The sequence below is a fragment of the Staurois parvus genome, unplaced genomic scaffold, assembly GCF_062004578.1.
Source record: "Staurois parvus isolate SC_StPar_1 unplaced genomic scaffold, SC_StPar_1.0 ptg000922l, whole genome shotgun sequence".
Taxonomy (NCBI): domain Eukaryota; kingdom Metazoa; phylum Chordata; class Amphibia; order Anura; family Ranidae; genus Staurois; species Staurois parvus.
The window spans coordinates 400325-472413 of NW_028318718.1; the positions used below are offsets into that span (position 1 = coordinate 400325).

The following is a 72089-nucleotide window of genomic DNA, read 5'->3' on the forward strand; positions in this document are numbered from 1 at the left end:
GCTAACAGATGAAGACTCCCAAGTTCTTCGTAGCAAAACCTCCCCTCTCTTGTCCATAGGGTCTTTGAAGGCTCCCATGTCCTCAAAGGCCAGATCCGTTCTTTTTGAAATCCTAGACAAGGGAGCGTCCAGTCTTGGAACTTTATTCCAGGGTTGCGAAGGATCTTCATCAAAAGGAAATCTTCGCTTCAGCGCTCTGGAAAAGAGAGGCTTCTTTTCCAGATTTTCCCACTCCTGCTTGATGGTCTCAATCAAGGAACTTTGTACTGGGAACACCCTGGTCTTTTTAGCGTGAAGCCCCTGATACATGAGGTCATGCTTGAACAAGGCTACTTCTTCCTCCTCAATCTCTAGAGTCTCGTAAATTGCTTTTAAGAGATAATCCACCTCCTCTAAGGCAAATCTATATTTAGAGCCTGTAGAAGCAGGGGTCTCCCCATTTTCGGACCCCGAACCCCTCTGTGAAGACGCAATCGAGGTACCTCCTCATCCTCCTCCTCCTCCAGGGCTTCCCGCCTAGTGGGCCCTACCACCATGGCAGACTGTGACCCAAGCCCTAGTGGTGTCTGTATCCTATCAAAAAGGGACCGAAAAGCCTGAAAGGTTGCCGTCATATCCTCCTTAATGGAGGACAATACTTTATGACACGTAGTAAAGGACTCATCCCTAACTAAACTATCAATGCAGCTGCGGCATAGGGGTTTCTCATATCCAGACCCCAACTTAGCCACACACACTGCACACTTCCTCTTTGGGGCCTGCACCGTGGTCCTGTCCTGTGTTTTAACCTAAAAACCAACAAAAATAAGCACACATGTATCCACACCCAAGAAAAAAAATTCCTCTGCTCCCAGTGCTAGGGGGAACCTGCAGTGTGCCCACCATCACCTACCCATAGGGACTGAGGGACCTCTGACCAACCTCCCAGGAATCAGCCTAAAGGGGGGCCTCCCCAAGCCTACCTACAAGGAGCCGGTGCTGGAACCAGGATCAGCCTGCGAAGGTCCACCTTCCATCATGTTCCTGTAGCGTGGGGACAGCGCCGCTGCTCTGCATGCTTCACTGACCGTTTCCCAGGTGGCAGCCTGTGCCTTTCAATGGAGACCGGAACCGGCATCTCTGGCGCCCGACGATGACGTCACTGGGTGGACTTCCGGCCTCTGGAGCGCAGCTGCCACAGGAAGCAGCCTTACCGGTCTGTGGAGCGCAAAACCCCACCCCTACCGGAAGCTCCGCTTGCCTCTACCGCCCAGTGCTCACACTGAACACCGGGACATTACCTGCAGGGTCTAGGGGCGAACTTACCACCGCACCCCTCCAGTGACACCGCCATCGCCAGTCACCTGCCTGGGCATGAAGGCCTACCACCGGCACCAGCCCCACCACTGTCTAAGGTACGCAGGGAGAGGAGGTAAGCAGACCTGCCAAACACTCTTCCAGGACGGCCCTCCCGAGAGTGCAAGGATCCTAACAGTTCCTGACGTGCTTCTTCCGGCTCAGGAAACACTAAAAACTGAGTTGGAGGCCTGGAGGTCCGCCTTTTAAAGGCGTGGGGGAATGACGTGTTTCCTGACCCGGAGGGAGGAGCTCTACGTCTCAAGGGCTGTCCTGGAAGACGTAAGGAGAAAAATATTTATGCCCATAATCTTTTCATAAATAGGTCAAATATAGTTCTTGCCATGTGTACCCACAATAATACACCCATAATCCCCATACAGAAAATTAACTATTCTCATATTTTTATCAGAAAAGGGTCAAATGTGTTCATAGGCTTGTTAAAACACAATATTCCACCCATAATCCCCATTTAGAAAAATAGCTATTTTCATATTCTTATCAGAAACAAGTCAATTGTGTTCCTAGGCATTTTTAACCACAATATTCAACCCATAATCCCCATGTAGAAAAATAACTATACCCATATTCTTAGGAGAAAGGAGTCAAATATGGTCCTTGGCATGTGTATCTGCAATCATCCACTCATAATCCCCATGTAGAAAAATAACTATTTTTATATTTTTTCAGAAACTGGTCAAATGTGTTTATAGGCATGTTTAACCATGATATTCCACCCATAATCCCCATGTAGAAAAATATTTATGCCCATAATCTTTTCAGAAATAGGTCAAATATGGTTCTTGCCATGTGTATCCACAATAATACACCCATAATCCCCATGTAGAAAAAAAAGCTATTTTCATATTTTTATCAGAAAGGGGTCCCCACAAATAGAGCTTTCCTTCGGTGGCATTTGATTGCCTGTGTGTTTTTTATTTGTTGAGCTATAAACAAAAAAAGACCAACAATTCTGAAAAAAAAAACAATATTTGTGACTTTTTGCTATTAAACATGTCCAGTAAAAAAATTTTAAAAATCAAATTTCGTCATAAATTTAGGCCAAGATGTATTTTTCTACATTTCTTTGGTGAAAATAACCCAAATTAGTATTTATTATTTAGTCTGTAGGAAAGCTATAGAGTCCACAAACTATGGGATATATCTGAAAATTGATCAGTCCTGAAGTACTGACAGCCAATCTAATTTCTTGAGGCCCAGAAATGTCAGAACAGTACAGATATCCCCCAAATGACCCCTTTTTGCAAAGTAGACAGTCCGACGCATTTCATAAGAGGCATGGCGGGTTTTTGGAAGTTGTAATTTTTTTGTCATAATTTTTTGGAAAATGAGAAAATAAAAAAAATTATTTTCACAATTTTGTTTTTACAGTGCAGTACAGGATCATCATATAACTGGTGTTGTGGTGATTAGGGATACTGACTGGTGACAGTACTAAAAAAAATTGATCATTTTTTTTTAATTTTTTTTTTTAATTACATTTTTTTCTCTTTTTTTAAGATTTTGTTTTCATATTACACTATGACTAAAGTAGTATAATGTTACCACAGTAACATTGTACTACTTTGGGGAAGTGTTCAATATTTTTTTTAATGTATTTATTTATTTATTTTTACACAATTTGATTTCTTATAGCTTCTTTGCTATAAGCAAGTGTAGCACTCACCCTCGAAGGAGCCGCTGGAATTAATGGGCACTTCTGTCCTTACTTTAGTGATGCACCATATATATATTGGATCCACAGCACACCAGTACACCTCGTGGGAAGTTTTATAACAGGTTTAATAACACAGGTAAAACTCTGCAAATAGACTGCAAATCAACTTGGAAAATAGCAGTTAAATGCACTGAATACACAAACCTTTTAGAATTGGCACAATAACATCAATAAACACAATATTCATGTATATACATATATACTGGTACAGCTATAGATCAGAATTATCCCCCTGCAGCTATAGCAGCAATATGTCCCCAGCTAAACGGACATCTCTTTAGGCTCAGTCCCAAATTCACTTGTATACTGTAGGATTGTAACACTGTGTGAGTCTATGTGTTGCACAGGCCCGTGTTAGTGAATCGGTGGAGCGCTCTTAAGGGCTGACATGTAACTGGTTAGAAGTTGCTCACCACATTCAAGAAGAACAGTCTCCAGGGGTTAACTCCTTGAAGGGATGATGACTGGGGCTTTCTCTCTCTCTGCGGTGGGAGATGTTATTGCTGTCAGTAACTGCCGTCGCAGGTGACTGGTACCAATGATCACAGTTGCTGCGGACTTCAGCTGCTGTAGATAACTGTTGTCCTTAGCAATCTCTGCTGTTCTGGAAACAGTGTCAGTGTACTTCAACAGCAGGGGCTGCAGACTGCAAAGGCACACATGGCTCCTCCACCCCCTTCCTCCTTGCAAAGCATCCTGGTCCTGTAGTTCTGTGCAGTATAAAGTTACATTGTCTGCCCCAATGATGAAACTGCAACTCCCAAAAACACTCCAGTACTGCTGAGAGCTGAGCCAATCAAACCCTTTCTGACAACACGCAGTCTTAAAAGGGAAACTGTTCTTTAAAAGGGAAACAACAATGACCCCGCTGCACAAGCATTTAACTGAATAAAGTCGATTAATTCAGATTTTTTTGTTGTGATTAGCTGTGATTGGCCACGGCTAATCACATGGCACAGATGGGCTGTGATTGGCCCAGCCTATGCATGTGATCACTGTGACCAGTCACAGCTAGACACATTTGTATACAATGGATGGCATGAAAGGAAGCCATCCATTGTTTACAACTGTCATGTGACCTGCTGTGATTGGTCATAGCAGGTCACATGGTACTGGCAACAAGGGTCAGTACACAGATCTGTCTTCGGCCATGTCCAAGGTACACAGCTGGTGACAGATCTCGCTACAGCGCGGCCCTGCGGGCACACGCAAATCACAATCTGGGAAGGATGTCATATGACGCCATCCCGGAGGGACAAGAGGCTCGCCCGGGCTATAGTAAAATGATGTGGTTACTAAACGGTGTAGTGTAACTCCAGGTCTCTGACAAGCTGTGTTAGCTAGCAATGTGTTAGCAATGCGTTAGAGAGTGAAAGGAATGTGGGGAAGGTTTAAAGGATAGGTTCACCTTTTAGACAAAAATAATAAAGGCACTTTTTTTGCAGGTAAAAAAAATGTGCATTTATTATTTTTATCCAAAGGAGCCTGGAAAGCATTTCACCAGTGATCAGTAGATCACTGATGCCATGGAGGTCTCCTGCAGACCTGTCACAATATCTGCTTGTCATACGGATATATCAGCAAGCAGATATTCTGATAGGAAGCTTCAATGAAAGGTAGTTCATTGAAAACAACAAACCCACAGCCGCTAAGGCTTTCGGGACTTGCAGTTTATTCATTCACGGAAGTGGCCACGCTGTTTTCAAATTTAACAGATAGTACAGGGAGAAGTCTCCTCGTACTATCTGTCAGAGGGAGGGGGGCAGCGGTGCAGCTCTAGCTATGGGAACATATTACATGTTCCACCCTAAAGACATGTGGAACATGTAACATGTTCCAAAGAGGAATTTATCCTATAACTAGCTACACAGCATCCATCCTGTGTGAGGAAACCTATGATCCACATTAAAGAATCATGTTATTTCTCAGAATTGTTTAAAAATAAAAAATAAACACGTGTAAAGGCACATGCACACACTTACTAATATTATAAAGTGTATATATATATATATTGTAGGGGTAGCTCAGGTGGGGGGGTCACCTTCCCTGGGAAAAAGGTAGGCCGCACAGCAGGTTTTCTTCAAACTCTGACTGGTTGTCAGTTTTATTTAAAAGGTTTGCAAAATATCAAAACAAACAAAACAGCAAAATAAACCCTTGCCATCCAGGCACTAACTAAACATAGAACTTTTCCTCTCTCACAGGCGAAGGGCTTCTCCCTGTCACCCAAAAACAAAACAATACGCAAACCTTTTCTTGTTGGTATAACACACACACAGCTCTCTCAGGAATGGCTCTCTGAGTCCCAGGCCAAAAGCAGCTCCTTGCTCCAGCCCTGCCTTATTTACACCACCTGTTGGTGGTCATCAGTGGAGCACAAAATCTGGTCCGGAACCACCTCTGCCATTGTGGCCCCAAAAACCCGGAGTGGACTCCCCCTTAAACTTCAAAGTATGATCGCATGCGAGGTAAGACATAGCTTCCATTGATCACCTCGCCGTTCATACTGTCACTATATATATATATATATATATATATATATATATATATATATATTAAAAACATTTCCTAATTTACTATGCCCCTACCATTCTTCACCATAAAGGATCATAGGTTAATCCTCAGAACTGAGTTATGGGGTTAAAATAAAACTTAAAATGCATAAAATATTAAAGTATATATGCATATAAAAACAATTTTATATTACCCTGCCATCCCTCACACCCCTAACTAACTGAATTCATCTCCAGGCACATTTCTTTATCTCTTTATGCTAGGTTCAAAGCTAAGCGGGTGCTTGCGGGTTCGGGAATTGCACCTACTCCTGCACCTGCAACCACCGGCAGCCAAAATTGACTGCTCTTAACATACGCACGGGTGCCATTCATTCTTAACGGCACCCCCATGCATCTATAAGTGCAGTGCATTTGCAGGTGGGGGGACGTGCAGTAACTTCCCTGCCACTTTACATTTTTTGTATCAAATGCAGGCACAGCAGTCCATTCAAATGAAATGGGCTGCCATGCCCACGCCAACGGAGCTCACAAAACCGCAAAGGTGTGAATGAAGCCTCACAGCCCATCCTGTGTTACAAAGAACAGAGTAACAGGAAGAGGCCAGTTGTCAATCAGGAGCAAGTGAAAGTGAGTGGATGAGTATAGGTAGTCTTGGTTCCCACTAATATGGTGCGGTAAATACCACAATCTTTTCGTGCTTCCCACACCACATTCCCATCGCACTGGCCTTGCAATCTGCAGCGGCTTTCAGTGTAATCTTATCGAAACCCCGAATGCAATTTGCCTGCAATGCACTGGATCATTTGGTGCAAAACCACCATATGAGGGTCGTGGCATCAGACCCCCAGCCCTGCTCACCAACTCGTGACCAAAGGACTAGCCAATCTAAAACCACGCTGTCACGTAAGTAACAATGCCACGCTCAGCTGCACCCTGCACAAAGATTTTCCAGCTAATGGGACCACAATCTATGTACCGGCAGCCTGAGAGTGATTGTTACTGGGTCAGGTTAATTACGCAATTAAACCTTCACACTGCCACCACCGCCTTTTTGAACAGAGAAGGAGGACCCGCGCCAATATTAGCAATAACACTATGATGTTGGAATAAGCGTCTGTATACACACTCTCACCGCAGGCAGATGTATATAGAGGTTTAAAACACACAGTAGCGCTCTTCAGAGACAGAGATTCTTAGTTTGCATTAAAGAGCTTTAGAAACTGTTCAACACTTTTCAGAAAATAAGATTTATTACTAAAAAGGTCAAAATGGTGCAATAAAAGTATTTACAGAAAAAGATGCAGCCAGTATATATATAAATACAGAGAGCAATAACACAACAGAGAGATAACAGAAAGAAGTTTAGAGAGGTAGAATACTTGCCGTCAGCCTTGTTTTAAGCAGCGTTCAAGTGTCAGAGCAAAAGGGTACCGTTCTCCCAAGTTGGTTCCTGATGTTAAAAAGGGAGAATTCTTCAACTTAACTCTCTTAGACCTGACAGCCTATTTTGTGTTCCCTCAGCAGGGGGTGTCTCTGAAGCCAAGGGCCAATGGCCTCATTTGGGAAGGGGGGGTCTAGGCAGAGACCCAAGCTAGAACCAAAATCCCTCCCAAGTTATACCAGGGTCAATAACCTTCCCTAGGTACATGTAGCAGCCTAGCCACTAGTAGATTAATATGCAAAATGACATCCTGAACATCCAGACATCAAATATGGCATATCTTACTATTTCAGCTAGAACTATATGGCTTTCTGCTCTCCTGTAGACTTTAACTAGGGGTGTAAGATATCAGGCAACTTGCATTAAAATGACCTCTCTGAATATTTGTTTCATTGTAATTATTTTCCTATCTTAAGATATGAAATTGTATGGAAAAGTGGTTTTGAAAATGTGAGGTGTGGTTTATTTTCTCGGAATGTCTTTCATGTCCAGTGAAGGACTGGTTTATAGCTTTATGATCCTCTCCAAGCAAGAGTCTCACAGACATACTGGGCCCAGGCTAATTGGGGTTTATAACCATGAAGCTATCCCGCTGGGCCTGATGATTTGTGATCTCAGCATACATACAGACCACATTCCTGAGGGAGGGGGATTGGAGGGAGAGAGAATGATACAAGATGGGGAATCTTGAGCAAGATGGATGACCGCGTCCATATCTGTGTGCACAATTGCTACACACCATGCTATCTAGTTGCGGTTGTGTTTCAAAATTGGTGCATGCACGTCTTTGGTGCAATGTGGTGCAATTTGGTGCAATTTCAGCCCATTCAAAATGGATGGGCTGAAATTGCACAATGAATTCCATGTGAATTGCACAGGAATGCGGTGCAGATCCTTTGCGATTCACATGCAGTTCATAGTGCAAACCACGGCTTAGAAAGAGTACCTATCAGACCTACCTACCTACCATGCTAATGCTGGCTCTACATTGGTAATTTTTTTGGTTCAACCAGTGAGTTGAACTAAAAAAATGACTTAAATCCTTCATCCTCACACCTCGAGTGTGTGGTTGGGGGAATCCTTCCCACTGAGCTATTGTGTTGTGACAGCAGGGAGACTTCCCCTCCATCAGAATACACTGATCAGTACTGTGGGCTATAGCTGGCAACACTAAGGCTCCAGTCACACATAGGCGTTTTGTTTGCACAATCGTGGCACATTTGTCATGCGAAAAATGCTCCATGATTGCAGCAAAAACATCATGGTTTTTCAGGTGCCATTGAAATGAATGGCACCTGAACACTTTAATGTACGTTTTCACATATTAAAAGCGCATTTTCAAATCATGGTCAGAGTTGCGGCAATTACCCACGATTTAAAATGCTAATGTGTGAATGGAGCCTAATCGATCGGGAAAAACCCAAACAGGGTTGATGAACATAAGTCGATATACCACTCAACTTCTATACAACCAGCCTGCCCATACATGGATCGAAATTCAGCCAGTCCTTGCTGAACCAGCTGAATTTCAATCCATGTATGAGTGGCTTAAGAAAGTGGTCTCATTCAGAAGCAAAAATGCACCTCTGTCATTGAGGTCTACTGCTCTCCTGTTTTTCTGCATAAATGTCCACTCTGCGCAGCCATTATATATGCATGATATGTGAGTGCTGCAGACGTAGGATTCTAGATGAACATATACCCTGCACTGTCTGATAGTGTTGTCTTGAAACACGTATTGACCATAATGAGCTGTATTAGCTTTGTCACAAGGTGCTACAGTGAAAGTTTGTCTTCTACACCAAAAAAGAAAGGCTTTAACACTTAGGCTGGCTATACATTATACAATTTTCTTGAGATTTTTGGTTTAGATTTACCAAAAACCATATAATAGGAGGTCAAACCTAAACAACAATTTCAATAGTATCCAATTAGACAGGCCCTTGCACTATATAGTTGAAAGTAAATCTAAAGGAAATTGGACAGAAAATTGTATAGTGTATGGCCAGCCTTATGCAGGCCATAGATGGGGAGAAAACGGCAGATTTTTCTTTTAAAAAACAAAAAATCGGTCATTCAAGTGGCCGACGTTACCATCAATGGTAAAAAAAATCGGCCGATTTTCATCCTGTCTACAGCCGGCAAAAAGTGTCCCTGCAGAGAGCTCCGCTATTTCTGACAGTTCTTTGACAGTTCCTTGACATTTACAGAGGTTGCAACATTGTATCTATTTGTATCCATTTAGGATACAGATGTTTTTATTCGGAAACAAATAGATACAATGTTGCAACTGCTGTAAATGTCAAGGAACTGTCAGAGAACTGTCAGAAATAGCGGAGCTCTCTGCAGGGACACTTTTTGCAGTATTGGAATTCCTCTAATTTTTCATCCTTCTTCTTCTCCTGCTTCATCATCATCCTCTTCTTCTTCTTCATCATCCTCTTCTTCTTCATCATCATCCTCTTCTTCTACTTCTTCCTCTTTATCATCATCATCCTCTTCTTCTTCTACTTCTTCTTCATCTTCATCATCATCATCCTCTTCTTCTACTTCTTCTTCCTCTTCATCATCATCCTCCTCTTCTTCTACTTCTTCCTCATCATCATCCTCTTCTTCTTCTACTACTTCTTCTTCCTCTTCATCATCATCATCCTCTTCTTCTTCTACTACTTCTTCCTCTTCATCATCCTCTTCTTCTACTTCTTCTACTTCTTCTTCCTCTTCATCATCATCATCATCCTCTTCTGCTTCTTCTACTTCTTCTTCCTCTTCATCATCCTCTTCTTCTACTTCTTTTTCTACTTCTTCTTCCTCTTCATCTTCTTCTTCTACTTCTTCTTCCTCATCATCATCATCCTCTTCTTCTTCTACTACTTCTTCTTCCTCTTCTTCATCATCATCCTCTTCTTCTTCTACTATTACTTCTTCTTCCTCTTCATCATCATCCTCTTTTTCTACTTCTTCTTCTACTTCTTCTTCCTCTTCATCATCATCCTCTTCTTCTTCTTCTACTTCTTCTTCCTCTTCATCATCCTCTTCTTCTACTTCTTCTTCTACTTCTTCTTCATCATCATCATCCTCTTCTTCTTCTACTACTTCTTCTTCCTCTTCTTCATCATCATCCTCTTCTTCTTCTACTACTACTACTTCTTCATCATCATCCTCTTCTTCTTCCTCTACTACTTCTTCTTCCTCTTCTTCATCATCCTCTTCTTCTTCTTCTACTTCTTCTTCCTCTTCATCATCATCATCATCATCATCATCCTCTTCTTCTTCTTCTTCTTCTTCTTCTTCTACTTCTTCCTCTTCATCATCATCATCCTCTTCTTCTACTTCTTCTTCCTCTTCATCATCATCATCCTCTTCTTCTACTTCTTCCTCTTCATCATCATCCTCTTCTTCTACTTCTTCATCCTCTTCTTCTACTTCTTCTTCCTCTTCTTCTTCTTCTACTACTTCTTCATCATCATCCTCTTCTTCTTCTACTACTTCTTCTTCCTCTTCTTCATCATCCTCTTCTTCTACTTCTTCTTCCTCTTCATCATCATCATCCTCTTCTTCTACTTCTTCTTCCTCTTCATCATCATCATCCTCTTCTTCTACTTCTTCTTCTACTTCTTCTTCCACTTCATCATCATCATCCTCTTCTTCTACTTCGTCTTCTACTTCTTCTTCCTCTTCATCATCATCATCCTCTTCTTCTTCTACTACTTCTTCATCATCATCATCCTCTTCTTCTTCTTCTACTACTACTTCTTCATCATCATCCTCTTCTTCTTCTACTACTACTACTTCTTCTTCTTCCTCTTCTTCATCGTCCTCTTCTTCTTCTTCTACTTCTTCTTCCTCTTCATCATCATCATCCTCTTCTTCTTTCTCTTCATCATCATCATCCTCTTCTTCTACTTCTTCTTCCTCTTCATCATCGTCTTCTACTTCTTCTTCCTCTTCATCATCATCATCCCCTTCTTCTTCTTCTACTACTTCTTCATCATCATCCTCTTCTTCTTCTTCTACTACTTCTTCTTCCTCTTCATCATCATCCTCTTCTTCTTCTTCTACTTCTTCATCATCATCATCCTCTTCTTCTACTTCGTCTTCTACTTCTTCTTTCTCATCATCATCATCCTTTTCTTCTACTACTACTTCATCATCATCATCCTCTTCTTCTACTTCTTCTTCTACTTCTTCTTCCTCTTCATCATCATCATCCTCTTCTTCTACTTCATCTTCTACTTCTTCTTCCTCTTCATCATCATCATCCTCTTCTTCTTCTACTACTACTACTTCTTCATCATCATCCTCTTCTTCTTCTTCTACTACTTCTTCTTCTTCTTCCTCTTCTTCATCATCCTCTTCTTCTTCTTCTACTTCTTCATCATCATCATCCTCTTCTTCTACTTCGTCTTCTACTTCTTCTTCCTCATCATCATCCTTTTCTTCTTCTACTACTACTTCATCATCATCATCCTCTTCTTCTTCTACTACTACTTCTTCATCATCATCCTCTTCTTCTACTTCTTCTTCTACTTCTTCTTCCTCTTCATCATCATCATCCTCTTCTTCTACTTCATCTTCTACTTCTTCTTCCTCTTCATCATCATCATCCTCTTCTTCTTCTACTACTACTACTTCTTCATCATCATCCTCTTCTTCTTCTTCTACTACTTCTTCTTCTTCTTCCTCTTCTTCTTCTTCTTCTACTTCTTCTTCCTCTTCATCATCATCATCCTCTTCTTCTTTCTCTTCATCATCATCCTCTTCTTCTACTTCGTCTTCTACTTCTTCTTCTCTTCATCATCATCATCCTCTTCTTCTTCTACTACTTCTTCATCATCATCCTCTTCTTCTTCTACTACTTCTTCTTCCTCTTCATCATCATCCTCTTCTTCTTCTACTTCTTCTTCATCATCATCATCATCCTCTTCTTCTTCCTCTTCATCATCATCATCCTCTTCTTCTTCTTCTACTACTTCTTCTTCCTCTTCATCATCATCCTCTTCTTCTTCTACTACTTCTTCTTCCTCTTCATCATCATCCTCTTCTTCTTCTACTTCTTCTTCTTCATCATCATCATCATCCTCTTCTTCTTCCTCTTCATCATCATCATCCTCTTCTTCTTCTACTACTACTACTTCTTCATCATCATCCTCTTCTTCTTCTTCTTCTACTACTTCTTCCTCTTCATCATCATCCTCTTCTTCTTCTACTTCTTCTTCATCATCATCATCCTCTTCTTCTTCTTCTACTTCTTCATCATCATCATCCTCTTCTTCTACTTCGTCTTCTACTTCTTCTTCCTCTTCATCATCATCATCCTCTTCTTCTTCTTCTACTACTACTACTTCTTCATCATCATCCTCTTCTTCTTCTACTACTACTTCTTCATCATCATCCTCTTCTTCTTCTTCTACTACTTCTTCTTCTTCCTCTTCTTCATCATCCTCTTCTTCTTCTTCTACTTCTTCTTCCTCTTCATCATCCTCTTCTTCTTTCTCTTCATCATCATCATCCTCTTCTTCTACTTCGTCTTCTACTTCTTCTTCCTCTTCATCATCATCATCCTCTTCTTCTTCTACTACTACTACTTCTTCATCATCATCCTCTTCTTCTTCTACTACTACTTCTTCATCATCATCCTCTTCTTCTTCTACTACTACTTCTTCATCATCATCCTCTTCTTCTTCTACTACTACTTCTTCATCATCATCCTCTTCTTCTTCTACTACTACTTCTTCATCATCATCCTCTTCTTCTTCTACTACTACTTCTTCCTCTTCATCATCCTCTTCTTCTTTCTCTTCATCATCATCATCCTCTTCTTCTTCTTCTTCTTCTTCTACTACTTCTTCTTCCTCTTCATCATCATCCTCTTCTTCTTCTACTTCTTCTTCATCATCATCCTCTTCTTCTTCTTCTACTTCTTCATCATCATCATCCTCTTCTTCTACTTCGTCTTCTACTTCGTCTTCCTCTTCATCATCATCATCCTTTTCTTCTTCTACTACTACTTCTTCATCATCATCCTTTTCTTCTTCTTCTACTACTACTACTTCTTCATCATCATCCTCTTCTTCTTCTTCTACTACTACTTCTTCATCATCCTCTTCTTCTTCTTCTACTACTACTTCTTCATCATCATCCTCTTCTTCTTCTTCTACTACTACTTCTTCCTCTTCTTCATCATCATCCTCTTCTTCTTCTACTACTACTACTTCTTCATCATCATCATCCTCTTCTTCTACTTCTTCTTCTACTTCTTCATCATCCTCTTCTTCTTCTTCTACTTCTTCATCATCATCATCCTCTTCTTCTACTTCGTCTTCTACTTCGTCTTCCTCTTCATCATCATCATCCTTTTCTTCTTCTACTACTACTTCTTCATCATCCTCTTCTTCTTCTTCTACTACTTCTTCATCATCCTCTTCTTCTTCTTCTACTACTTCTTCATCATCATCCTCTTCTTCTTCTTCTACTACTACTTCTTCATCATCCTCTTCTTCTTCTTCTACTACTTCTTCTTCCTCTTCTTCATCATCATCCTCTTCTTCTTCTTCTACTACTACTTCTTCTTCATCATCATCCTCTTCTTCTTCTTCTACTACTACTTCTTCTTCATCATCATCCTCTTCTTCTTCTTCTACTACTACTTCTTCATCATCATCATCTTCTTCTTCTACTACTACTTCTTCATCATCATCATCCTCTTCTTCTACTTCTTCTTCTACTTCTTCATCATCATCATCCTCTTCTTTTTCTTCTACTACTACTTCTTCATCATCATCCTCTTCTTTTTCTTCTACTACTTCTTCTTCATCATCATCCTCTTCTTCTTCTTCTTCCTCTTCATCATCATCATCCTCTTCTTCTTCTTCTTCCTCTTCATCATCATCCTCTTCTACTTCTTCTTCTTCTACTTCTTCTTCCTCTTCTACTTCTTCTTCTTCTACTTCTTCTTCCTCTTCTACTTCTTCTTCTTCTACTTCTTCTTCCTCTTCTACTTCTTCTTCTTCTACTTCTTCTTCTACTTCTTCTTCATCATCCTCTTCTACTTCTTCATCTTCATCTTCTTCTTCTTTTTGTCTTCCTCTTGCAGGTCACTGCTCATGCGTAGATTTTTTATCGGTAAAAAATCGGCCGGTTTGACCACTATTGCCGCGAAAATCGGCCAATCGGCAAAATCGCCCGATTTTTTTCCAACTTTACCGAAAAAATGGCCAAAATACCGAAAAACGGCCGACCAAATCGCCCACTAACGATCCGAAAATCGGCCGATTTTATTTTCGGCCGAAAAATCGGCCGATTTTCGACCCATCTATGACCTGCATAAGTCTGACTTATACTGCCAAAAGTATTGGGACACCCCTGAAAATCATTGGATTCAGGTGTTCCAATCACCTCCATGGCCACAGGTGTATACAATCAAGCCCCTAGGCATGCAGACTGCTTCTACAAACATTTGTGAAAGAATGGGTCGCTCTCAGGAGCTCAGTGAATTCAAGCGTGGTACTGTGATAGGTTGCCACCTGTGTAATAAGTCCATCCGTGAAATTTCCTTGCTACTAAATACTCCACAGACAACTGTTAGTGGTATTATAACAAAGCGGAAGCAACTGGGAACAACAGCAACTCAGCCACTAAGCGGGGTCAGCGCATGTTGAAGTTCGCAGTGCACAGAAGTTGCCAACTGTTTGCAGAGTAAATAGCTAAAGATCTCCAAACTTTGTGTGGCCTTCAGATTAGAACAACAACAGTGTATAGAGAGCTTCACTAAATGGGTTTCCATGGCTGAGCAGCTGCATCCAAGCCTTACATCACCAAGTGCAATGCAAAGGGTCGGATGCAGTGGTATAAAGCACGCCGACACTGGACTCTAGAGCAGTGGAGACATGTTCTCTGGAGTGGCGTACCACGCTTCTCTGTCTGGCAATCTGATGGATGTTTCCAGAACACAAAATGTCACCTCCTGCGCTCAGAGATCAGGAATTTGTGGACTGACCATTCTCCACAATAACATATCCACCAAATGATCAAAAGCTGTGCAGCTCTTATGAATGGCTGGGGAAGCCTAGGACAATATTGCAATAAAGAACAAAAAAAGCGCACCAACTTTGCACATTACCTCAGCGACAAGAATTTTATTGAATGATAAAACAGATGTATACTCACAAACGTCCCAATTTCATAAGCATGTGCTATCCAACACTGGACAATCAGACCGGAGTCCCAATTGAAGGAAGACCCTATAGAAAGGCTAGAAATTCTGAAGGGCCCTCTGCACACTGGTATATACCCTTTTAAGCAGACTCTGCAATAAATAGGGATATTTAGTTCACACATATTGCAATACATGTTTAAGCTGGCCAACTGCATCAAAGTAATCCCTCTATGGCCAGTCCTACTCTGCCCTGCCTACGCAAATGCTACTGTGGACACAATGCCAATATAGGGGAAAAGACAAAGTGGGGGAGAGCTACCAGGTTAGGTCTGGCTACTGACCCACAATACAACAAACAAGATATACCTGTGCTCAAATCCCAATAGCTAATACATGCATTTATCCATCCAGCGTAGGCAGAGCATGTATTAGCTAATGGGATTTGAGCACAGGTATATCCTGTTTTTTCCTTTAGAATGGCTGACACGTTCTGAAGGGAGATCCCCTCTTCCTCAGAGCCAGTTTGACCAAATGTCAGCCTCCCTTATATATAAAAATGGTTTAAGACACTTTAATAATGAGCTGGGTAAATCAGTGAGGGAGGGGTGTCACATACATCATGCTTGAACAGAACAAAGTAAAAACAAACTTTAAACTTAGCACTTATGCATTCCAATAAAACTTAGATATTTCAATAAAACATCCAATGGATCATTCATTCAAATAAATACATGATGAAAATATGCAAGATGTATACAAGAGATGTACATACCATATCGCCAAATGATATTAGGATGATGTTGGTCTGGAACGTACTCAAATATGTGTATATGTAAGAAAATTAAAAAAATGGAAAAATGATATCATAAAGGGTGTAACCACCCATCAAAGGGATCTCTCTGACTCACCCTATTTTGGGATGTGGATTATAAACCGAATATGAGCATATTAGAAAATGTTAGCAGCTGACTAGAGCAAAATGCAAAAAAAATGGTATTTTAAATCCAATGCAGAGTAAGCAATAAACATCAATAATAGATGCAAATAATTTCTTTATTATGATCACTAGGATCTTCTGAAAGGGTGGGCATATGACATGGTGAATACACAGTCAACCAAAAAAGTAAAAGCAGTGAATTAAAAACAAAAAACAAAGAAACGTCCTTCGTATGCACTTAGCTGCATCATGCTGATTAAGTATATGACTGGGAAACCAATATTTTGGTAACAAGAATTCCTCGTATATGGAGGATGATAGTAATGTATGGAGAGTCCACTTTCATAGTATTCTGAGTCATTCTATCTTCACAATTTTGATTCCTTGCTGTTTTCCAATAGTGACATAACTTTAAGCAGATACTTCTTTGCACTTCACATGTGTGGTCATCAGCATGGTTATAGAAGTAGCAAGTGGAAAAAATCCTAGGGAATCAATATAAGTAGTGAATGATGTGTATGAGAAGAATCATCATATTCATAGATATGTCATCAAGATGAGTCTAATACAGTAATCATAAATGAATTACTTTAAAGAGGAAAATCTAATTGAATCTAAAATAATATTACCTTCATTATATCTCGTCATCATCATGTAAAATATGTTGACAAGAAAGCCAGCCTCAATTGGCTGATATTTCTTTAACGGAATTACCTCTATTAATGGCACTATAATGCTAAATCTAAAATTAAATTACATAAATATTAGTAAGATGAAAAAATTCATTAATAGATCATGAGTATATTGTGTAAGGTAAATACTCCAGTAGAGTTCGTTGTTAGCTTCGTATAAAGAAAAAATGGATCTGGTGATCCGCAATCAAAAATGAAGGAGATATTTCCTCTTGTTCATAAAACATATTTTGACTGTAGATAGTATATAGATATCTAGAATCTTGATCCTGTAATTGCATGGATTCATATAGATGAAAAGTAGCCCTTAGTACGCCCACAAATTCCTCTTCTAAGTAAGAGCAAGTTGGTTCCTTGAGAAGGTTATGGACAAAAGTCCCTGTTCTGTCTCTCCAATCTACACATTGAAAGTGTGATCTCTGTAACTTACAGTTGTGATGAGATAGCGATAACTCCAATCTTAGTTGAATAACACAGGCAGTGACTCAATCCAGATGACACCTTGTAGATCTTGTGAAGTTTATTTCATAACCTGAGAGAATCTTACAACAATAAACATCTGATAGGTCAAAAGATCATAATGTGATCTGCTTCTTGACATGCGGCTTGAAGCTGAAATGCCTTACTGGGAAAAGGGGTGGGCTATCTATACAGCATGAACTAAACCAGAGGAAAGGGAGGAGCAGAGACAAAATACAAAAAACACTTAAAGGCACATGACAGTCCCGTTTTATGTCATAATGTAAATCGATGCTTGACGCATATCACATATAGGGTAGTCACCTTAACAGGCCCAAAAATTTCTCTTCTAAATAAGAGTTATAAATTTCCTCTATAAACGCTATGAACAAAAATGTTCCATGTAATATCAAAGTGCAAATCAATGCTTAGCACATTTCAAAAATTTCTTGCCACCGGTGGAAGTTGTATACATTGGCGTACATTACTGAGTAGACTCCCGGGAGTAAGCTCATTAGCTAGCGGTTTCCATCTTGTCCAGTGAATATCCAAGATGGAGGCATGTGGCGTACCTCTTCCACCTCATGGACACAACAGCATGGTGTTACGCAGGGCGTGATGATGTCATTACATTGACGTGTTTTGTCCGCCAATCATCGTGGACTTTGTCCGAACTAGGAGGGGGCATCTTTCCAATCCTTATATAGTGCGGCATTTGCATAATCTATTCTATTTGTCGCCCTCTTATGTTGAAATGTCATCACTACATTGTTTCCAAATCTAAATAAAATTCTAAAAAATTACTGACATATATAGATCATTAAAGGGTGGCTATAAGATCAACAGATATATCACATATTATATCTATTCATTATTATTCAGCAGATGACAACATAGGGGCAGATCATCAAGATTTGCATACATTGAGTAATGGAATATTTTATAATGATATAGTATCATTAATAGGACAATTTAAAAAATGTATATATTATCTATTTAAGAAACACTTTAAAGTTTAATTCAGTATAAAACCCCTGGGGTATCAAAGTACCCAGCGTATAGATCCAAAATGTCTATTTTTGCAAATCAAAATCACCTCTTCTAGAAGAAATATTAAAGAGAAAAATACCTTTCACTTTCAGGCCTTCTATTTTACCCTGATGTACTTCTTTAAAATGTTGAGCTAGGGGATTTTCCCTTTCTTTTTCAGTTTTACTTTTATGATAATTTTTAATATCACATAAATGTTCACTCATACGTACTCTTAAAGATCGTTTAGTATTTCCTATATAGAATTTTTTGCATTGGCATTCAAGCATGTAAATTACTCTACTACTAGAGCAATTTATAAAATTCTTTATTTTGAAAGTTTTTGAATTATCCGCATTATAGAAATTTCTACTTTTTTGTACATAAGGACACATTTGACAATGACCACATGGAAACATACCTGTTGTTTTACCCATTTTTGTCAACCAATTCTCTTTAGGAATTTTTCTAAATTCTGATTGTACCAAAATATAATTTAAATTAGATGTTCTTATAGCTACCATTTGGGGTTTATCTCCCACTATCTCAGCTATTCCTGGGTTGGTTGTTAATATATGCCAGTGAGAATGCAGTACTTTTTTAACTTCCTTCCATAGGTTTATTTTGTTTTAACGTTGTATTAGTATTTCTGCTTTCAAGTAATTCACGTTGAGCTTTACTTGAAGCTTTACATTTTGCCTTCCTCAAAGTTCTATGTGAGTAGCATCTTTCCCTTAATCTCTGATATAGTTGTGCAGCTATCAAGTACCTAGTGATGGAGGCCAATGGAGAGAGGGCTTCCCTTGCGGCTAAGTTCCAGACTCCCCTGGATATGGGACAGCAGGAGTCGAGCCCAAAGTAGCACAGGTCGCATGTAGGAGTGCTGGTCAGAGGTACACCCAGGAGCACAGCTGATGTACTGGAATGGAGTCTGCAGACAGGTGGTGCCTGTGAGAGGTATGCAAGCCTTCAGGCAAACAGAGGACCACAGAGTAATCGGTTCAAAGCCAAGGTCAAGTGCCAGGTGGAGATTGGAGCAGACGTAGTCAGTAGAGTAGCCGGGGTCATACACAGAGGAGCAGGAGAGAATATCTGTTAGCCAAGCCAGTGTCAGATCAGGAGTCAGGCAGAGAAGACAGGTCCAAGAGCAAGCTGGGTCGGTAACAGGAAATCACTAAGCAAGGAACACAGACAATGGTACTAGGGAGCCAGAGATCAACCAGAAAGGGAGTAATGAGCCTCCTTATAAAGGCCGTCTGGCGCCAAAGTGAGCCAATGCATGCGCAACTATGTGCCAGTGAGCATGCGTGTTCCGATTCGTGTCTGTGCGCCAATGTGCATGGACCTTTGCCAATGTGCACTTCTGCGGCCGTGCAGGATACTGGCAGGAGTGCCAGGTCTCCTAGAACTTCTGTTGTGCACAGAACCCTGACAGCGCCCCCCCTAAAGGGCAGCCTCTGGACTCCCACTTGGGCCATCTTTTCTGGATATATGGAACAGAACTCTTGGAGAGGTCTGGGGGCATGTACATTGCCCTTTGGTTCCCAGGAACTTTCTTCAGGTGGGTACCCCTTCCATTTGATCAAGTATTGGATTTGTCTCCCCCTCTTCCTGCAGTCCAGGATTGATTCTATCTCCTATTCTTATATTGTAAGTCCTCCTGCGCTTCTCTGGACCACCCTCCTTTTTCCTAATTTACAGCTGCTTACACTCCTACTGATACCAAAAACAGTGCTCAAATAATAATTACATTAGTGTAGCGCTAAATAACATAATCAAAACAATCTGTATGAAAGTGATAAAATTCAATATATTGACCTTGTGAGAAATCTCACAGTGCCTATAATACTCTAAGTGCTCATCACGCGTGTCACTTATCTCATAAATAATATTAAAAAACATATATCATAATAGTGCTATGTTGTAATCATTAAACATATTTTGTGCTAGTGCCACCTCAAATAAACATATAACATGTGATCGTGCCAAATCACTATAAATTAATACATCGTCCAATGTCCAAAAAACAATATAAAACAATGAAATCCAAGTGATGCTTAAATGCACATGCAGTGTGTTATCATAGTGCCACTCGTGAAAACACACTCTTCCACTTTGGCTGCAATGCCTCCTCACCTCCTTTCAGCGACCCCTATGGGCCCACAAGCCTCTAGGATCACCTTGGATCCTCAACACTCCTGGATGGTACCTCTTAGGCTATCCTCCTATTTGGCCTCCTCCACACCTTTACGCCTTATGGAGTCCTCTACAGCAATCCTCTGTGAATTCTCACTCTCATAATAGTGAGTTCAAAAAAAGAGATCCTCCATAGTGTAGTAGTTTTCCAATTCAGCAAATATTTTTATTTATAGGGCAAATAAGAAGTAACTCACATTTGTGTACAGCGTTTTTTCTTCTCCCCTGCATGGGTAAACTGCACTCATGTGTTACTCTTGGAAAATGGCGTCCCGTACCGGAAGTGCGTCACTCCGGACTCCGGAAACTGCGTCTCTGCGTGCCTACGCGTTACGTCACGTAACCTCGTGACTTCATCGGGGTTGTGGGCTTGCAACCAGGGTATTCCTAGGATGGCTGGAAACATGGGGGATCTGATGATGTCTAAACGGATGAACTCCTGGTGGCCGGAGTCAGTTGTTGCCAGGACGGGAATGGTTTCCTGGGTAACAGGTCCTGAACTAGGAGTAGTGCCATCCTCTAGTAATACATCAAGTCTTTGTTTCTTTGGAAGAAGAGAAATACGCAAGTCCTTGGCAAGGTTGATGTCCAAGAAACAGCTACAGGCTCCTGAATCAATGATCAACTGCAACTTGGCTTCCTTTCCAGCCAGCTGCAATGATATGGGGAGAATGACATGGGTGGTTAAAGTTCTGGACAACTGGAGATACAAAGGATGGGGCTGGCTGGTCGCACTGGGCAAGAAATGACCCATGGCCCCACAGTAAAGACATAGATTGCCTTGCCATCTGCGTAGCCTTTCTTCTGGAGTTAGAGCAGGTCGGAGAAGGCCAATTTGCATTGGTTCTACTTCAAAAGTGCTGATGGGCTGAGGAGCAGGTACATTCAGAACATCTTTCCCGTAGTCGCCGATCCAACTGGGTAGAGAGCTGAATAAGGTTCTCCAAGGAGGAGGGAACTTCCACCCTAGCTAACTCATCCTTGAGGGATTCGGACAGGCCTAGACGGAACCGGTATTTTAACGCTGCGCTGTTCTAGTCGGTATCAGCTGACCAATTGTGGAATTCCACAATGTAGTCCTCCACAGGCCGCAGACCTTGTAGAGCATGGAGGGCGGACTCAGCATTGGACCTTAATGTTTTCTATTTTAAATAAAACATCTCTTGTGTCTTTAACATAAGACTCTAAGGCAATAACTAGATCTTTTATTAGGTCATCTATATACTTACCAATCGTTTCCAAAGGGCCATTTACAGCCGAAACGATAGGACGACCAAGTGACTTAAGTGGGTTTTTATGAATTTTTGGGATCACATAGAAAGTAGGAATATTATATGTATCAATTTTGAGCATATCATATTCCTGTTTAGTTAACAGGTTAGCTTCATATGCCCAAATAATTTTACGATTTAGAATATTAACTATTTTAGGAAATGGGTTTTCAGATAATTTAGTATAAGTTCTTAAATCTTTTAGTTGTCTTTTAATTTCATTTTCATAGTCATTACTATCCATAAGTTCTACGTTACCTGCCTTGTCACTTCTTTTAACCATTTGCCGCCCGCCCTATGGCCGAATGGCGGGCAGCAAATGTCATCAGCGTTCTGGGTGGACGCCATATGGCATCCTCCTGCGCAGATAGCGCACCTGCAGAGCCGCACAGCGGCGCGATCTGTCACCGGCCGTGTACCTCGGACACGGCCGATGACAGATCTGAGTATCGGCCCCATTGCCGGTACCATGTGACCTGCTGTGACCAATCACAGCAGGTCACATGACAGTTGTATACAATGGATGGCTTCATTCATGCCATCCATTGTATATTAGTGTCTAGCTGTGAATGGTCACAGCTATTCACATGCACATGTCATGTGATTAGCTGTGGCCAAATCACAGCTAAGCACAAAAAAAAAAAACCCTGAATGAATCGATGTCATTCAGGTAAATGCTTGCTTATAGCAAAGTATTTCTTTGCTATAAGCAAATTGTGTAAAAAAAAAACAAAAAAAACCAAAATACTGATCACTTCCCCAAAGTAGTACAATGTTACTATGGTAACATTGTACTACTTTGGTCATAGTGAAATATGAAAAAAAATCTTAAAAAAAATAAAATATTTTTTTCATACTGTCACCAGTCAGTGTCCCTGATCACCGCCATGCCAGTTATATGATGACGCTGTACTGCACTGGTGACAATATGTAAAAAAAAAATAGTGAAACTAATTTTTTTAATTTTTTATTTTTCCGAAAAATTATGACAAAAAAAATACAACTTCAAAAAACTCGCCATTCCTCTTATGAAGTACGTCGGACTGTCTACTCTGCAAAAAGGGGTCATTTGGGGGATATCTGTACTGTTCTGACATTCTTGGAAATTAGATTGGCTGTCAGTACTTCAGGATTGATCAATATTCAGATATATACCATAGTTTGTGAACTCTATAACTTTCCTACAAACTAAAAAATACATCCTAATTTGGGTTATTTTTACCAAAGACATGTAGCAGAATACATCTCGGCCGAAATTTATGAAGAACAATTATTTATTTGTAAACTTTTATAACAGAAACAAAGAAAAACTTTTTTTTTTTTCAAAATTTTTGGTATTTTTTTGTTAATTTAGCAAAAAATAAAAAACCCAGTGGTGATTAAATACCACCAAAAGAAAGCTTTAGTTGTGTGAAGAAAATGATAAAATTTTAGTTTGGGTACAATGTTGTTTGACCGTGCAATTGTCATTCAAAGTGTGAGAGCGCTGAAACCTGAAAACTGGCCTGGGCAGGAAGGTGCAAAATTGCCCGGTATTGAATTGGTTAATATTCAATTTGGATAACTGATTTATTTTTTGTGGCTCATTGTTCAATTTATATTTGTCATAGTTTTGGAAGTATTTTGGGTAGTTCTTTAGTCTTTTTGTAAATTTGTAAATTTGGTTGTTCCCTGATTTTAGGTTATCTGTGTTTTTCATATTGTTTTTTTCCTTTTCTAAAAAACTTACTGTTTTCTTAACATTAGAGTCCTCATCATCTTCACTGATAAAGGATCCTGGTCACTTTTTTCGTGATGGATGACGTTTTCGTTTATATCTACTTCTTCCAGGTGTATTTGATAAATCAAATATTTCATCTTTACCCCAATCTTCTATATCCCTTTTAAATTTTTGTTGTTTAGTAAATTTCAGCTTCTTTTGAACCTTTTCAATTTCTTTTTTGAGAATCTCATTATATTTATTGAATTCTGTGTCATCTTTAAGAGGATCAAGGGATTTAGTACTTATATCAATTTGTTCAGATAATTCTGTTAGTTTAATTTTTTCTTCTTCAACGATAAGACGCATGCCATGCTTTATACATTTATCCCTCCATTTCTCCAAAATTCTTGGAGTATGGAGATGTTCAGATGGAATTACTCTTTCCCTTAATGCTCTTGGGATGATTCCATTCTCAATATATGATTCTAATGATGTTATATCCCATTTTCTGTTTAAATATTTTATTGTTAATTTTTTTATGATTCTAAATTTTTTTTTAATCTCTCCTATATTGTTATCCGCTGCCTGATTCATATCTTTAGAGAAAGCAGACCGAATTTCTGCATCCAGATCTTCACCAATCTGATAAGCCATCCCAAATGATCAAAACGCATTCACCATGTATAGCCAAAACATTTCACATTCATAATTTTGTGAATAATAATACCTATGAAAAAAATGGCTGAACAGGTACAAAGACCTTTATATAGAAGCATAAACAAAAGGAAAAATGCTATCATAATGGGTGTAACCACCCATCAAAGGGATCTCTGTGACTCACCCTATTTTGGGGTGTGGATTATAAACTGAATATGAGCATATTAGAAAACGTTAGCAGCTGACTAGAGCAAACTGCAAAAAAAAGAACGGTGTTTTAAATCCAATGCAGAGTAAGCAATAAAACATCAATAATAGATGCAAATAATTTCTTTATTATGATCACTAGGATCTTCTGAAAGGGTGGGCATATGACATGGTGAATACACAGTCAACCAAAAAAGTAAAAGCAGTGAATTAAAAACAAAAAAAGTCCTGCGTCTGCACTTAGCTGCATCATGTTGATTAAGCATATGGCTGGGAAACTGATATTTTGATAAGAAGAATTCTTCATATATGGAGGATGATAGTGATGTATGGAGAGTCCACTTTCATAGTAAGCTCGAACCCCTGGTCTGAATTGCTTTTGACCTAAAGGGGTTTATTTACTAAACCTGGTTGACTCAGAATCTTGTCCACTTCTGCATAAAAAACAATCAGCTTCCAGGTTTTATTGCTGAAGCTTAACTGAACATGCTGAGGTTAGAAGCTGATTGGCTACCATGCACAGGTGCCCAAGATTCTGAGTCAACCAGGTTTAGTAAATAAACCTCAAAGGGACGCTTTTTGGACGGCATGGACATTTCTCAGTTTCCAGGCAGAAAGAACAGTAAAAATGCAGGCAGGGCACAGGACAAAGCACTAGGGACAAAATGTATGTGAAATGGTTTGATACAGTAATGTTTTACTATGTGATTTTAGTGTATTTAGAGAATGTCACTTTTTGTCATTTTCAAATTTCCCACCAGTTCCATCCCCCGAACGTCCTGACGCTCGCAGGGGACGGAACCCAGATGACAGATGCCGGCATCTGCCGGAGGACATTGCCGGGAACACTGCAGGAGGGACATCGCGGGAGCACAGGACAAGGTAAGTGAAGAACTGATCCCGGAGCAGCGCCGCATGGTAAGCCTGAGTGTAGCTCGGGGTTACCACTTGTGGTGCTGAAACTTTACCCCGAGCTACACTCGGGAATACCGCCAGGGAGGCTACTCAACATGATGCAGCTAAGTGCATATGCAGGACATTTTTTATTCACTGCTTTTAATTTTTTGGTTGACTGTGTATTCACCATGTCATATGCCCACCCTTTCAGAAGATCCTAGTGATCATAATAAAGAAATTATTTGCATCTATTAATGATGGTTATTGCTTACTTTGCATTGTATTTATAATACCGTTCTTTTTTTGCAGTTTGCTCTAGTCAGCTGCTAACTTTTTCTAATATGAGAGAAAATACCTACTAAATGCTTCATAAATAAAAAGATAGCCATGTATGGCTATTAGAGACCCAAGGCAACTCGGAAGCCACAAATTCCGGTTTTCGTGATCGTTAATTCCAATATATGGCACATCCGGATTGCGATCCAAATCTCTCTTGCATGTATTCAATGCAGAGTGGAGTGATTGACAGAAGTACAAAAACCGGGAGGATAGAACTAAACAGGATACCTTGTGTAATATTTTCACACTCAATTGTAGCTGTAAAATGGAATACGAATCTCTATAGGGCATGAAATGAATGTAACCCTAATAACATATATAAAAAGTTATTGATCTATACAGACATATTTGGAAAATAAATGTATAAAAGGTTCTAGCTTATAACTCGTGAATAAACATAATGTGAAAGCATATGTATAATAAATAAATTATATAAATATATATATATATATATATATATAAATATAGGAGCAATTATAAAATTATATCAATTTAATGTTATATACATATATAATATATAATAAAATCATGTAAACAAGTATGTATAGTAAAATATAATACACACGCATGCAGTAAATGAAGGGCAATGCAACGCACGGAAGTGTTGTAGTGTAGGACAGATAAAAGGATATTTAAGGGGGATATAGTTTTGTTAGGGGCACTGTAAAATAAGTGATATTTCTCGCAGCAGATGAGTGAATATCCTCTAAAGATGAATCAAATATTAAACTAAAGTACCGTATTTTCCGGCGTATAAGACGACTGGGCGTATAAGACGACCCCCTACTTTTCCTGCTAAAATGTAGTGTTTGGGCTATGCTCGCCGTATAAGACTACCCCTCTAGCAATGTACACCAGTGGGAGAAATAGTGCCCCATCATTGGTGTCAGTGGGAGGAATAGTGTCCCATCATTGGTGTCAGTGGGAGGAATAGTGTCCCATCATTGGTATTAGTGGGAGGAATAGTGCCTCATCATTGGTATTAGTGGAAGGAATAGTGCCCCATCATTGGTGTCAGTGGGAGGAATAGTTCCCCATCATTGGTGTCAGTGGAAGGAATAGTGCCCCATCATTGGTGTCAGTGGGAGGAATAGTGCCCCATCATTGTTATTAGTGGGAGGAATAGTGCCCCATCATTGGTTTTAGTGGGAGGAATAGTGCCACATCATTGGTGTCAGAGCAACGAATCGTGCCCCATTATTGGTATCAGTGGCAGGAATAGTGCCCCATCATTAGTATCAGTGGGGGGAATAGTGCCCCATCATTGGTGTCAGTGGGAGGAATAGTGCCCCATCATTGGTGTCAGTGGGAGGAATAGTGTCCCAACATTGGTGTCAGTGGGAGGAATAGTGTCCCATCATTGGTGCCAGTGGGGGGTGGAATAGTGCCCCATCATTGGTGTCAGTGGGAGGAATAGTGTATCATCGTTGGTGTCAGTGGGGGGTGGAATAGTGCCCCATCATTGGTGTCAGTGGGGGGGAGGAATAGTGCCCCATCGCTGGTGTCAGTGGGAGGAATAGTGCCCCATCGTTGGTATCAGTGGGAGGAATAGTGCCCCATCGTTGGTGTTAGTGGGAGGAATAGTGCTCCATCATTGGTATCAGTGACACCAATGATGGGGCACTATTCCTCCCACTGACACCAATTACACTTGCTGACCTCTGTTCTAGTATGGTGCTGCTGCAGCCAGCATGTGTGGTTGCAGCAGCACCTCTACATGGCACACTTACTGGCCGCTCCTTCACTCGATTTTCGCGGGGCCGCTCGGCTCTGCCCCCTCGTCGGTGATTGGCCGCCTGTGTGCCTTTCCTGAGCTACAGTTCTGGCGGCCAATCACTGGTGAGGAGGCGGAACTGAAGGAGCAGCCGCGCTTCCTGGACCGGATCATCGTGGGACCGGAGACAGGTAAGAAACAGCAGCCCCTGCCCACCCCTGTACTTAGTGTCCCTTCCATTGGAAGGGGGGGTGGCGGCGGCACTGCGCGGCCCCCCTAAAAAGTGTCAGTATGCTGTATACCGGCGTATAGGACGACCCCCGACTTTTGAGAAGATTTTCAAGGGGTAAAAAGTCGTCTTATACGCCGGAAAATATGGTATGTATTTCTAACTCATCATTCAACCCATTCGTAGTTAAGGTATCCAGCGTGAAAATCCAATAGCTTTCTCTCATACAGAGCTTTTGGTGACTTCTTCCATTGTCTAGATCTTCTGAGATGGCTTTGATGCCGAAGACCTTAATCTCAAAGTGATTGCCCTTGTGTAATTCCTTGAAGTGGTGAGGAATAGAATATTTATCTTTTCCATTATTGATGCTACTTTTGTGTTCACTAATGCAAACTCTTAATGGACGAGAAGTGCACCCCATACAAAGGATGTGCCACAATTATTAAATTGCCTGATAATGTGTTTTTTGCCATCGGTACCTATTATCACTTATTTTTAATCTATAATACCACATGTGCCACAATTTTTTATCCCACATCTGTAATTTCCTTTTTGGTCAAAAAGGGACGACCACTCACCAAAATGTTTTCCTGGGAAGCCTATGGACTTACGCAGTCTATTCGGGGCCAGGGGTGGACAGACCATTTGGGCACTGCCTGAGGGCCTGAGGTCAGTAGGGGGCCCGGTGAGAGGCTCACTGGGCACAATTCACTAAGCGGTATCTTACCGCATACAAATATGTGGTAGTATACCGTACAGAATTAAAAAAAAAACATTTGCATTCACCAAAAAACGCTACTAAAATACAGCATGAGGTATTTTATCAAGCCATGCGGTATATTAGTAGTGAAAAATATGCGTTAATGTTTCAGCTGTCAGCGGGGTTCCCCACTGACAGCTGAATGTAAAAGAGAGAATTGCCGGCAATTGAAAAATAATTTAAAAAATGGTGTGGGGTCCCCCCCTCCATCCATACCAAGCCCTTCGGGTCTGGTATGGATTTTGAGGGGAACCCCCACGCCAAAATTTTAAAAAATGGCGTGGGAGTCCCCCTTAAAATCCATACCAGACCCTTATCTGAGCGTGCAGTCCAGCAGGTCAGGAAAGGGGGGGGAGCAAACACCCCCCCGAACCTTACCAGGCCACATGCCCTCAACATGGGGGGTGCTTTTAGGTGGAAGGGGCTCCCCCCCAAAGCACCTTGTCCCCATGTTGATGGGGACAATGGCCTCTTCCCCACAACCCTGGATGGTGGTTGTGGGGGTCTGCGGGCAGGGGGCTTGTCGGAATCTGGAAGCCCCTTTAGCAAGATCCTGGCCCCCCTACACTCAGGAATACCCTGCAGCGTTGCTCCGGGATCTCTTCTTCATTTACCTTGTCCTGCGCTCCCGCAATGTCCCTCCTGCAGTGTCCCCGGCAATGTCCTCCAAAGGATGCCGGTATCTGTCTTCTGGATTCTGTTCCCTGCGATGTCAGGGCGTACGGAAACAGAACGGCGGGAAATTCAAAAATGTGAAAAAGTGACATTCACTTTTTTTTTTCCCATCCCCTACATCTCTTCTATCATCCTGCTAAAACTTTGTTTCAGTAGTGCTTAGACCTGAAGAAGGGGACATTCCTCAAAATTGTATGTTAGTGCAAATAAAAAAAGTATCACGGACAGTACTGAATTGTTCTTTGCACTAAATACACTAAAATCACATAGAAAAACATTACTGTATCAAAGCATTTCACATACATTTTGTCCCGAGTGCTTTGTCCTGTGCCCTGCCTGCATTTTTACTGTTCTTTCTGCCTGGAAACTGAGAAATGTCCATGGCGTCCAAAAAGTGTCCCTTTAAGTCAAAAGTGGTTTTAGACCAGCTAGAGAACAGAGATAGTAAATCAGAACCACTTGCAGAATTGAGTGATAATGATTTGTGGGGAAATTTGTCATCAGACACTGAAAACAATTTTGCGACTTTGCTCAGTGATGTGCGAACTTGGCGCTATATTTCAAATTTCAGTGTTTTTGGTTTGATTTTATTATTGAATTAAATGTATTATTATATTATTATTTTTATGATTATTTATTACATTTTAATTTATGATTTCGTGTTTCAAATTTTATCATACCCGGGATGTTTACTAGACTCTTGTTCGGACAGATTTCAGTGAGTTATTCCTAAAAATTACAGGCCTACAATAAAAAAAAATACATATTTCCATGCAAAAAAATTTACCGCTTTCAGCACAAAAATACTGACATAATCAGACCGCTAGGGAGGCTACAAGAAGAAAAATAAAAATGTCCCCAGAAGTAGATGCAACATCAATCACGATGCCCACCACAGGCCAGGGTTGTGGGGAAGAGACCCTTGTTCCCATCAACATAGGGACAAGTTGCTTTGGCGGGGAGACCCCCCCAAAGCACCCCCTAATGTTGAGTGCATGTGGCTTGGTATGGTTCAGGAGGGGGGGACACTCGCTCATTCCCCCCGTTTCCTGACCTGCCAGGCTGCATGCTTGGATAAGGGTCTGGTATTATTATTATTATACAGTATTTATATAGCGCTAAAAGGTTTGCTCAGCGCTGTACATTATAGTGGGGGACAGAACATGAGACAATACAGTAACAAAACAAAACACGAGGGGGTCAAGGGCCCTGCTCTTTCGAGCTTACAATCTAGGAGATGGATCTTGGGGGGGACCACACGCCATTTTTTTTTAAATTTCTGCATGGGGGTTCCCCTCAAAACCCATACCAGACCAGAAGGGCTTGCTATGAATGGAAGGGAGACCCAACAATGTTTTATTAAATAATTTTTAATGCCCTTTCTATGCAGCTGAGCTGCAATACGTAGGTGGGGTGCTGTGTGGGAGTGGCTTTGGCTTGAGTGTAGGCAGAGACACAGGGGGCCCCAATATCTCTTATTGCCCAGGGAGCTCCATGAGTTGTCAGTCCACCCTTGTTCAGGGCTACTATACTTCTTAAGTCCCAAGGTTTTCTGAAAACGAGATTTGGTTTATCTGGAAGGGAGTCACCAAAAGCAGGGTACCGTATTTTTCGCTCCATAAGACGCACTTTTTTCCCCCCAAAAAAGGGGGGAAAATGTCAGTGCGTCTTATGGAGCGAATATAGAGCGGCCGGTCCGGTATTTCCACCGCCGCCATGCAGAATACCGGGCCGGCCGCTCAGCTCTGCAGCGGGACCTTATGGAGAGGACTGCTGACCTTTGGGGAGGTGGGGAGCGGGTACCTGAATTGGACAGTGCTTCTCGCTCATGCGCACTGGGCACCCGGCTGTCATGCCGAGCGCCATTACAGAAGCCGGGAAGACAGCGCGCGGCTGGATCGAGGAACAGGTAAGATAAAGAACAACTCCGAGGAAGTAAGAGCGGGTACCTTTCAAATTCAGGTACCCGCTCCCCCCTCCCCAAAGGTCAGCAGTCATCTGTACTGTCCGCAGTCTCTGGTCATCCCTGTGCTGTCTGCAGTCTCTGGTCATCCCTGTGCTGTCCGCAGTCTCTGGTCATCCCTGTGCTGTCCGCAGTCTCTGGTCATCCCTGTGCTGTCCGCAGTCTCTGGTCATCCCTGTGCTGTCCGCAGTCTCTGGTCATCCCTGTGCTGTCCGCAGTCTCTGGTCATCCCTGTACTATGTCTGCAGTCCATTAGTTCAGAATTTTTTTTTCCTGTTTTCTGCCTCTAAAACCTAGGTGCGTCTTATGGTCAGGTGCGTCTTATGGAGCGAAAAATACGGTAATTTTTAAGGATATGCCAGCTTTTGGTGAGAATATGTTTTATCTCCCAAGATCTACTATTGAACCTAATACAGAAACGCACTTGCAGTTTATTGTTGGTATTTGGATTTCTTTGGGCCATAAATATTTGTTGTATGCTGATTTGATGTGGGTGTCCTTATACCACTTTTCCTTAAACTTATTCTTGAGAATAGAACTCTGTTCAATATAGTCTTGTTTAAGAGTGCATGTGCATTTTAATGTGCAAAATTGTCCGTAGGGAATGCTTTTCATCTACTGTGGATGATGGTTACTGTTCGCATGTAGATAGGAATTCCCAGCGGTGGGTTTGAAATGAGTTTTTGAGCAAATAATGCCCTCAGAATTGGACCTCAATTCGAGGTCTAGAAAGACCAGATAATTTCCATCTATTACATGAGTAAAGGAAATTCCATATGGATTTTCACAACAATCCGATGGATGTGTCTGGGTTTGGCGGTTGCCAGGAGAACTGCATTATGCCAAGAGTAAAGTTTGGTGAAGGGGGGATTATGGTGTGGGGTTGTTTTTCAGGGGTTGGGCTTGGCCCCTTAGTTTCAGTGAAGGGAACGCTCAAGGCGCCAGCATACCAAGACATTTTGGACAATTTCATGTTCCCAACTTTGTGGGAACAGTGTGGGGATGGCCCTTTCCTGTTCCAATATGACTGCTCAACAGTGCACAAAGCAAGGTCCATAAAGACATGGATGAGCGAGTTTTGGATGGAGGAACTTGATTGGCCTGCACAGAGTCCTGACGTCAACCCAATAGAACACCTTTGGGATGAATTAGAGTGGAGACTGCGAGCCAGGCCTTCTCGTCCAACATCAGTGCCTGACCTGCGCTTCTGGAAGTATGGTCAAACATTTCCATAAACACACTCCTAAACCTTGTGGACAGCCTTCCCAGAAGAGTTGAAGCTGTTATAGCTGCAGAGGGTGGGCCAACTCAATATTCAACCCTACGGACTAAGACTGGGATGCCATTAAAGTTCATGTGCATGTAAAGATAGGCATCACAATACTTTTGGCAATATAGTGTTGGCATATGTGTTGCAACGTACCAGTCCTCAGATGAGGTGGCTGTATTAGTTTCTTTTTTTCAGACTTATTTCACCTAGCAATGCTGCAGACAACATGTTTCCTGTCCATTTGTGGTTATAATAGTTTCTCCACAGTATCTCTGGTGGTGGTTGTCACACAGGCTGGACTTCAAACATCCACCTTTGTTTATTTTCAGTACATAGGGGATTGATGAGACTAGTAGTTTACACAAGAAATATAAAGATGTATATGCTGTCCATTCAGCTCACAGAAAGTTACACACTACAAGATCAACAAGTATCAGCTGTACTTGCTGAATATGTTCTCAGAAAAAAAAAACCCGAATGAAGCCAGCATCACTGGTAAGCTGCAATATAGTACATTTGTTTGGTTTAGATATGACTGCTTAAACTTAAGTTATTGCAGTCAGATCAATAGGAAAAAGCGATTCTAAAGGTAATTTTTTTTTGGGGAAAAATAACAAACGTAATACTTACCTGCAGTGGTTTTGCACAGAGCAGCCCAGATCCTCCTCTTCTCAGTTCCCCCGCAGGCTTTCCTGGCCCCTCCCTCCTGTCAGCTGCCCCCCACAGCAAGCAGCTTGCTATTGGGTCACCTGCTGCTCCGTGTGTCCATTCCCAAACAGAGCTGTGACTTAGCCCTCTCTCTCCTCATTGTCTGACCGGCTGTGATTGACAGCAGTGTGACCTGGGGGTAAGGTAGGTCTCTTCTTGACGTGTGAACAGTGGCACTAGGTCTGATCAGTAACATTCCTATGTTAAAAATTGTATGCCTTGTACATTCCCATGAACTGACGACTGTTGTTAAATTTACATCTGACTGACGTGAATTGGGTACCAAACAAGTTAAAAATGTAAGTCAGTTCTGGCCAATTAGAACAGCCCTGGAGTTTTTGCATCATATTACTGCTTGCAATCGCTGATCATTTGGCACACTTTGTCATTTGCTCCCACCCCTCATCTATAAAGCCAGCTGTAAGTGAAGATTTCTGCATTTTTGGGTTTTGGTCTGATAAGGTATTCATCTCATATTCAGGAGCACACCCGATACTTGCACAAATGAAGATATACTTTATCATTGCGTTGGCTGTTCTTATCGAGTATGCAGGTAAGTTGCTGCAAATTACAATTAATAAGTCAATACTAAACAATTCCTACACTAGTACTGTATTTTGAATATTACAGCTTGCAGAATGTATTGAATTTCACCCTATTAAAGCATAGAATCTAGAACTAATTGGCACTCTTTTGTTCCCATGATCCAATTCAGTAGTTACAGCAGTGGGTCTCTTCTTTATGTAAATTGGGTGCAAGAGGTGGATGCAATGGGCACACTAGGCCTGTGCTATAGGTGGCAAAGTAAAGAGGGGCCTTTCCCTGTGTAATTATTAAGCAGAATGTTTCCATTATCAGAGGAAAATGCAGTCCTCTACCTAAAGGTAATTTTACATGGATTTATACTATTACACATTGTCACAATATTCTAAGACACGGATCAGTCATTTGCTAAAAAATATTGTGTGTAAAAGAGGTGATATTAGCAGAGGGATGTTGCTTTGGACACGTAAGGTTGTGTGCCTACAGACTGTAATGTAATGGTTATGTAGTGATGCAAATGACCAGCGATACTCTCACTCATTATTTGTATTGCCAACATTTCCTCAGTTCCTTTATGTTTGAATTCCAGCCGATGGGATGTTTTACTAAAAGAGCACCTGGCAAAGTAAATGTTCCCTTATCATAGCGAATAAATGGAAACTGCATTCACCCCAACCATCCTACTCTGTGTAAGGAAAACCTGGTATTTTCCTTCCTTTACACATGATTGGGTATTCAGTTTGCTTTATTCACTAAGCTACATGAACATCACTTCTCTAAGTAGACATTCTCTATAAATGGCCACAAAAGAACTATTTTTGGAATAAGGTGGGGGGGGGGGGGGTTAGTCCTCCAGTGGGCAAGCACTAGTCTAGATCTTTCAGGTTTATTAAGGTTTTCTTCTTATTCTGTTAACTTTTACCTTTCAGAATAAGGCCAGCACTGAAAACTTTAAGCATTTTTTAGCTCTATTACATAACTCATGAAGAAATGTTTAAAGTGGAAGTTCAGTCAAGCCGATGGGTCGTTTTACTAAAAGAGCACCTGGCAAAGTAAATGTTTCCATAGCATAGTGAATAAATGGAAACTACATTCACGTCAACCATCCTAGTCTGTGTAAGGAAAACCTGGTATTTTCCTTCCTGTACACGTTTGGGTATTTACAGTTGTGTCCAAAATTATTCAACCCCCAATGCTGTAAAGGGGTTTAGGGACTATAGTGTACATTTGGAATTGTATTCAGAATCAAATCCTACAAGGATGTTGTAACTACCCAAATGCAACTAAAATGACATCAATTGTTTATGTAATACAGTAGTAAATGGTTCTTATGTGGTTTCTTCATTGCCACAATTATTCAACCCCTTAAAGACTACCACTCTGAAGAACAGAGGTTCATACAGGTGCTTTCCATCAGGTATTGAAAACACCTGTGGATGTCACCGAGCAGCAATCAAGCATAATAAGCACCAATTAGGCAGCTTTAAAATGACTGTGATACTCAGCTCCTTCTAGACATTTACTGGTGTGGTTACAAACATGGTGAAGGCAAGAGAATGGTCCAGGAAGACAAGAGAAGAGGTGATTTCTCTTCACAGGAAGGGCAATGGCTATAAGAAGATTGCAAAGATGTTAAACATACCAAGAGACACCTTAGGAAGCATCATTCGCAAATTCAAGGCAAAGGGCACTGTTGAAACGCTACCTGGTCGTGGCAGAAAGAAGATGCTGACTTCGACTGCTGTGCGCTACCTGAAGCGTAGAGTGGAGAGAAGTCCCCGTGTGACTGCTGAGGAACTGAGAAAAGATTTGTCAGATGTGGGTACAGAAGTTTCAGCCCAGACAATAAGACGCACACTGCGTAATGAAGGCCTCCGTGCCAGAACTCCCAGGCGTACCCCCTTGCTGTCTCCAAAGAATAAGAAGAGTCGACTGCAGTATGCCAAAAGCCATGTGGACAAACCACAAAAGTTGTGGGATAGTGTTCTGTGGACTGATGAAACAAAATTAGAACTGTTTGGGCCCATGGATCAACGCTATGTTTGGAGGAGGAAGAACAAGGCCTATGATGAAAAGAACACCTTGCCTACTGTGAAGCATGGTGGAGGGTCAATCATGCTTTGGGGCTGTTTTGCTTCTGCAGGTACAGGGAAGCTTCAGCGTGTGCAAGGTACCATGAATTCTCTTCAGTACCAGGAGATATTGGATGGAAACGTGATGCAGTCCGTCACACACCTGAGGCTTGGGAGACGTTGGACCTTTCAACAGGACAATGATCCCAAGCATACCTCCAAGTCCACTAGAGCATGGTTGCAGAGGAAAGGCTGGAACATTTTGGAGTGGCCATCGCAGTCACCAGACTTAAATCCGATTGAGAACCTCTGGTGGGACTTAAAGAAAGCAGTTGCAGTGCGCAAGCCTAAGAATGTGACTGAACTGGAGGCCTTTGCCCATGAAGAATGGGCGAAGATACCCGTAGATCGCTGCAAGACACTTGTGTCAAGCTATGCTTCACGTTTAAAAGCTGTTATAACTGTAAAAGGATGCTGTACTAAGTACTAAGATTGAATGTCACTTGGGGGTTGAATAAAACTGATAATGCTGTGAGCACAGAAAAGACATTTGTGGTTATTTCATTATAACTGTTATGTTATATTTGTCTGACCTACAAGTGCCTCTTTAATGTAAATGTAAGCAAGATGACTGAATGATCAAAAGCAATGTCAAACTGGCCAAAACACTCAATTTCAGTGGGGGTTGAATAATTTTGGACACAACTGTAGGTGTCCGTTTATGAACCAGCGGTAATAGATCGCTGCTCAGTTCTCCGGCATTCTCGGAGAACACAGTTCTCCTGTGAATGCAGTTTATGAAGCAGTTCTCCGAACGAAGGGAGAACGGTCTCCAAACGCTAGAGAACGCTCTACAAGCTCTGAGATTATAGTAAAAGATCAGTTTACTAAGCAGAGGTAAATTATCTCTACTTAGTTTTTCGGTCCCTCCGATTCTCCAGCTCTGGGCTGGAGAATCTGGAGGGAGAACACAGATCTCCAGAGAAGGGCTGACATGATCTCCTGAGTGTTATAAACTGTGAATGACCAGAGAATAGCTGAGATCCGTTGAATCGCAGCTATTCTCTGTGTCATAAAAGGACACCTTAGTTTGCTTTTTTCACTAAGCTACATGACCATCACTTCTCTAAGTAGACATTCTCTATAAATGACTATAAAATAACTATTTTTGGAAAAAGGGGGGGTGGGGGGGTTAGTCCCAGTCTGGTCTTTCAGGACTAGTCTGGATCTTTCAGGTTTATTAAGGTTTCCTTCTTATTGTGTTAAGTTTTACCTTTCAGAATAAGGCCAGCACTGAAAACTTTAGGCATTTTTTGAGCTCTATTCCTTAACTCATCAGGAAATGCTTAAAGTGTAAAATGTATCAGTGTATATATGTACTTATATATGTATAGTTTATTGTATACATCACTTTACAATACAGCCTTTGACTCTTCCTTCTTTGTTTCCCTTTTCTAGGTGCTCAGTGCATAAATCTTACAGACCGTAAGTGCACTACATGTTTTACAAAGACAGGAGAACTGCATGATAAGCCTTAACATTAAATGAAGCAATATTACATACAGTATTACACAGATTTATAGATGATGAAATCTGACTGCTGTTCATAGCCAGACTGTGAAGAATCAGCATCATCACTTATTCATCAACTCAGTCACTTAAGGGTTAAAGTACAAATACTCAACACAAACACAATAATATTTCTGCTGAAAAAGCACACCTCCTCCACTCTGGAGATCACTAGATTGCTACATCTTCTCTCCAGATGTCTCAAATATACATATGAAAAAAACAGCATTTTCACATCAGCATTCATTGTTTATCACAATTCCAATTTCAGTTCCAACGATTAGCGATCCCGAAGTTCTAAGGCCTGGCTCACACCTATGCTTTTTTTTGGTGCTTTTTGCAGGAACACACTACAGTCCATTTAACCACTTCCCATCCGGCCCATGTACATAAAAGGCCGGACAGGAGCAGTGCAGGAGCGGGTTGCCGTTCATAAACGGCGCCCGCATTTTCAGCCTGTGCACACTCCCTGGGAGCACCGATCGCTGTATGAGGTCCCGATCATGTAATCACTGATTGGCCAATCAGTGATCACATGAATAGTAATAAGCAAGATGTCACTTCTGACATCATTGCTTACTACTTGTGAAATCTGTGAATGATCACAGAGGTCACATGCTACAGGGCTATTCACAACAGCCTTGTACCATGTGACAAGCTGTGACCAATCACAGCTCTCACAGTATTTCTCAATGGCTGCAAGAATGTAGTCAGAGAGAAGGAGAAATTATTGCTTTTACAGCCTTTTTGGGTAATCATAAAGCAGTCAGTGTGAGAAAAAAAAATATTTCATAACCCCCTACAAGTAGTACAGTGTCACTAAGGCACTGTACTGCTAGGATGACAGTATGTAAAAAAAAAACAAAAACATAAATAATAATATATAAAAAATAAAATTGCAATGTAAAAATTTTTTTGGAAAAATTATAATTGTTGGTTATAAACTAATTTGGTTTTTTTTTTTACCTAAAAAGATAGCTGAATACAATATGGCCAATATTTATGAAGAAAGATTATTTATTTGCAAAATTTTATAGGAAAAACACTTTTTTTCAAAATGTTTGGACTTTTCATTTATATGGTAAAAAACAATAAAAATCCCAGTGGTGAATAAATACCGCCAAAATAAAGTTTTATCTGTCTCAAAAAAATGCTAAAAAAATTCATATGGGTACAGTGTTGCATGACCACGCAATTGTCATTCAAAGTGTGGCAGTGCTCAAAGCTGAAAATTGGCCTAGACAGGAAGGGGGTTAAAGTGTCCGGACTTGAAGTGGTTAACATGGTTTCCTACAGGACACGTTCATATCTATGCGTTTTTTAGATACTGCCTTTTTGAAAAGGGTCAGGTTCAATAGACTTCAATGGAGACACTGCAGAAAAGTATGTAGTGCATTTGTGATGCGTTTTGTGCGCTTTAATCTGCCCAACAACAAATTGGCAAAAAAAGCCTAAAAAATGCATGAAAACGCATCAAAACACGTGTGAAAAGATGCAAAACACACCCCAAAAAGCACCGAGGAAACGGATTAAAAGCAAACTGCATAGGTGTGAACCAAGCCTTACACAACCAAATCAAGCAGTGTCATAACCCAGAAAAGGAACAACCATAAATCAATGCTAAAGTCTAAGTCACCGGTCACATCATTGCGATTTAAAATCACGTGATTTATGTGTGTAATTTCAGTGTGTTTTCAGGTGCGATGTCTGAAGACTTTATTGATGCTTGTGAAGATTTTCAACGATTTCTTGCAATTTGCAGTGCGATTTCCATTATATTCTATTTATGTGAAATCGCAACAAAACTGCAGAAAAAGTAATGTAAGAACTATTATAGAAATCGAGCTGCAGCAAATTGAACATGTTAAGACATTGTTAAGACATTGACATTCATAAGATGCAATTTCAGATGTGATTTAAATTCGCAAATCGCACCGGTGTGACCGGGCACTTAAGCTAACCCTACACTGATCAAAATTTGGAATGTTCAGCAGAACTGGCCAAGTATTGATCAGTGTGTGGCTGTCTCTAATCAACAAAAGTCCAAGGGACATGTTGGAAAATGTTTTATTGATCAGCAGCTACAGCCAATCAGCTGCAGATCTGTGTATTCTGACAGTGGTGGGTGCTACTGTCATAGCACAATGTCCCAGCAAAGAGGATTGCTCCGTCCATCCATTTGTGTACATGGAGGAATATGTTTTGTTTTTTTTTACATTCAGTCCATTAGCTGACCAAAAAAAAAAATGTATGGCCAGCTTTTAAAACATTTGTCACAACGTCTCCTTTGCATTACAAGTATGCACACATAAATCTATTTTGCTTCTTTTTTCCCAAAGGGATACAGTGTGTAATTTCTTTAACATATGCACCAATCCTGCATGTCACAAGTGCACTGTCTATAAGAGTACATTCAGACAGCTGAAGAGCAGTGGTCAGGGTCAGCCGCCAGCAGGAATCAGCAGATTTTCCAGTGGTTGTAAACACTGCCTGCACACACTGGATGCGAACAGCTGCAGCTGTCAGATTTTGACTGTACAAATCAATGGCTGGTGCCTCTGCTGTTCATATGTTACCACTCATCTGAGGGGGCGGGAAGGGGTTAAAGCACAAATAGTAGGATCAGTGTCCACGGGCTTAAAGTGATGCTGTCAGAACACGATCCCGGGTAAAGAATTAGATGCCTGTAACCAAATTGGCTCTGCCTTTCTGGCAGCCCAATTTTTAAAGAAAGAATTAAAACTTCTGTCAGTTCATTTTAGGGGATAGGTTATGTATTAAGTTGAGGGTGAGGGTCAGGTTAAGTGTGAATCCAATGTTAGGGATATGTGGAAGGGGATATCAGTGAAATGAAAGTGTATGTACACCCAAAAAAAAAAAAAAGTTGTCTATGTAAAATAGACAGTGTTATAAATTTAAAGAGGTTCTTCAGTCTAAAATAAAGAAAAGTCAGCAGCTACATATTTTGTAGCTGCTGACTTTTCATAAAAGAACACTTACCTGTTCAGGGATCCAACACCTGGGCTGGTTCTTTGATGGTGTTCGGGTCCTCAATGCCAGCTTGTTTACTGTGGGAAGTCAGCTGTAACTCCTTGCGCCCTCACAGCCAGCTCCCCACTGTGCGTGTGCAAATCGTGCTGTGCTTTGTGAATGGTCCTGCAGTCTCCTTGGACCTGTGATGTGTCCCAGGAGGTTGCGGAGGATGTGAATTTCTGTTGGGATTGCCTAGGCAATTCCAGCAGAAGTGGGAGCAGGTGCCTGATAAAACTTGGCACTGCTCCCCCCACCAAAAAAAAAAAAAAACTCTGAAAGAGGTAGGAGGACATAAAGTGGAACTTCCCTTTTTGGGTCAAGTTCAGCTTCAAGGTCCATCCTCAGCTCTCTGATCTCCACACCAAAGTGTCTGCACAAAGTTTTGGGTGCCTAAAAGTGATGGAATATACCGTGTATATATATATATATATATATATATATATATATATATATATATATATATAGTGTGTGTGGTTACTTTTTTGACACCCAGACCAAGTTTGGCAGCATTGGTGTGTGTCAGTTACCTGGACAATAACTCTAGGACTCAGCGGGTCTGACAGCCAGGAACACACACAATTGCACATTCCTAGTTCTCAGTTGGGAGCGTTCTCATGGTAAAGGGACATTTTACATTAGGACTTATAAAGTCATTGCAGTCACCAAAGGAATTAATACGATTGTTGAACAAAAGATTTTTCTACTGATTGCAAAACTTTATGGGCAGTTTTATAAATACTGTTGCCGGTTGTAGTGATATTGCAGATGTTTTTGTGCCATGTGATCTGATCTGTAAATTGTCTAATTACAAAAGCTCCTGGTTTCTAACATCTTTTTGTTCTCTTCTCAGCCCAGTACCAGAATATGACTTATTGTGACACGGACCCATGTTATGGGATCTGTTATCCTGAAAATGGATGTGCATGTAATGATAATACGCTCTGTATTCCAAATGTAAATACATCATGCCCTGATCCCACCAACTGCTGTCCAGCAGGCCTATACTACAGCACTGATCTATCCTGTTGCACACGTAAGTATTTTCAAATCAGTTTAAAGTGTACTTTCTGAGTCTGATCATTGTAGGATGTCATTTTAAACAGATTTTTTTTCTGCTGTGTCTTCTGCAGCTACTCCTATCTGTGTGGATGGATGTGCCACAGATGAAGAATGCACGCCATCAGGAGAGTGTCAATGTAATAACACCGCATACCCTGATCTGAGTAAGACTTTGTTCATTTTCTTTCCTTTGCAATGTCATCCCAGTCATTTCCCCATACAGAGAATGCACAGTATGTGTTTGGTGGGCATATTAGGAGTTTGTTCTTGCAGTGTATACATTGGGAGTCACATTCCCTAAGACATTGACAATATTACATGCTTTGCTCTGTCATGTGTTTGTTATTTTATTATATATGGAAGACGTGTAGATTAGTCATTAGATGGAGCACTTAGTGGCTTTGTACTATTATTTGCTGCTTAAAGTACACATTCCATGACAATATTATGGGGACTGACATTGGTGACCACTTTCACAATGCTAGTTTCTGAATCACTGACCTGGAACAAGAATGCAGCAAATTACAGTTGGAGAAAAGTCGGAGATCCTGATACCTATACAGTATTGGTTCCTGGTTGGTGACTGAAGCCAAAGCATCACTGTGACAGCCAGAAACCAGCATGTTTAGACAGAGGAGCTCAGCAATGGAACCCACATAACCCTTAACAATTGTGAATTAGGATATCAGACACACAGGAAGATCATTGTTTTCAACAATGTGAGAAGGATCCGTAAAGAACAACCATTTTGTAGCACTGCAAATATTAAAGAAGAGTCAGTAATGTAATGAGAATATATGTCTGGGCATACATTACAATATCAACATATATTGGTAGGGTTAGTTACATCAGGCTGCTCACTTTTACATTGAAAAACTAATACATCCCTTTAACCATTAGCCGCCCAGCCTATAGCCGTTTGGCGGCCGCAAAAATGCTTTAGCTTTCCGGGTCCACACCATTTGCGATCTGTCACCGGCCGTCTACCTCGGACACGGCCAATGACAGATCTGAGTACCGGCCCCCGTTGCCGGTACCATGTGACCTGCTGTGACCAATCACAGCAGGTCACATGACAGTTGTATACAATGGATGGCTTCATTCATGCCATCCATTGTATACTAGTGCCTTGCTGTGAATGGTCACAGCAGGTCACATGCACATGTCATGTGATTATGTGATTAGCTGTGGCCAAATCACAGCTAAGCACAAAAAAACAAAAAACAAAAAAAAAACCTGAATGAATCAATTTCATTCAGGTAAATGCTTGCTTATAGCCAAGTAATTCTTTGCTATAAGCAAATTGTGTAAAAAAAAAAAAAATACTGATCACTTCCCCAAAGTAGTACAATGTTACTATGGTAACATTGTACTACTTTGGTCATTGTAAAATATGAAAAAAAAATCTTAATTTTTTTTTTTTAAAATGTAATAAAAAATTAAAAATAATTAAAAAAAAAAATATATATATATAATTTTATTTCATACTGTCACCAGTCAGTGTCCCTGTTCACCGCCATGCCAGTTATATGATGACGCTGTACTGCACTAGTGACAGTATGTAAAAAAGAATAGTGAAAATAATTTTTTTAATTTTTTAATTTTCCGAAAAATTATGACAAAAAAAATACTACTTCAAAAAACTTGCCATTCCTCTTATGAAGTACGTCGGACTGTCTACTCTGCAAAAAGGGATCATTTGGGGATATCTGTACTATTCTGACATTCTTGGACCTCAAGAAATTAGATTGGCCGTCAGTACTTCAGGATTGATCAATATTCAGATATATCCCATAGTTTGTGAACTCTAAAACTTTCCTACAAACTAAATAATACATCCTAATTTGGGTTATTTTCACCAAAGACATGTAGCAGAATACATCTCGGCCTAAATTTATGAAGAACAATTATTTATTTGTAAACTTTTATAACAGAAACAAGGAAAAAAGTGGGTTTTTTTCAACATTTTTGGTCTTTTTTTGTTAATTTAGCAAAAAAATGAAAACCCCAGCGGTGATTAAATACCACCAAAAGAAAGCTTTAGTTGTGTGAAGAAAATGATAAAATTTTAGTTTGGGTACAATGTTGTATGACCGCGCAATTGTCATTCAAAGTGTGAGAGCGCTGAAACGCGAAAAATGGCCTGGGCAGGAAGGTGTAAAATTGCCCGGTATTGAAATGGTTAAAGTCGATGACATTATGCCTAACTGATTGATTAGTTTGCTAAAGAAAAATGTAACCTAAATAACTGACATTAAAAAACCTTTTTAAAACCTTGTGGCATCTGAGTGATGCTGATCTCCTGCAACCTCTTTGCAGCAATTTCATTCTATATGCATGTACTTCAGTGATGACTGCATTTCACAAGGTGGCTCTCCTTATGGTGACAACAGTGGTCTGTGCCTGCATAATGTGTGTTGAAAGTCCTCTTGTAATTTCTATCAGAAGCCCATATGGCAGGATGACAATGCAGCATCATGACTGTTGTCACCCTATAATCAGCAGAATAGGAGTATAAGATGAAAAGCCGGAAACTCGTTCTCCCGATAAAAGTACTTTATTCATAAAGGGTACAGTGTGCAAGTTACAGCAACTTACGCGTTTCGGTAAAACACCTTATTCATAGCCATCATCGGCAGTGCCTGAACCAGGACTTTTATGGCAGGAACACCAAATGTTATGTTAATGAAAGCGGCAGATATGAGAGTATTACAAATTACTTTTGAAATCACATGGCATTTTAGTAATTGGGTTTGTATCCAATTTAAAGCCAAACTCCATGCAGATGTAAAATACACAAATTAACAAGCCATTTGTGTTCGGAAGCGGCATGTTTCACCTTCTTTATTACCAGACAATTTTTCCGCATTGAGCACTGTGATACTTTGACTGACAATTATTAAGTCATGTAACACTGTGTCCAAATTAGTTTTATATGATATTTATGAGACAGATATTGGGGAATTCAAAATAGCCATAATGACACATTTCTGGCTGTAGTTCCCTTAAGAGTTCGTATTATATTCAGATAATACATTGCTTGTTTAATCATTTTTTTTATACTGGAAAAAAAGGTAAAAGATTTCTGTATTTATTACTGTTTATACAGCCTGATTGAATTACAGTAATAAATAACGAGGGATCAGCTCTCAATGTTTCTCTTCCAGAGTCCACTGTGGACTTTTTAAAGTGTTACTAAACCCACAACAGTAAAATTAATCTATATATGTGGTAAAGCATGCTTGTTATACTCACTGTAGAACTTAAGGGGTTAATTCCCCGTATTGTGTAAAAAGGTTGTTTGATCCTTTCTTCCCCAATCCTCCCCTTCGTCTACTGTCCCCAATCCATCTGCTGATAGTACATAGCTCTAGGAGACACTCTGCACATGCTCAGTTTGGTGTGCATTGCTAGAGAGTTTTTTTTTTCTTGGGAGAGTGCATGTGATCAGTACAGGGCCAATCCGCACTGTCCAGACAGAGGGTCAGAGGTCATACACCCTTATAGGATTGTCATAGAAGAATGGAAACACCTCCTACAAGCTTTAACCAGTGCTCTGCTGGACACTGATAGAAGTAACAAGACTGCTATATACTGCTGACGAGAAAAGGTATTTAGCAGTTTATATTTACTAAAATAATTGCATTTCCATGTTCTGTGTATTGTGGGAGACCAGATAGTGAATGCAGGGTCCTGGGTTTAGTAACACTTTAAAATGTTGCGCTTTAGGAATTCTTTCTGTTTCTTGTTTGTTAGGGAACTGGGCCATATGGCTAAAAGTGTCTGTAAGCAGTAACAAATAGTAAGAGGAGAGGATCAATGTACATGTGTAAAAGAACAGTTCTTGTATGCATTGCCCACTGATTGATTTATATGTACTCTTTTGTTGAATTTTCCCAGCACGTGATGATTTTCACCCTACGGTTGACTGTAAAGACAATGCAATGACAGTCTCAATGAAGCAATGTGAGCTAGAAACACTTGGTTACGACCCTTCCACAATTCATGTGAGGGATCCATCAGTGGGCTGCAATTACATTTATATTAATCAAAAGGTCAATGGATTCAGAGTGACATATTTTATGGTCCAAGCAAGATCCATTTGGTGTGGAAACACATTGACGGTAACACACTATTGATTTATTCATTCATTTATTTTAGCAGCTCTTTCGGCTTGTATGTATTGTTTACAACAGGAAATATTGCCTGAAGCCCAACTCCAGCCAAAACATTTCATTTCATTTAGGGCCAGTTCACACCTGATTCACACAGGGCCACAGTCTGTGTTCCTGTGCCATTCCTCTGTGACTCAGTGTGGTGTGATTTTCAACCCATTCATTTGAATGGACTGAACTTACACTGGATCGCACCAAAAGTAATGCAAGTACCACTTTTCAAAAGCGCACTGCACTGGATCGCATAACACTGCAATACCATCTGATCCGGTGCAGGGAAACGCACTGTGTTTGGGATCTGCATTTGGGATGTCATTAGGATTATATGGACACTCACAGCAGAGTGCATTTTGAATGCAGTGTGGGAAATGCACATGAAACATGGGTTTCCCATTTTGGTGTGAATGCGCCCTTAGGCCTGCGTTTTTCAGAGCATTTTCAATTCTGCAGAAATGCACTATAGTCCACTTAACATGGTTTCCTATGGGTTACGTTCACATCTGTACATTTTCTACTGGTGTGTTTTTTGGAAAGGATCAGGGACTTTTTTTTCTCACAGCAGTTGTGTTTTTGGTTCCATAGACTTCAATGGAAATGCAGCAAAAAATGCATCAAAAACACAGTGCTTACATTTTGTATGTGTTTCGGTTTCTCCTGAAAGACAACAGACATGTCCCAAAAACACAGAATGCAAAACCCATCAAAAACGCATTAAAAACATGTCAAGAACACGTGTGAAAAAAATCTGCATAGGTGTTACCCAGGTCTGAAGATAGAGCAGGGAAGAGTTAGGAACCCTGTCTCTCCTTGTTGGAGAGATTTCTTTTGTAGGCATCACAGTGCTAAGAAGTGAGAGAAGATCTTTCAATGGGGTCACTGAGAGAAATCTTACCTCTTCCTCATTCTATAAAGGAAATTGGGCTAGTGGTAAGCTTTAAGGGATATCTCTACTTTTCGTACATTTATCCTTAAAATGCAGATCCCCTCTCCCCCAGAAAGCTCCTTGAGACCTGGTTCACTCCAATGCATTTTTAGTGCTTTTTGCAGAAACGTACTACAGTCACATCTATGCTTTTTTGAGCCGCTGTATTTTTGGAAAGGGTCAGGGACATTTTTAAATGCAAAATGTTGCATTTTTGGTTCAATAGATTTCAATGGAGATGCTGCAGAAAACGCATGTACTGCGTATTTTGACGCATTTTGCATTTTTAATCTGCCCAGTAACAATTTGGCCCCCTCAAAAATGCAAAACGCATCAAAACCACTGCAAAAAGCACTGTAAAATGGGCAAAACGCAAACTATATTGGTGTGAACCAGGTCTAATTTTTTCACTTACAAATCTATGGTTCATGAAGATCTTATCTTTGGGGCCACTGGGTGCTACATAGTCTCTTCACAAACCTCCTCTCCCCCTCCCCCCCAGCAGGTCAATGCAAGGCAGAAGACTTTCCATTTTTTGCTAGGGGAAGCCTGTTGATTGTTGGGCTCAACGATTGACAGGCTTCATTTCCATTAGGCAGAGTGAAGTGACCCCTCTATATTTCAAAGCTGTTTTTTCATTGCTAATTACTTGACAGTGACAGAACAAATTTATGAAGTAAAAGCTCTAACTTGTTTCTGTTTGCTTACAACACTTTGTCGGTATTCCCTTCTTTCCACAGTACGATCAATCCTATGTCAATATATCCAACACCGTGTACATTGGAGTCCTGGATACACCAATCATCAGATTCAATAATATCAGCTTTAACTTTACCTGTGTGTATAATCGGGATATGGTAACAAGTCTGAAACTGCCTGGAAATATAACCTATCAGTAAGAAATAATATCACACTAACTATATAAGCGTTTTGCTTATGTAAAGACACTAACATATTTTTTTTGTTTTCTTCATTAACCTCTCATTTCCATTAATGGGTTTATGATATTTATAACATTATAACATGAATACTATTTATACTGTATATGGCTTAGATTTTTGTGGATCCAGGAGCATGATATTGTGTACTATATGGTGTTAGTACAGGCCTAGCCTTAGATTTTTTTTATATCATGTTCAAGTGCATGCTAAGTAATCAGTAAATGCATAGCTCCCAACTGTCCTTGATTTTGAGGGACTGTCTCTGATTTGGAACAAAGTCAAAGTTTTGCCTCTCCTTCCTCCTCATTTGTCCCTCATTTTGGCTTGATCTATATAGCTGTATATAAAATTCACTATTTATCTATCAAAGAGTGTTTTGCAGTGTAAAACCTTTCATCCAATTTCTAAGTTGCTGAATTTGTATATTTCAAAAGCCAATATAAAGGAATAGTAGTGGTAAAAAAAAGCACTTGTGGGTTTAACCAATCATTCTCCTTTAATAGGGGCATGGCAGGGGGTGTATCCTATGTCTACATACTTTTGCTAATAGGTGTCCCTCATTCCCATCTCAGAAAGTTGGGAGGTATGGTAAATATAATACACTAAGGGATTTACACTCACCGACCACTTTATTAGGTACACCTGTTCAATTGCTTGGTAACATAAATTGCTAATCAGCCAATCACATGGCAGCAACTCAATGCATTTAGGTATCTAGATGTGGTAAATATGACTTGCTGAAGTTCAAACCAAGCCTTAGAATGGGGAAGAAAGGGGATTTAAGTGACTTTGAACATAGCATGGTTGTTGGTGCCAGATGGGCTAGTCTGAGTATTTCAAAAACTGATCTACTGGGATTTTCATGCACAACCATCTTTAGGGTTTACAGAGAATGGTCCAAAAAAGAGAAAATATCCAGTGAGTGGCAGTTGTGTGGATGAAAATGCCTTGTTGATGTCAAAGGTCAGAGGAGAATGGGCAGACTGGTTGCTGTGACATTCAGATGGTAGGGTCAGAATTTGGCATAAACAACATGAAAGCATGGATCCATCCTGCCTTGTATCAACAGTTCAGGCTGGTGGTGGTGGTGTAATGGTGTGGGGGGAGGTTTTCTTGGCACTAGCAAGGTGTACCTAATAAAGTGGCCGGTGAGTGTATTATCCATCACAGGGATCACAGTTCTCTCCCTGACAATGCTTTCATCTGCTTTTCTCTCCAGAATGTCATCTTTGTTCAGGCATCACCCAGGGTCAGCACTTACTTCCTGGCTTGGGATAATACAATCAGAAACTGATGTGTCATAATCAGCAGAAGACTGTTGGCTGGGTTAGGGGGCTTGGACACTCGTAGTGTAGGATCAAAGGAAAGCATAGACATGACCATAACTGAAAGCCAAAAGATAATCAAAGCAGATGCTGAAAGTCAAACACCCAGCCCAGTGCTGCCGTCCTGGGATTCGAAAAATGTGCTGCTCCTCTTTTTTCCCTAGAGGTGCTGGAATGGATCAGAGCAGTTTTGATTGGTCAGCACTGTCATGTGACTGCATTGGCCATTCAGGACTCCTCTGATGCATCCCTAGGTAAAGAAGAGGAAAAACAGCACATTTTTCAAACCCCCAAATCTCTGCACCAGGCTACATTGATGTTAAAACTGAATCACCCACAGAGGTCAGTGCAGCGGGGACCAGGGAAGGGGGGAGGGGTAGGGTGTTAGTTCACCTTTTCATTTTTTCTGTAAAGGTGAACTTACATTTTAAGGGCACTGTCAACATTTGTATTGCTCTCTGTGACCCCAGTGATGAGATTTCCCTATACGTCCTGTCCTGGTGACAGGGTGTCCCAGGAACAAAATGCAGAACAAAAACATTCTGGGGAAGGTTAGAATCTGTGTCAGATTTTATTGCTGTATATGTCTTCCTGTCTCAATGACACCTTTACTTCTTGTCTCAGTAGCAGAGTGACAGAAAGTGAGGGGAAATCTCTCAATAAGTTATGCTCACTGCATGTTGTTTATTTTGGTGTTTTATTGGAGGACACATCTGGTTATGGGCATAAACAACTGTTTTTACCTCTTAAACTTGATATATACTGTATAATACATATACTACACCTGGTATATATACAATATATTTACAGTACACAGTATACGGTATATACACGGTCTATATACATATCTACAGTATACATATATATATATATACAGTATATAAAAGCACAAAACACACTACATACTTTCAAACCAGATCATTTACTGCCACGCCAGCTTCACAGTTCCGCAATGTGGTGTTTGGCCACAGCGCAGTGTACCCGAGGTTTTCGTGTAATTAACTGTGTGGATTGGCCACAGAAACCAGCTTAAGCTTTTTCTTGCTTTGTGTTACTAAACCCACAACAGTAAAATCAGTCTGTATATACATTAAAGCATGATTGTTATACTCACTGTGGAATCTAAGGGGATTAATCCTCCACATTGTGTACAAAGGCTGTTTGATCCTGTCTTTTCTGATCCTCCTCTTCTACTGTCCCCAATCCATCTGCTGATAGTACAGAGCTCTAGGAGACACTTTACACATGCTCAGTTTGGTGTGTATTGCTAGAGAGTTTTTTCTTTGCATGTGCATGTGATCAGCACAGGGCCACTCAGTACTGTACAAACAGAGGGTCAGGGGTCATGCAGCCTCATAGGACAGAGCACAATGAAAATTCCTCCTCAAGATTTAACTAGCGCTGTGCTGAACACTGACAGAAGTCACAAGACTTTAACTGCTGATGAGAAAAGGTATTTAGTGGTTTCTATTTACTAAAATAATTGCATTTCCATGTTCTGTGTACTGTGGGATACCAGATATAGTGAATGCAGGGTCCTGGGTTTAGTTACACTTTAATGCATTAAAATGTAATGATTTTTGTAGGCAGACATGGTGTTTGAAGGCTATTGCTGCTTCTCAGGAAATAAATTGTGATTTAACTTGTTACTGTGTACCTAGATTGTGAGCTCGAAAGAGCAGGGCCCTTGACCCCCTTGTGTTTTGTTACTGTATTGTCTCATGTTCTGTCCCCCACTATAATGTACAGCGCTGAGCAAACCTTTTAGCGCTATATAAATACTGTATAATAATAATAATACTGGTTTTGTTACCTAAAAATGTGTTTTGTTTTCTCAGAACAGTATACCTGTCTGGAGCCAATGAAACTGGAATGTATCCTGTTACCATGGCTGCTTATAAAGATTCAACATTTACAATATCATATCAAAATGAAGAAGAAGTGACTATTGGAACAATGATCTATGTGGGAATATTTGTGACAGGAGCTGATGGAAAGATATATGTTCTCCGGATAGAGACGTGTGTTGCAAGTCCAACAGATAATCGTAATGATGTAAATAGTGTTTATCTTATAAAAAATGGGTAAGTCTACATTTCTTATACAGCCTTAGAGATGAAAGATGAAAGAGATGAAAGAAAATGTAAAGATCTAGAACTTCACATAGCACGGAGTGCGAAATACAAAAGAAGCGCAGTTATAACTTAGGAATGAAATAACCTTGCAAACATCTTCCTGATTTAGCTGGAATCAGTATAAGTGGCCTTAGGCTGGCCATAGACGAGCCGTTTATCGGCCGAATTGTCGGTCGATAAATGAAAAATCGGTCATTGCCATTGCCGATGCTGCCACCAATGTCTACGAAAAATGGCCGTTTTTCATAGATTTTCCAGCATGACCGATAAAAAGAAACAAAAAGATCCCCGAAAAACGGTAATATATGTACCCCCAACGTGGCACCATCCCAGCATATGTCTAGTACAGAAAGCAGAAAACTGGAATGTAGAGTTGTATCTGGTCAAACTGGGTGATCCTGTTCTATCTCCAGTGAAAATGGGACTTTGTGTGTGTCAGCCACCAGGAGGAAAAATCTGTAATATCGCGAGCAACAGTATTATAAAAAATTTATATTTTTATTGGTTCATCATTAAAAAACAAAGTCACACTTCACATTTTAAAACCAAATGATCTTTGAAGATGATATCAGCATGTGGTTACATTCACATAGCAGTAAGATGCACAATAAGCGTATAGGATCAACGCATTTCACTGCATTTGCTTCCTCAGGACCCACTCTTTAGATGAACCACTCTAACAATAAAATTGTTATATATCATCTTCAAAGATCATTTGGTTTAAAAATGTGAACAATGACTTTGTTTTGTAATGATGAACCAATTAAAGTACATACATTTTTTAGTACTGTTGTTCTATGTGATATTACAGATTTATCCTCCGGATGGCTGACACACACAAAGTCCCATTTTCACTGGAGATAGAACAGGATCACCCAGTTTGACCGGATACAATTGTACACTCCAGTTTTCTTCTTTCTGTTATAGACATATGCTGGGATGGTGCCACGCCGGGGGTACATATATTAAATTCCAGACCCATCTTCCATCTTATAGATACAATAATTTTTGCCCTTCACTGCAGAACCGTTTTAGCATATCCTCATTGTGTTGTGGTGTCATCCATTCTAAATGAATTCTGCACTTGCAGAGGCGATTGCATTTCAGCATACTGCATGCACAGTAACACAACGGTGCATTGTGTTGCCAAAAAAAAGACCAGGTCCTATTTTATGTGCTGGTGCATTGTGTTGCCAAAACAAAGGCCAGACCCAATTTTATGTGGACTGAGGTGCATTGGCAGCCCATTGGAAATAAATGGACTTTCTTAACGCAACATGTGCTAGCATGCTGGTAGTAACGTTGGGACAAAGTCTTCCAGGATGAATATGGCAAACTGTGACCAATCCCCTCCTGATGTGCGCACTTCATTGTTTTCTTCAGCTAGGAACTCACATTTGCAGTTCCCCAGTCTGCTAATGAGATTTCACGTGGGCCTGGAAGTGCGCTGTCATGTTGTGGGACCTGTTGTGTGTTCTCCGTCGGTCTCCTTATGCTGATTGTGAATAGTGTCAGACCAGCCAGAGGCAAAATGCAAGCCAGGGCTCCAAAGGCATTGCTAGGATTGTGAAAGACTTGAGGTACTGGACAGTTCAGCTAGAGGCAAGGTGTGGTGCACCTATGCAAGGAACTGATGGTGGGGCCACCTTGTACTAACAGAGGGAAGGGTTTAAAGGGGTATAGTTAAATAGGACCTCCACCTGTATGCTATACTATATATATAATACCCTAATAAAGCGCCCCATGATTGCATATTTCCTTTAAGTCAAATGTGGCAAACTCTATCAAAGGCAAAGAAATGAAATGGTTCAATAAGATCATTGCTGATTTCCTTGAGGTGATTGTAGCTGTATTAGTTCACTTGTGACAGAAACAATTGAGTACTGTCCGTGATACTTTTTTATTTCACTAACAAACAATTTTCAGGACAAGCTGCTTGGACCCTGAAGTAGGGAACATACCCTGAAAGGTTGTCCTGAAAATTGTATGTTAGTGCAAATAAAAAAAGTATCACGGACAGTACTCAATTGTATCATTGCTGATTTACAATCAAGGCAAAAATCAAAGCCTAATTATGAAAAGTAATATTTCATTTTCCTAAGTCATGCTAAAACCTGCCAGTTTGGTCAGCAGTGTAACCAAAAACTTCTTGCATGGTTTTTCTTCTTTACAGCTGCCCCCAGGGACCTGTTTCCACAACTGTGTTACAAAATAGAAATGCATTAGAAGCAGCTTTCAGCATAAGCTCATTTCAGTTTCAAAATCAGGCCAATGTATACCTTTTCTGTGATGTACGTTTGTGTGACAACACCACTGAAACATGTTCTGGGGTAAGTGATAAATGCCTTTTCTATGAAAAGAGGCTGAGATTGTTTGGCAGCAATGAAGCATTTCTCAAGGTGTCCATAGGCATTACATGACAGTTTAGATTGTCTACTGGCTAGGAGCAACATGCCATACACTGTGGTTGATTTGCCTTCCCATTGAGGTACCATTCATGTTAAGAAATCCAGCAGTTGCCACCTATGACTGTGGGTTGTCAGATCTTCACTAGCTGTGAAGATGCCTATTACTGTCCATGGCCACGTGAAAGTGATTTCTTTCATGGCAGAAGTACAGGGTTGCCATTGCTGGCCTCCTTCTGTAGCTGCCTGGCTATATCTGATCAAAGCAGTATTGAACCCGAACCAAAAATGTGATATATTGCAGCTTACCAATGATTAGATGTGTTGGCTGCCTTCGTTTTCTTTTTTAAGTTTTTTTCCCCCTCTGTTTTCACCTGGTGATCTGGCCAGTAACACACCTCCTGTATTAGAGTGCCCCCACTCTGGATGAAGGAGCACAAGGGGCAACTTTGGACAACAACATTCTCAGTCTCGGGGAAGGGGAGTGCTAGATTTACTAGCAGTTTTAAAAACACTAACAACTTGAAGCCATACTGCGGCTAATACTTTATAAGCAGTTACAACAAACAGTTGTGTACCTTTTGGGATAAAGGCTTTACATGAATAAATGAAAGCTGATCATTGTAAGCACCCCTGCCAGTGAAAGATGTTTTGTCTCATCCCTGTAACTGATACTTCTGTGGGAGCACGTGTTCTTTTGAAAAACAACAAACTTACTGGCCAGCTCACCGGACGAAAATAAAAGAAAGCCTAAAAAAGAAAATAAATGCAGACATCACATCTAAGAATTGATAAGCTGCAATATAATAAATGTTTGATTTCAGGTTTATTACTGCTTTAAGTGCTTTTAAATAAACATACATGCTGGAAATGAGTGTCAGAAAAGTGTCAAAACTTGTTGCAGGTTAGCGACTCAGGGAGCATTGCAGCCAAAGCATCAGGATGACAGCCAGGGAACTAGCATTCTCAGAGACTTTTGCAATGGCATCCTCCATAATCTCACATGAAAGATTTTCTTTAAAGGACAACAGTATTCTTGTATAACTTAAAACCCCACTCTGGACTGCTGTTACATTTCCCATGTAGTGGGGTCCCCCATGCAGTGAAAGATGGACATGGGTTAAATGCTCATGTGACTAGGGGGGCAGGAATAGGTCATGCTTACCTTATTTTTCACTCCCACAGGCTTCTTTCTCCTCATTCAATGCTGCTTCACTTCACTGCCTGGCCAGTTGCAGCTCTATGACGTGATCATGCAGGGAGAATGGAATATTTGTACTTCCCCCCCTAGCTAAACAAGCATTTATCCATGTAGTGCATGGGGGACCCTGCATGGGTACATTTAACAGCAGCCTGGAGTTGGGCTTTAACTCTGAAAGCCCCTTTCTTTCCCTTTATGCTACTAGACATCCTATACATACCTCAGATTAGCAGATCACCTGGACTTGGAGTCATGGTCTATGTTGTCCTCCTTCAAGCCGGTTAGGAAATGTACAGCTGTATCTTCATAGGCTGCTTTAGTTGTCAAACATTTTCATGCAGATGACAGCCAGAGTTTCATTTCATTTTGTTCATGAGACAGGAATCTTATTCTTCATGTCCTAGTTTGTAAATCCATACAGTATTATATGAGGGTTCTTCAAAAATGTTTCTGAATTTTTTAAACTCTATTACATATACAAAAATGCGGAAACCTTTTGAAGACCTCTGGTATAATGATCTATATAATGACCTATGGTGTGCGTAAATATATATGAATGGAAGCCCTGAAACAATATACAGAATGTGGATCCTGTAATTGCAAAAAGGGAAAGGGACCTGTCTGGGTTCAATGAGCAGGGGTCTGCTTGTAGTCAGCAAAATGTAACTTACAGAGTCTATACAGTAAGCCAACAAAACACTGCTTTCCTATTAAAAACTGACCAAACTAGGCATGAGAGCACAGTGGCATCAGTTCACTAGCTGTGCTGGGAACTCAGCCTGCTCTCCTCCAATGATCAGACTTATCCTGACACGCTGCCCCCTGCACAGCCACTCACTGTGAAGATCAGTGTGCTGGTGTTTCTCCTCCTCCAGATCTTATGCAGCTGAGAACAGAGGGAATGTGATCACTTATTTTAGAAAAAGGGGGAAAAGATATTTATACTTTTTTTGTATCTATACACAAATGTTTTGCCTTTCATTTCTATTTTAAAGAATAGGTTCACCTTTGAGAACATGTTACATGTTCCTACTGCTGTAGCTTCTCCTCTATTTGCCGCCTCTAGTGACAGCAAACCAGGGATCTTCTCCCTGAATTTGCTGTCACAGGTTTTAAAAAAAAAAACAGCCATGTGTGGATCTGTTCTGTGAACGGGGTGATGGAATTCTATGAATGGGAAAAGTACCGACAGTCTTTGTGGCTGTCGGCTTGTAGTTCTCAATGAATTACCAGGGTGCTGTTGAGTGCATTAGGCACGTCGCTGTTTCATCCTGTCATTGTGTAAATGCCTGTATGTATGAAGTAAGAGCAGACAGCTTACACTGACAGCCTGCAGCAGTCCTGCATTGCATTCGTGATCTACTGAGCGCTGGTGAAATGCGTTGCAGGCTCCTAGTAAAAACATAATCAATGCACTTTTTTTTCTGCAAAAAGATGTGCAGTTTTATTTTTTTTACAAAGGTGATCTTATCCTTTAAACTGAATGGGTTGTTTTACAAGGTGAGGGTTTACAATCACATTATGTACATCATATGGGCATACAGTGTAAAATACATCTTTTGTTGTGGTGCTCAAGAGCCACAGCTGCAGCGTATTTTTGCCTACAGGAATGCATTACAAAACCTGCCATGTGTGTAGCTGCCGGCACACGCATGTACTCACACACACGTATGGATGTATTTTTCCAGACTTAAAATGTAATGTTTTGAAAATCCTACCTATATGCATGTGTGAATAGATGCTGGTGCTAGCAGTTACTTGTGCCATGCTATTTTTATATAATAAAAATCTAGAATCTCTGTGTGATTTCCTATGATCAGACATGTCATCTAACAGCTTATGTTTTTTTTGCTTTCCACAGTGCGGCGCTTCTAAATCCTACAACACAGCTACTAATGAGGTCAAGATAGGCCTAAACTTGGCAGGTATGGCACAATAATTATCATATACATATGTACAGAAATGTTTCCTATTTGTTATGATATTATCACATGACATAGTCTTTTAGTGCCCGATCACACTGGTGCAATTTCAGGTGCGATTTGCGAATTGAAATCGCACCTGAAATCACATCTAATGAATGTGAATGTCAGGGTCTTAACCTGTGCGTTTTGCTGCAGTGCGATTTATAAAGTAGTTCTTGCATTGCTTTTTCTACAGTTTTGTCACGATTTCACATACATAGAATATAATGGAAATCGCACTGCAAATTGCAAGAAATCGTTGAAAATCTTCACAAGTAGCAATAAAGTCTTCAGAAATTGCGCTAAAATTGCACACAAATTGCGCGATTTTAAATCGCAGCAGTGTGACGGGTGACTTAATTTATGAATCTTATTTTTATATTCTCTGCATATAATTGGGTGGTTGTCAGCAAGAGTGAAAATAGCATCTATAGTAAATTGACCCCACAGTGTCTTCAGCAATGTCCATCTTTCAGCACTCAATATTATTATTATTATACAGTATTTATATAGCACCAAAGGGTTTGCTCAGCGCTGTACAATAGCAAGGGGGACAGAACATAAGACAAAACAGTAACAATACAATACACGAGGGGTTCGAGGGCCCTGCTCTTTCAAGCTTACAATCTAGGAGGGAGGGGAAGTGGTAGAGGAGGAAGTGGCTGTGGGGGATGGAGTGGTGGGAGAAGTGGAGGAGATCGGTTGTTAGGTGAGGGTGGGGTAGGCTTCCCTGAAGAGATGGGTTTTCAGGGTGAGCCTGAATAGGTGTTAGGTATCAATGAGTTCTTATTAAGAATTTTAGTTACTTTGCTTCAACTACCTATCAGAAGCAGACTTACCCTACAGGTTTGAATCATTTTGGGGCTGTAGAAAAATAATTCCACTTCTTATGTTACATTCACACCTTTCTGTGCTTGATGCGGTATGTTTTAAGCACAATTTACTTGCACTTTGATGCGTTTGATATGTGTTACCATTCATTCCAATGGAAGGTGCATTTATCTCAGGAAACCATAATATGCAGCAAAAATTACTTTTCTTTGCACTCCCTACCCACACAGTAGTAAAAAGCATAGGCACGAATGTGTCTCTTATAAGAAGACATTGATACACAAAGCCCAGATAATTTTCCACTGTTCACGCTTGTACTAGCTAACGCATTGGTCTTAGTATTTGGCGTTCTTCATCTTTGTCTTTCTTTATGTGTGATTCATCACCATTGTCTGTCTCATTTCTCCATGTGGTAGACATATTACACATCCTGACTACGGGTTAATTTACACTGGAATGCAGTGCGGGAAACGTTCATGGCATGCTTTGTGTGTGTGTGATCTGCTGCGGGTGTCAATATAACCATAATGACATCCCAAATGTGGAACGTTTTCCTGCACCAGATTGCATGGTACCATACTACCATATGATCTGGTACAGTGTGTTTTTGAAAACAGTGTATCTGCTACTTTTGGTTCGATCCAGTGCGATCACAACAGACTTAGTCTCATAAGAATCACACAGGAACGAGGACTGTGGTCCTGTGCGATTCAGGTGTGAACCGGCCCTAAATAAGACATTTTAGCTCTTGATGGTATGAACCTGTGTTTTGTTCAAACACCCAATTATGCTGCAAGGGTGGTATCCAAAAATATTGGGGACTTTTCCACAGTGTTGTAGGCCAATTGCAAAAGTTTTCATACCCTAAACAGAGTAATACATCTTCCCTGTTTATGAGAATAATACAGTTGTTCTGTTGCCCTTAAAGTGGTTCTAAAGGCTAATAGTTTTGACCTTAATGCATTCCCTGCTTTAAAAAATGCCCCACTAACTGCTCCCCCTTCGCCTCCGTTCCTGAACACTTACCTGCCTCCTCTCACGATCCAGCACTGTCTTGTCTGTAGATCTTCTCCATTCATTTTCTCTTCTCACAGGAGACTCAGGCAGCAGAGGGAGCTATTGGCTCCTGCTGTTGCCAGCCAAAGCCTGGGAGGAGGGAATGGGGGGGGGGGGGGGGTGAGCCATGCTGTGTGAGTCTATTTAACTTCATTGACTTTGCCTGAATTAGTATACCATTGGTTTTGACATTGAAAAATATTAATAATTTCTTTAGCATTCCATTAATTACTGCTTTGTATTTGATGCAGGTAATTTTGACGATGTGGGAAGCGCTGGAAAACATACAGGTAAGATTTACAGATGATGAAGATATATACTATAATATACTGTAGAAGAATTAGCTGATAGTTTAGAAGTCTGGAAAAGCTGTCCCTGCAGCTCCCCTTCAGCAAAGAATCCTTTAGTAAATATGGTGATGTTGCCCAATTTAATTAAGTATCATCTAAATTCTCAGATAAAATGATAGAAGGGGTATTGCTGGGCAGTGGATCTACTTTTATTCCATTAATTCTTTTTCAGTCCTTGCATTGTGATTATCATTTTAATATGAAATATCTTGCTATCCATGCATATAAAACCAACTTAAATATCAATAGTTGCTGTCATTATGCAATGGCTAGGTCATGGCTTCTCAACTAGGGTTCCTCAGAAGGTTGCTAGGGGTTCCTTGATCAACGAGCAATTTCTGTCTTCCAGATAAGTTCCCACTGACACCATTGATCTTTTTAGCTATCTGTAAGGGGTAATTCATCCCAGTGACCACAAGTGTAAGGAGCTTTCTTCTCACTGACCATCACACTAATGTATCAGGAGTTATAGATATAGTAATTTGTAGCTGAAGTTCCCTGAGACCAGAAAATCATTTTTTACGTTTCCTCTGCATTGAAATGGTTGAGAAAGGCTGATATGGAGTCTGTATTTACTAAAGCAAATGAAAAACAGCAGGGGAAAGGTTATGAAAGGCTGGGTTAGGTGTGCGCTTTTCCTTGATGTTTAGTCAGGAAGGACCAGCAAAATCATTTCATGCAATTATATTGGCTGAGGAAGCCAAACTGTTTCATATATTAGTCCAATTGCAATATTCCTAATGCACACGTTCCTGAAGATGGCTGTTTGGTGTTGGTGGGTGCTTTGAAGAAAACCAAAGATAAATGTTGTAGTCTAGTAGTTAAAGTCTACAAAACGTCAAAAAAAACAGAGAAGAATGTTGTAATCTAGATGTTGTAGTCTATTGGTGACCTCCTGAAAATTCAATTTTTTTTGGCTACCATGCTAATCCTCTGACTTCACAGAGCCAGTCAGTCAGTGAGGCACAACAAGTATGTTTCAACTCAATATTAAAGCCAGAGGATCGTCAGATCTGCCAGAAACTAGCATTTTCAGATGGAAGGCAGCATTGTTAGCTCCTATTTTTCTGTCATTGTCAATGTCATTTCATAGAGGTATAAGTAATTGTTAATAGCCCAAGCAGTGTGTATACCTTCCCAGTCGGCTGTTTTGAATCCTGTTTGGGGAATGGTGGACACTGAGAAATCATTGGATTTTACTTTGATAGAGATCTGTTCTTGGAAACACATTGATTTTGTTATGACTGTGACCAAACAAGGACATGATGGGAAATTTCGCAATGGGGACACCTGTTCTGGTGACAACTTCTAGGGGACTTTCCCTCACTTTTTCTCACTGCTCTAAATAATGATTAAGTGGAGGAACCCCTACCAATAGGTCTAAAGTACAAGTTATATTTATCCAAAAATTCCCCCAGCCCCCTCTATATTCCCCTTATAAATACAATCTGATATGTTACACACAAGCTACCCAAGGAGGTTTGTATTTACCTCTTCCAGTGGCCCCTGCGCCATCTGCTTCCTGGCCAGTGAAATCTAGTGGTGGGCTGCCTGTGCTTGCCCACTAATGTCCCATAGACTTTGCTGCTCCTGCAGCATGGGTACAGCCTAGTCAAGTCTATGGGACCTAGTTTACATAGTGTTTCCTACAGTCTTCAAAAACTTAGATAAAGATTATAGTATGGTTGTGTTGTATTCCCTCCAATAAAGAAGTCATGTATGAATACTAAAGAGACATACAGTTTTAGACATGAAAGCATTTTCCATGTTTTTAGTACCTTAAAATTATTTTGTTTTCTCTAGCTGCATCCTGGGCTCTGCTGGCTGGAATTCAACTAGCTTTTGTGTTTATCAAGTTCTTCTAAGAAGATCTGAAATCACCTCTTTGTGGTCAGCCATGGCATATATACTTGTGATATCTTATATTAGTGCCGCGCATATATCTCAATATACTGTACGCAATCTACTGAGTGCATCAAAAAAACATTTAACTTAAATATATACTTGCGTATATATTTACTAGTAAATATATACTTGCAAATATACTTGAATAAATCTTAAGGCAAATAAACTTTATTATTTATTTTCTGTATTGGACTGAGATATCAGACTCTGCGTTGTATTTATGCTCCTTGTATGCTATGTCTTTCTTTAAAGCAGAACTTCACTCTCTCGGTGATTTGATTATTTGTAATCCTTATGATGCTTGCATTAGTAAATAAATGGAAGGCATACTATATTTACTTGGTCTAAACTTGTTTTTACATTTCTTCAGTTAGTTCCTGGCTTCCATGCCTAGGCAAATTATGTCATGTATCCCAGGTGTGGTCAGGAAGGGAAGAAGGGAGAAGAGGATTTCTCAGCTAAGTACACCCTCCTGCCTGCATGAGTTAAGAGCAGATGGATTCCAGGAAATAAATGCTACATGAATCATCTGCCCTTACTCAAGATGGCCACAGCCAGAAATTCTACAGGGTGCTTTTCAAAGTGATTTTGCAGCAAAATAAAGCATGGAGACATGGATGGATGGGTGGTGAGGTTGCTTTGAAAATCAAAAATGAATTAAATAGCGTTTTCATTTTGTGGTGCTCAGATCCAGTGTAGTTCCACTTTAATGAGATGTCTGTCCATTCTACTGTCTGAGCCAGCAGCTAAATATGTTGTCTTTAAACAAAAATAAAAATCTTCAATCAGTATTAGAATGTGTTAAGTGTACAAACATTCAGTAGATCTGTAAAGGTATCATACAAAGTGGTGCAGAAGTATGGATACTACATAGCAACATTAATTCTAGACCTAAACATCAATGTAGGAAGTTTGCATACTTGCCTGTAGGCTGGGAGGTTCTTACAAATTCAGTTCCTATAATTCCACCAACATCATGTGTTGTTATGATATGCAGTTGAAACATCAAAAACTGTATTCTTTACTGTTGTGAGAAAAGAGGCAGCCTATGTACAGGCATTTAACATTGGAATTTAAAATCAAGCATCAACATGTGAAATTTTGTATGCCAGTCCGTGTTTGCAGTTTTTTTTTTTTTAATTTTGAAAAGTATAGAGAACGTATAGAGATACTCTGTCCGTTTTTATTTCTTTTTTTTTGCTGTCTGTGTTCCTGCTGTGCATATTCTCTCTGTCAATGTGTCCTGGTGGCCACCACTATCAGAAAGAGAAAACGTGATGGGAAATCAAAGATTTTACAGTTATCACCAAGACAAAAGATGAGGGTAAATTTTCAAAACAGGGACATTATTCTGTTGACAGTGTAAATCCCCTAAATTTGTAGAGATGAACTCTCATTCCCTTTTGCATCTCCAAGACAGGAAGTATGGGAAATTCTTTCCAAATGGATCCATAAACTTTAATTACTGTGCCACAAAGGAAATTTTCACAAGCAATGATACACCTCTGCAAAAGCATTTAAAAAAAAGGAATGCTTTCATTATATGTTTTTTTGTGCACAGAATATTGACAGCAAGCCAAACGTAATTAAAACAATCAAGGACTACAAAGCAACCAGAAGCTGTTGAGACAATAAATGCTTTGATCAGGAGTATGTAATAATGTAGCAAATCGAGTTCAGGAGTCAGGAGCATGGAATATACAACATAGTGTATATAGAGCAGGTATCAGATGTGTGTAACATATGTATGCGCATGCCCTGTGCAATGGTGACAAACTGCATACATTTTTGTATCCATAGGCAGCGCTTTAAAAGCCTTTACAAGCTACAATTTTAGATTTACAGAGGAGGTCTAGTGCGAGAATTACTGCCCTTGATCTGACGTTCGCGGCGATACCTCACACGCATGGTGTAACTGCTGTTTACATACCGGCACAGGGTCAACGCTTGCAATTTTTTTAATTATTTGTACACTGTCTCTTTCATTTTTTATTTTTTTATCACTTTTAATGCTGTCACAGGGAATGCAAATATCCCCTATAACTTCAATGAGCATTGTCATATATTCTTTTTTGTTAAATCTGGGGTCTATCAGACTCTAGATATCTCCTCTGCCCTTACATTATCTAATCTTACTAAGATGGCGCTGTTTATATCCTGCAAAACTGAAGTGATTAAATGCTGGTAGCTTCCAATTTCTTAGACTATAGAGATGATTGGCACCATTCCGGTCTCCAATCAGCTCTATGGTCAGCAGGCAGAAGCATCGGCTGCATTCTCAGGTTCCCCCGATGGCACGGGACTGCCCGAGAAGGCCGTGGAAGGCAGAGGTGGAGGGGGGGCATCGTCTCCCGCTGCATGTAAAAGCAATCCTGCAGATAATTAACCACTAGGATTGCTTTTACATGAAAGCCAATCACTGACTGAAAAAAATGACACCAGGATGATGCCTGCAGCTGTAGGCATCATCCTGGAATAACCAATCAAATTCCAGTGATGTATCAGTACGTCGCCGGTCCTTGTTGGGTATATATGCTATGTTCTTTTTATTCCATATGCAGCCTGTGGGTTGAATGGAAAAAAGAGAAGAAATCTCTGCCAGAAAAAGTCTGTGGTATGCCCACCATTATAATATACCGCCCTGCATCCACCCACTTCTAATGGTGGGCATACATTAGGTCGCACGGTGTGCACACGCACCAATTCCAAGATTGTACAAATGTCTAAGTAGTGGCACGCTTGAATAAACATTGTCCACAGATAAGTAGTACCTCATATGGAAAAAGGATGACACCAAGTCCAAAACTATCTTGCCACTATTCCCCATGTAGTCTGGGCATCCAGGGGGCTCCACATAACTATCTTTTCCCTCGTAAATCCGAATCGTATAGCCTGCTGCCCTCTCACAGGTCTTATACATCTTGACCCCATATCTGGCATGCTTGCTGGGGAGAAACTGTTTGAATGCAAGGTGGCCAGAAAAATTAATGAGGGACTCATCAATGAATCCCAACCACGGCACCACCTGCCTGGAGTTTGCATGTTCTCCCTGTGCCTGCGTGAGTTTCCTCCGGGTACTCCAGTTTCCTCCCACACTTCAAAGACATGCTGGTAGGTTAATTGGCTCCTGTCTAAATTGTCCCTAGTACGTATGAATGTGAGCTACGGACCTTAGATTGCACACCCCTTAGGGACTGATGTGAATGTATAATATATATGTAAAGCTCTGCGTAAATTGATGGCACTATATAAGTACCTGAAAAAAATAATGAATAAGTAATAAATCAATGCAGATTTTTTGTGGACCAATACAACTGCAATTCATTTTTTTCAGTAATGCCCATGTTGAGGGTTAGGCCCAAAAACCATAATGGATTTCCATGCGAATGGTCTGGCAAGGTTTGAATTTGGGTTAGCGGTGATAAAATGTTGTGTATATAAATTGCTTTGATCCACAATCAATGCATACAGATCTTGTGTGAAAAACAGCTCCAAAAAATCAAGGGGAGTAGTTAAATTTGCTGTTTCCACCTGAATACTGGGTTGGGCAATGAATGGGGGAAGTACGGGTGCTGCAGAATTTGTGGGCTGCCAATCCAGATTTGCAAGCAAATCTGGAAGGATACTAGGGGCTCTACGGCCTGTGTGTGAATTCTTGGTGGCTACGGAACAATACTTGTGCTCGCCACCGCACCAGCTTGTACTGCACTTATGGGACTCGCCACGTCACCAAGTGATACTACTACAGTGCTGGTATGTGAAAGATCAGGATATACTAGGCTGCTGGTGCTCGCCAGTTCACCAAAAGGCACTCTGCTGCATATGAGAATCATCAAGCCTTACCGAACACTGCGGTTTTGTGTGCAGTGTATCAAGTGACAGTGACCTGCTGACACTGCACTTGCTGGGGGAGGGGTAAGCATAGGGGCTAAACGCAGATGCTGGCAAGTGCCGGGGCTGATCCCGCTAACGCTGTGTTTGATAATGATCCGTTCAGACACTATACTAGCAATGGAGCTTTATTGTGTATGAATGTGTGCCTGGCAATCAAGGGGTTAAATGTGACTGCTGGTGTACTGATGGGCAATCTAGCGCTATCTGGGAGGGGCATGAAAACCACGGGAGCGTGAATCAGTATTTCTGCTTTAGGGCGGTCAGGAAGCAGTTAAAGAAGCTGTTTGCAGAGCGCGCTGCGTTATGTAGCCTCCCTACCGGTCTGATTATGTCCATATTTCTGTGCTCAAAGCAGTACATTTTTTGCATGGAAATATGTATTTTTTTATTGTAGCCCTGTAATTTTTAGGAATCACTCACTGAAATCTGTCCAAACAAGAGTCTAGTAAACATCCCGGGTATGTTAAAACGCTGCAGGGGACACATCGTGGGAGCCAAGGACAAGGTAAGTGCTGCAGGGACTCCCTATGCAGCGCTGCATGGTAAGCCCGAGTGTAGCTCGGGTTACCGCTTTTGGTATAGACCTTTTACCCCGAGCTACACTCGGGAATACCGTTAGGGAGGTTAATAGCAAAAAGTCCAAAATATTATTTTTTCTCAAAATTGTCGGTCTTATATTTTTATAGCGCAAAATATAAAAACCGCAAGGGTGTTTAAATACCACCGGAAGAAAGCTCAATTCATAGGAAAAAAAGAACATAAATTTCATTTGGGTGCAGCGTTGCATAACCGCACAATTGTCAGTTAACCTCCCTGACAGTATTCCCGAGTGTAGCTCGGGGTAAAGTTTCAGTACCACAACCGGTAACCCCGAGCTACACTCAGGAATACCATGCAGTGCTTCTCCAGGATCTGTTCTGCACTTACCTTGTCCTGCGCTCCCGCGATGTCCCTCCTGCAGTGTCCCCTGTAATGTCCTCCGGCCGATGCCAGCATCTGTCTTCTGTGTTCTGTCCCCTGCAACATCAGGAAGTACGGGGGGACGGAACTGGCGGGAAATTTGAAAGTTGTAAAAGTGACATTCATTAAATTCATTAAAATCACATAGTAAAACATTACTGTATCAAACCATTTCACATATATTTTGTCCCTAGTGCTTTGTCCTGTGCCCTACCTGCATTTTTACTGTTCTTTCTACCTGGAAATTGAGAAAAGTCCATGGTGTCCAAAAAGTGTCCCTTTAGGTCAAAAGTGGTTTTAGACCAGCTATAGAACAGCGATAGAAAATTAGAGCTACTTGCAGAATTGAGTGATAATGATTCTTGGGGAAATTCATCAGACACTGAAAACAATTTTGGGACTTTGCTCAGTGATGTGCGAACTTGGCGCTATATTTCAAATTTCAGTGTTTTTGGTTTGATTATATTATTGAATTAAATGTATGATTTAGAATCTTGTTCAGACAGATTTCAGTGAGTTATTCCTAAAAATTACAGCCTACAATAAAAAAACTACATATTTCCATGCAAAATAATGGTACCGCTTTCAGCACCAAAAATATGAAATAATCATACCGCTAGGGAGGTTAAACATGTCCAGTAAAAAAATTAAAAAATCAAATTTCGGCATAAATTTAGACCAAAATGTATTCTGCGACATGTCTTTGCAAAAATTATCCCAATACATGTAAATTAATCGGTTTACATGAAAGTTATAGTGTTTACAAATGGCGGTATTGATACTAGAATTTTTTTTTATACTAATAATGGAGGTGATCAGCGACTTATAGAGGGACTGCGGTGGACATTTTGACACTGGCGAGGCACTGAGTTGGTGTCACTGACATCCCCAGTGACACCAATACAGTGATCAGGGCTAAAAAAAAAAAGCACTGACACTGTACTAATGACACTGGGCAGGAAAGGGTTTACATTTGGGGGTGATCAAAGGGTTAACTGTGTGATGGGAGTGTTTTACTAGGGGGAGGGGGGTGTGTGCTTCACTGTAAGCTGCACAGCCATCCCGAGCAGTGTATCCAAACTGACAGGAAGAATGGCTGCATTGTAAACAATGCAGCCCTCCTCCCTGTCGGTATTTGCCAGTAATCACTGGGCCCAAGTGGGTAATCATCGACCAGGACCTGGAGATTGACACCTGGGGCCGTGATCGGCGGCATGGATAGGCGGTTGCACACCTTGCACGCCCACCCTACCCGGAAATGCAGAATCACGTATATATACACGTGATTTTGCAGCAGTAAATGTACTGTGGGCGGGCCTTAAGTGGTTAAACAACACACAGTGCTGGCGCTTGGAAATTTTCCCTCTTCCTTCCCTCCAGAAAGCAAAAGCCAACCAAATACAGAGCTGTCCCTACAGAGAGCCAAAGAAAGTCCCCCTTTGCTTCCCCTCATCTGTGCCATATAACATGTCAGAGCCAAGAAGGAGATTAGGAAAGCCTCCCTCAGCTCAGCATCATACTCTGCAAAAATGGCATCACAACCTTGTTACCTGGGTGCCCAGATCAAGCAACACATATCAGGTAGGGTTCACTATTCTTTTTTTCATGTAATAGAAGTAGGGCTTTTTTTCCACCTATTTATACTTACCTACATGAATGCAGCATCGGTGTGATGCTGCATCTGTCCCTCATCGGCTCTAGGGGTGAGATGTCAGTGATCACATGATTGCTTAGTTCTCACAGCTGCTCTGAGCAGAGAGGGGTGACTGTCAGTCACCGCTCTCTGTTCAGCCCCCCAGGTACCGCTCCACACTCTGGGGTAGATCCCGAATTTGAAGTGACACCAGCCGACAGCAGACTTCAGTTCGCTAACAGCTGAAAATTGGTCACAGGAGTGCAGAACAGACTGCACTTTTGTGATCCACAGGAGAAGTACAGCCAAAAGAGGGAGCTTTGGCTGTACTTCTTTAATGATAACAATGCACACATAAAATGCTAACAACAGTTCAAGGCAATCAAAACAATTACGAAAATCACATTTTACTATTCTATACTATAGCTTAGATGGTGAACCTCTGGATGCTGGAGTGTATTAACCACTTCCAGACCGGACACTTTTACCCCCTTCCTGACCAGGGCAATTTTCAGCTTTTACCGCTATCACACTTTGAATGATAATTGCGCGGTCATGCAACACTGTACCCAAATGAATTTTTTACCATTTTTTTTAGATAGATAAAGCTTTATTTTGGTGGTATTTATTCACCACTGGGATTTGTATTTTTTTTGCTATGTAAATGAAATGTCCAAAAAATTTTTTAAAAAGTGTTTTTTTTATAAAATTTTGCAAATAAATAATATTTCATCATAAATCTTAGCCAAAATTTATTCCGTTATCTTTTTAGTAAAAAAAAAAAATCCAAAATAATTTATAAGCAAAAATTATAATTTTTAACCTCCCTGGCGGTATGATTATTTCAGATTTTTGGTGCTGAAAGCGGTACCATTTTTTTGCATGGAAATATGTATTTTTTTAATTGTAGGCCTGTAATTTTTAGGAAAAACTCACTGAAATCTGTCCGAACAAGAGTCTAGTAAACATCCCGGGTATGATAAAATTTGAAACACAAAATCATAAATTATAATTTAATAAATAATCATAAAAATAATATAAAAATAATAAAAAATGTAATTCAATAATATAATCAAATCAAAAACACTGAAATTTGAAATATAGCGCCAAGTTCGCACATTGCTGAGCTCAGTCGCAGAATCGTTTTCAGTGTCTGATGAGGAATTTCCACACGAATCATTATCACTCAATTCTGCAAGTGGTTCTGATTTACTATCGCTGTTCTCTAGCTGATCTAAACCCGCTTTTGACGTAAAGGGACACTTTTTGGACGCCATGGACTTTTCTCAGTTTCCAGGCAGAAAGAACAGACAAAATGCAGGCAGGGCGCCGGACAAAGCACTCAGGACAAAATGTATGTGAAATTGGTTGAGACAGCAATGTTTTACTATGTAAAATGTAAAAAAAAAAAATGACATTTTTTAAAATTTTTAAATTTCCCGCCGATGGCGGCGGCGCCCGTACGTCCCGACGTCACAGGGACAGGACACAGAAGCCGGATGCCAGCATCGGCCGGAGGAGATGGCCGGGGACGCTGCAGGGGACACATCGTGGGAGCGCAGGGTAAGGTAAGTGAAGAACACATGCCGGAGCAGTGCCGCATGGTATTCCCGAGTGTAGCTCGGGGTTACCGCTTTTGGTACTGAAATGTTACCCAGAGCTACACTCGGGAATACCGCTAAGGAGGTTAAACATTTTTTTTTACATTTTTATTTTATTATTTTTTATTTATTTATTTTTTTTTTTACATACTGTGTCACCCTAGCAGTACAGTGTCACCATGGTTAGGGGTGATAAAGATTTTTTTTTTTTTTTACACTGATTGCTTTTACACCCATATAGGATGTAAAAGCAATCATTTCTCTTTCTCTCTGTCTGCATTCCTGCACTCATTGAGAAATACTGAGTGAGCTGTGATTGGTCACAGCTTGTCACATGGTACAAGCCTGTTGTGAATAGCCCTGTACCATGTGACCTCTGTGATCATTCACAGATTTCACACGTAGTAAGCAATGATGTCAGAAGTGACATCTTGCTTACTACTTTGCATGTGATCACTGATTGGCCAATCAGTGATCACATGATCGGGACCTCATACAGAGGTCCCGTCCGACGATCGGTGTTTCACTGTTTCCGGAGGACACAGCGGGCACCGGATCGCGGTGCTGCGCGCTCCCAGGGAGCGCGCACAAGCAGGGTGCGGGGAGGCCGTTTATAGACGGCCACCCGACCCTGCAGTGCCACCGTCCGGCCGTTTATATACAACGGCCGGTCGGGAAGTGGTTAAAAATGGAAAAACAAGGTTAACTTGCTCCCAGGGTTCTAGACTTAGACGTTGCTATGATTAAAATAGCTTATCATTATCAAACACAATATATGAGTAAGCCCCACTTTTCACTGGTCCTGAAATACAATACATAATGGACAGGGATGGACCACAAATATTTAAAAATAAAAACAGAGGCCTAATTGATATCCCAGGTACTAGGATCTCAAGAGGCTGCAAACAGCTCCTCACTATTATATCCCTTGAATCATGGAAAACCATCCTCCATAAGTGGATCTATCCGGAACCCCCCCACTATTTCCTTACTTATAGCTAAACTATCTTATGCTTTTTGCATGGACAGGATGGGGGTCTCATTACCACTTGCCCTCAAGACCAGGTCATTTTGCCCTCCAGACATTTTTTGCTATTCAGCATTCCGCTATTTCAATTGGTAATTGTGCGGTCATGCAATGCTGTACCCAAAAAACATTTATGTCCTTTTTTTTCACATAAATAGAGCTTTCTTTTGGTATGACTGAAAAAAAAGACCAAAAATTTGAAAAAAAATTAGGTATTTTCTTCTTTTCGTTACAAAATACTGTATATCCAATGAACTCATGAAAAAACATTTTTTTTGCTAGAAAATTACTTTGAACTCCCAAACATTATTTAATGTTTCAAAGCAATGGCCCTAGAGAATACAACAGTGGCTGTTGAAATTTTTTATGTCACACAGTATTTGGGCTGCGATTTTTCAAACGCTCATTTTTTGGAAAATTTTTTGGAAAAAATAAATCTTAATGCGCAAAAACACAATATATCACCCAATTGTTTGATAAAATAAAAAGATCAGTAATCGAAAAAAGCAAGCGAGCGCTTAAAACCTGATATAGCAGCTAAACACCAAAGGTACCATATAAAACCTTCAAATAAATCTTAAAAAGCAGGGTGTAGCGCGGGAATATCCGCATAGTAAAATTAAATAAAATTAAATAAATATAGGTGCTTCATCCAAAATGTGCAAAAGTAAAATGAATTACATGATCAGGAACCGTATCAATATCATAATATAAAACATATCATATATAATATTAGAAAGTCCAGTGACAGAGTGCAGATAAAATTGTCACTGAATGGTGACCAATAAAGTGAATGATGCCAGACACATCAACCCAACAATAGTCCACAATTAAGGTGCATGGGAGATCTTTGATGATCTTCAAAATCCAGTGATCAAATCCAAGGATATGGGGATGTGAATAATGTGACAAGATTGCGCACTCACCAGATACGCAATCACAATGCGCATTTAGAGATGATAATCTCAGAACACTGGAGATTCCCTATGGGTCTGGTCTGGGTTGGTCAAGTGTCCTTCACTGCCTGGTATTCACTGTCACACTAGATGCAGCCGCTCTGTGGGTGTTGATAGCTCGCAAAGAGCCCCAGAGATAGTGTGATATCCTTATGACAGGAAGTGTTTAATCCAAATGTACAGCATACAAGGTGAAAGGAACAAAAAGCACTGACCATGAGTGGATGTTGAAGATGGCCGCCGGGCCCTCGTGGCACCAGCGGTGTGACGTCACAATGCTGTAGCTCCTCGATGGCACGTAGTCATAGGGGGCTCGCCTACAGCAGTGGACGTCTCTTGTGGTTATAAATAAAGAAAATGGCGCATGCACTGTTCACACATGCCATTTTGTAATCCTCAAATGTCGCCGTCACTCGGGCGCCATTTTCATGTAGCCCGAGTGACGGCGCATGCGCAAGCACCATATAAACGGAGTCACAAGATGGCTCATATAACAAAGATCACTGGAGATAGATATGTCATCACAATCAGATTAAAAGGTGCATAGTTAATATTCGTACATATGCTTAGCATGTACACAGGATATAAATGCCAATTATGGGAGATGTGCAAAAAAATTTTTTATGAGATTGTGTACAACAGCACCCAGATATAACAGGGTATATACTAGTATCGCAATGATGCAATAAAAAAAAATAAATAAAAGATGATGAAATATGAAAGATTGATGAATATGAAAGTTATATACCAAACATGACATGCTTCAGAAGTGCACATGCCCGTGCAACAGGAACAAACTACGTAGATTTTTATTATCATTAGACAAAGATTTAAAAGTCTTTACAGGTCACCACTTTATATTTACACAGGAGGTCTAGTGCTAGAATTACTGCCCTCGATATGACGTGTGCGGTGATACCTCACATGCATGGAGCAATCTCTGCGTTCACCTTTGTGCATGAGCACAGGAAGGGGAGGGGGACAGGGTGATTTTTTTTCTACATTGTCCCTTTATTTTCTTTTTTTTCCCTTCTATTGTTGATCACTTTTATTATTATCACAGGGAATGTAAATATCCCCTGTGATAGCAATAGACAATGACAGGTACTCTTTTCTAAGAAATCTGGGGTCTATTGGACTCTAGATCTCTCCTCTGCCCTTAAAGCACCAAGATCAGTGTGATCAGATGCTTTCCTAATTTAAAAATGGCGCTGTTAATATCCTGCGAAACAGACAGCTGCATTCGTGGATTTCCCTGTGGGACTTGAGAGCCCAAGAAAGCTGTGGAAGGCGGGGGGGGGGGGGGGGGGGGGGGGAGGGGGGGGTAGGTGGTGATTGGGGAAACGTCCCTTATTGCTGCTTATAAAAACAATTTAGCAGTTAATTAGCCACTGGGATTGCTTTTACATGAAACCCGACCACCAGCTCAAAAAAACCCATACCAGGATGATGCCTGTAGTTGCATCATCCCGATATAACCACTCAAAGTCCAGTGATATACTAGTGCATTGGTGGTCCATGCTGGGCTATATGTAACAGCAGAGAACACGGGCATATGATCAAACAGGTCTGTGGACCAATATGACCAGAATTCGTTCTCTTTTGTAATGCCCATATTGAGGTTTAGCCCCAAAAAAGT

The 72089-nt window shown here is 40.6% G+C and overlaps 1 protein-coding gene across 1 annotated transcript; it reads left to right on the forward strand.

Moving 5' to 3' along the window:
* Positions 1-33301: 33301 nt before the first annotated feature.
* On the forward strand, positions 33302-60713 carry LOC149442014 (uromodulin-like). The gene is made up of 11 exons (XM_089656634.1): positions 33302-33446; positions 36967-36993; positions 40961-41143; positions 41241-41333; positions 45070-45293; positions 47007-47161; positions 50371-50616; positions 52841-52997; positions 56135-56198; positions 58376-58414; positions 60278-60713. Exons 1-11 carry the CDS (start codon positions 33398-33400, stop codon positions 60337-60339), a joined length of 1299 nt encoding a protein of 432 aa, XP_089512760.1. The 5' UTR covers positions 33302-33397; the 3' UTR covers positions 60340-60713.
* The last annotated feature ends 11376 nt before the right edge of the window (positions 60714-72089 follow it).

Coding starts and splice junctions, on each gene's coding strand:
- LOC149442014 (XM_089656634.1), top strand. CDS start 33,398: ATGAAGATATACTTTATCATTGCGTTGGCTGTTCTTATCGAGTATGCA. Junction 52,998..56,134: donor CCACTGAAACATGTTCTGGG/GTAAGTGATAAA, acceptor TGCTTTCCACAG/TGCGGCGCTTCTAAATCCTA. Junction 58,415..60,277: donor AAGCGCTGGAAAACATACAG/GTAAGATTTACA, acceptor TGTTTTCTCTAG/CTGCATCCTGGGCTCTGCTG.